This window comes from Bufo bufo, chromosome 8, assembly GCF_905171765.1.
Source record: "Bufo bufo chromosome 8, aBufBuf1.1, whole genome shotgun sequence".
Classification (NCBI taxonomy): Eukaryota; Metazoa; Chordata; class Amphibia; order Anura; family Bufonidae; genus Bufo; species Bufo bufo.
Genome location: NC_053396.1, coordinates 204,809,787 through 204,868,121, shown reverse-complemented (window position 1 = coordinate 204,868,121; position 58,335 = coordinate 204,809,787). Strand labels below are relative to the sequence as shown.

Here is a 58,335-nt window from a genome sequence, read left to right as displayed (position 1 = left end):
CCCTAGAGTAGAAACTCCCAAAAAATTACCCCATTTTGGAAACTACAGTTTTTATTTTTTGTTATTTACAATGTTCATCTGGCAGGTTAAATCATGTGGTATTTTATAGAGCAGGTTGTTACGGACGCGACAATACCAAATATGACTACTTTATTTGGTTGTTTATTTCAGTTTTACATAAAGCATTTTTGAAATGAAAATTATTTTTTAGTGTCTCCATATTCTGAAAGCCATAGTTTTTTTTTTTTTTGGGGGGGGGGGGGACTGTCTTATATAGGGGCTTATTTTTTCATTATGAAATGACTGTTTGGTACTATTTTAGGGTGCATATGACTTTTTGATTGCTTGGTATTACACTTTTTGTGATGTAAGGTGACAAAATGGCTTGTTTAACACCATTTTTTTTAGTGTCCACCTGAGGGATTAGGTCATGTGATATTTTTATACAGCAGGTTCTTATGGATGCGGCAATACCTAAATAAATAAAAAAAAGTATACATATTAAGTTTTACACAATAACAGCATTTTTTAAACAAAAAAAAACATGTTTTAGTGTCTCCATATTCTGAAAGCCATATTTTTTTTTGGGGGGGGGCAACTGTCTAAGGTAGGATATCCTTTTTTGCGGGAGGAGATGGTAGCATGACTTTTTGATCGCTTGCTATAACACTTTTTGTGATGTAAGGTGACAAAAAATGGCTTTTGACAGTTTTTATAAAAAATAATTTACGGTGTTCACCTGAGGGGTTAGGTCATGTGATATTTTATAGAGCAGGTTATTACGACACGGCGATACCTAATATGTATACTTTTTTTTATTTAAGTTTTACACAATAATATTTTTGAAACAAAAAAATAATTTGGCAGTATTTTGGGGTGTATATTACTTTTTGATCACTTGCCATTACATTTTTTGTAATGTAAGGTGACAAAAAGAATTGTTTTTTTTTTAGCACAGTTTTTATTTTTTACGGTGTTCATCTGAGGGGTTAGGTCTTGTGATATTTTTTATAGAGCTGGCCAATACGGACGTGGCGATACTTAATGTCTACTTTTCTTTTTTTCACTTTAATATTTGTCCCACTCTGGGACTTCAACGTTACAGGGTCTGATCCCTGTTTCAATGCAGCACAATGCATCTGTATTGTGCTGTATTGAACCGTTAGTGTCTTACACTGTAAGATGCTAACAGTTGCCTAGGAGACCCAGCCTGGCGGCTGGGCCTCTTAGGACTCCGTACACGCCGTGCCCCAAGCCTTGGAATGGCTTGGGGCTGCCATGGCAACCATCGAGGTGGATGAGGTGAGGGAGCGGTCAGCGCTGACCGCGGCATGAGGGGTTAATGCATCGGCGTTATCACCGATGCTGGTGGATGCAGCAGGGATCTGGCTGTCAGTAACAGCCGAATCTCTGCACCGAACATGAGGGGGGGGGGACTGCAGGACGAGAATGCTCGTCCTGGGTCTTTAAATGAACCAGGCATGGATCCCACAGGACTTATATGTACCTTGTGCTGAGTAGACAATTATACCGGCTGCACCCAGCCATTGTTATACTCCAGCGCATTTTCTCTTTTCCATTTCCCAATGTTTTGGGGCCTTCCCAAATTTATGAAAAAATAAATTAATTTTTTTTTTAAAAAAAACACAAAAACAAACAGTCTCCTCCTCCTCCACCACCACCTCCTACTCCACTTTGACCTCAACCTCCTAGTTCAAGATTATTATTCTATGTTATTTTAAGTAATTTCCCTATCCACATTTGTTTGCAGGGCAATTGTCCTACTCTTACCCCCATTTTGCTTCCTTTTGGACCTCTAGCCCTTACTAGGACTATTTTACAGCCATTTTAGTGCACCAAAGTTCAGGATCCAATTGACTTCAATGGGGTTCGGGTCCCGAACTTTGACCTGAAGTTTGGCCGAACCCAAACATCCACGGGTCCGCTCATCCCTAGTTAAAAATATCTGATCACTGCCCGGACCCCGTTTGAATAAAGCAGTGGTCGGCCCCACAGACATTGAATGGAGCAGCAGGGCACTTGCTTGACCACCGTGCCATTCAAACTGCTTCTCACTGAAGTCATAAAAAGGGGGTAAAGGGTACAGGACCCCTGTTCTAGTGACTGGTGTGGCCCTCAGCGATCACCTGTGAATAGTTAGTTCATCACTGTCCATTGTGGCACAACCCATTTAAAGGGGTTATCCACCCATCCAACATACTGTAGGGTCAGGTTGTGGCTAGTCTAATAGTTTACAATACTGTTTGTACTGTAAAAAAACATTTCCCGAACTCTGGTTCGGTTCCAAGTAATACCTTGGAACCAGACCAGAGATCGGAAAATGTTTTTTTACAGTACAAATTAATTTATTATTAAGTTATTAAGCAATAACTTCGGCTCATCAGAGCCCATACTTTCTAATACTGTACGGAGCTCCTGCTCCGTACAGTATTAGAACAAAGTTTTATGCGAATCGACTTCAGATGTTACATCCGAAGTCTATTCGCTCATCCCCAACTATGACTCTCAGCATGCACACTTGCTTAGCTGTTCTCAGAGCTCCCAAAGAAGTGAATTGAGTATGCTGGGAGTTGTAGTTTCACAACAGCTGGAGTGCCAGAGGTTGCTGATCCCTGGTCTAGATGATGGACCATGATTCAGCAGTGGGAAATGCTGTCCAAGTACAGCGTCTTGACCTGACGCACCAGTTGGAGACACTGCCCGCCGCCGAATAAGGACGTTTACATCAACGTCAGCCCTTTCGCCCTCCTCACCTGTGCCATAGGGCAGGCAGGTACAGCCTCCTGCTGCTGCCCAGCTACACGATCAGTGTTGGCTATGTCTGTAGAGACATAGCCGACACTGTGTAACTCGGTGCAAAGAGGCCCTCAGACTGGAGCTCTGAAACAATGACTTTACCCCTCCCCCCCAAGCTATGAGCATCTCATGAGACATTTCCCTGAATATACGTTAAAACCCCCCCCCCTGGGTTCACATCTTCAGGTGCAGCTCATGAAGGAGGTCTGTTGTGCTGAGCTGGTTCGGTGGTTATATAAGGTGTGCGATAGTCTGCACACATATCCCTCATTTCTATTATCAGTAAGGCTAGGGCTACACGGCAACAAGTGTACAACTACAATGAGACACGTGACGCGCAACATTTATCGTAATGATAGTCTATGGTGTCTCGCTGCGGTTGCGACAGTCGCACAAAAATCCAACTTGGATGGATTTTTTGCGACGGTCGTCTTAAAGTGCGACACCACAGACTATCATTGTAAAAAAAAATAATAATAAAATGTTGCCATGTAGCCCTACCGATAATCATCAACATTAAAGAAATAAACGCTTGAAATAGATCAGTCTGTGTGTAATTAATCTGTAGAATGGATGAGGTTCACTCTCTGAATTTAATTACTGAAATAAGTCTAATTTAGGCCTCATGCACACGACCGTTGTGCCGTTTTTTTTCGCGGACCCATTGACTTTCAATGGGTCCGTGGAAAAATCGGAAGATGCACCGTTTTGCAGCCGCATCCGTGATCTGTGTTTCCTGTCCGCGTGATCCGCGTTTCCTATTTTTTTTGACGGACAACGGTTCACGGACCCATTCAAGTCAATGGGTCAGTGAAAGAACACGGATGCACACAAGATTGGCATCCGCGTCCGTAGGTTACTTTCATACAGACGGATTCGAAGATCCGGCTGCATAAAAGGTTTTTCAGAGATGAGTTTTCACTTTGTGAAAACTCAAATCCGACAGTATATTCTAACACAAAGGCGTTCCCATAGTGATGGGGACGCTTCTAGTTAGAATATACTACGAACTGTGTACATTACTGCCCCCTGCTGCCTGGCAGCACCCGATCTTTTACAGGGGGCTAAGATCAGCACAATTAACCCTTCAGGTGCCGCACCTGAAGGGTTAATTGTGCGTATCATAGCCCCCTGTAAGAGATCAGGGGCTGCCAGGCAGCAGACCCCCCCTCCCTCCCCAGTTTGAATATCATTGGTGGCCAGTGTGCAGACCCCCCCCCTATTGTAATATCATTGGTGGCCAGTGTGCGGCCTCCCCCCCTATTGTAATATCATTGGTGGCCAGTGTGCGGCCTCCCCCCCTATTGTAATATCATTGGTGGCCAGTGTGCGGCCCCCCCCGCCCCCCCCCCCCCTCCCTCCCTCTATTGTAATATCATTGGTTGCCAGTGTGCGGCCCCCCCCGCTATTGTAATATCATTGGTGACCAGTGTGCGCCCCCCCTCTATTGTATTAATATCATTGGTGGCCAGTGTGCGGCCTCCCCTCCCCCCCTCCCGATCATTGGTGGCAGCGGAGATTCCGATCGGAGTCCCAGTTTAATCGCTTTGGGGCTCCGATCGGTAACCATGGCAACCAGGACGCTACTGCAGGCCTGGTTGCCATGGTTACTTAGCAATATTACAATATTAGAAGCATCATACTTGGCTGCTGCGCTGTCTGTGACCGGCCGGCAGCTCCTCCTACTGGTAAGTGACAGGTCTGTGCGGCGCATTGCTTAATGATCTGTCACTTACCGGTAGGAGGGACTCCCGGCCGGTCACAGACAGCGCAGCAGCCAGCAGGTAAGTATGATGGGAAGAGGGGAGGCCGCACACTGGCCACCAATGAAATTACAATAGAGTGGGGGGGCCGCACACTGGCCACCAATGATATCACAATAGAGTGGGGGGGCTGCACACTGGCCACCAATGATATCACAATAGAGGGGGGGCGGGGCCGCACACTGGCCACCAATGATATCACAATAGAGGGGGGCGGGGCCGCACACTGGCCACCAATGATATTCAAACTGGGGAGGGAGGGGGGTCTGCCCCCTGCTGCCTGGCAGCCCCTGATCTCTTACAGGGGGCTATGATACGCACAATTAACCCCTTCAGGTGCGGCACCTGAAGGGGTGCTGCCAGGCAGCAGGGGGCAGTCATGTACACAGTTTGTAGTATATTCTAACTAGAAGCGTCCCCATCACTATGGGAACGCCTGTGTTAGAATATACTGTCGGATATGAGTTTCACGATGTAACTCAAATCCGATGGTATATTCTAACATAGAGGCGTTCCCATGGTGATGGGGACGCTTCAAGTTAAAATATACCATCGGATTGGAGAAAACTCAGATCCGATGGTATATTAACTCCTGACTTTACATTGAAAGTCAATGGGGGACGGATCCGTTTGAAATTGCACCATATTGTGTCAACGTCAAACGGACACCAAAAATCAAGGAAGACCCACGGACGAAAAAACGGTCACGGATCAACGGAACCCCGTTTTGCGGACCGTGAAAAAATACGGTCGTGTGCATGAGGCCTTATTGAGATGCACCTGTGGCTTTTGTGGAGCTTTTATCAGGATCAGTGTGGATATGAAGTTTTATTCTGATAGTTTCTGCTCCTGCAAGTGCCCAGGAGGAGGAGCTTCCCTGTGAATGCTCTCTGCATTCTTCACAGCCCCTCCCCTCTGAGTGACAGCTGTAGCATCCACCCAGGAGACCACTACACCTGTCATTCACAGGGAGCGGCGCTGTGTAGCTCAATGCAGAGCTCTTCGGTGAAGCTCTGCCGCCAGGGAATTTACACGACCAGAACCTGTCAGAATAAAACTATATAATCACGCTACTCCTGATAAACGCTCCCCTAAAGGTATGCTTGTACTGCCCTATCCAGCCTCTACCTAGTGCGGTCAACAGTTTAGTATGTTCAAAACTGCTGGGAATCCATTTAAGGCCGGATTCACACTAGTATAATCCAGACATATTTTCCAAACATATTACTTTATGCCTTACAGACCAACCACAGGTTTAACTGACCTGTACTCTCAGCAGCATAGGGATCTAGGATACAGATAGTTAAGCTGGGGTCAGGCTTTAACACATGAGAGTAAGGCTACATGCACACGACCGTTGTGAGTTTTGCGGCCCACAAGACACGGATGACGTCCGTGTGCGTTCCGCAATTTGCAGAATGGCACGAACAGCTATTAATATAACTGCCTATTATTGTCCGCAAAACGGACAAGAACAGGACAGGTTATATATTTTTTGCGGACAGCACACTGAGTGCTGTTCCTTTTTTTGCGGCCCCATTGAAGCGAATGGGTCCGCATCCGAGCCGCAAAAACTGTGGCCTCATGTCACTCCGGACTATGGGGGCTTTTATCCCGGGAGTCAATTCCATAGCAAAAGTACCGAAATGCAATTAATAGAGGTTTAAATAATTTGCAGTGTGAAAAGCATGAAAAAAAAAAAAAACTCTTTTCATCATGTTTTACTTCCATTTGTCCCCCTTAGTGCTTTTAAGGTGGGCTCTGGCAGCTCACAGTATAGTTGTATTCTAGTCTTCTCAGCTATACTTCTCTGTACTGCAGGGGTCATTTGGGCAGAAAGCTGTATCTACTGGCTGCTCTGCAGTGAACCCAGGGGCTCACCATGCAGAGACCTGGCTGTGGAGTCAGCGGTTCCTTCACTGTGCTATGCCTACCTCAGCGAGGGCAGCATAGCAGAGGGGACCGGTTCCCTTCACCATCACCAAGGAAATACCGGAAGCTATGAAAATTGCCACACCACCCTTGTATAAATCACAACATGACAAAGTCGCTGAGGAAACGCAATACTTTTACTCATTGTGACATGGAGTAATAAGTCACTAAATACAAGACTGTGTGGTTTAAAAAAAAATAATAATTCATTCTCACTGTATAAAACTGGAACTAAATACTACACCAGAACTACACAACTCAGCCGTGCGGCTTCTGCCAAATTCATCCGTTAACGATTGATGGATAATGACTGTCATTTATCATGGGATCGGGTTGTGCGGCTGGGGACTACACTAAATATCACACCCCACGTGGCGCCGAGTCAGGCAGCGTTTTGCTTCTTTCTTTTTTTTCCTGCACAATATTTTTTAAAACAGTTTCCGTGTTTTCAACTTTGGGCAGCAGGAAAGCACAAGAGAGTGACATTCTGCTGGGACAGACGGGAAGAGCCATGCTCCACTTCAAACAGGTTATAGCTGGTGACTGCTAATGCCAATCCGATGCAGGGAGGAACGGCAGGAGTGAGCGGCGTCCGGAACTGGAGACCACCTTCACCGGGTCTGTTCAACTGGGACAGAGAAACAGAGGATATTAGGGAGGCAATCTGCATAGACATAAGAATACCTGGCAGGTGGACATAAGACCGCACTTACTGTATGATGAAATGTCAATCTCGTCCGGCAGCTCACTGATGTTGACCTCAAAACGATCTTGAACCTCGTTCAGGATTTTTGCATCTCCCTCATCAGAGACGAATGTGATGGCAAGACCCTTGGTACCAAACCTGCCAGCTCGTGCCACCTAATAAGAGGGATACAACACAAGAGATAGAAGGTCACCTTCGTGGCAGACTCAGTAATACACAGGCTATGACATCTTCTAGCACGTTATGCCTAGTGCAGAACCAGAGAGGACGGAACCTGCACTTGGCATATTAGGGTCCATTCACACGTCCGTTTTTTCTTTCCTGATCTGTTCTGTTTTTTGCTGAACAGATCTGGACCCATTCATTTTCAATGGGTCCTGGAAAAAAACGGACAGCTCAATGTCGGATTTTTTTCAGGACCCATTGAAAATGAATGGGTCCAGATCTGTTCAGCAAAAAACGGAACAGATCAGGAAAAAAACAACGGACGTGTGAATGGACCCTTACACTGTATTAGTAGTGTCCTTTGGCAGGGTCTGCAAGAGGAAGGCAGTGAACCTACCCTGTGCAGGTAAGTATCAGAATCCTCTGGCATGTCGTAATTAAAGGCAATATTCACTCTTTCAATATCCATCCCGCGACCAAACAGGTTTGTGGCCACCAGAATTCGGCGCTGGAAATCCTTGAACTGCTGATATCGGGAGAGTCTGCCATTAAAGAACACAGTTCAGAGGTTAGCGGCATTCACCGTGCTCTACCGCCACACTGTTCTTTTCAGCCCCATCCTGCAGTATCACCACCCACCATCCTTATGATACACATTGTTACGCGAGACTGCGTCACCGGCCGCTCTCCCAGGTCCTACCTCTCCTCCTGTTGCATCCCGCGGTGAATAGCGATCGCTGGGAAATTCTGTTCCACCAGAAGCTGAGCCAGAGCGATGCACCGCTGAACGGACTTTACGAAGATGACCACCTAAAACGAGATATGTTCATTGAGTCTTGTGCCTCGGTATAGAAATCACGGCGAGTTTGGGCACTGACCCGTGTGCGCCCAGATCCAGTCTATTCCACCGACTGCGGCAGACAACAACATTAGGCTCATTTCACACTGCGTTCTGCTGCGTCTATCCGTGGTTTCTATCAGGAGGACTTCCCAACGGAAACATCGTATAATGGGAGTCAATGGGTATGTTCAACAAGAGCTTTCCTGATACATATGTGCAGAGGAAATACAACGTGAAAGGAGCCCAACTATCTCTGCAGAGACCAGGACAGATGTCCAGACAAGTAGAGGGAATAATAAATAAAAAAAATAAAAAATAAAAAACTCTGAAATGATATAAAAAAAGTCTTCATGAAAAAAAAAAAAAAAAAAATTTGGATAGAGCAATTTTTATCTACATCTCAAAGCAGACCTGTGCATCTCAACGGTAACATGCTAAACACAAGCCTCGTGTCTGGTCCGAGCCTGCAGTCATACGCCTCTGCCTGCCCCCTCCCACTGCAGGTTAAAGAAGAAGAAAAAAAGGCATCTCATGACTTCTGGATCAGACTACACACCGTGTTTGTAGTCTGTAACCACGGATACACATAGGTCCACACAGGAGCTGTATACACCTGTTATTTTTTTCTTTCACCAAGTTGCTTCACTTTTTCCCCAGATGCACTGGAGCTGTATGAAACAGATACACGGTCACAGTGGAGGGTCCGCTGCATTGGCCCTCCGGAGGATCCTGCGTACAGGGGTTGGCTGATCTGAGACAAGGATGGCATAACGCTAGGAGCGAATCGTCTTCAGACTGCTGTCCCTGAACCAGAATCTTTTAAAAACCACCTTAAGAATATCGGCTATGTCCTACTGTTACATGTATGTCCTCTGTGGAGGTCTATCCAAAGTTTCCGCAAATATCGTGAGACTTAAAGGGGTTGTCTCATCATAGACAATGGGGGCATATCACTAGGATATGCCCCCATTGTCTTATAGGTGCGGGCCCGCACCTATATATTGCGAACGGAGCCCCGCAAGGTGGTGGCTGGAGGACTCCAGTCCGGCTACCACCAAGCCAGCTCCCCATAGAAGTGAATAGGGGCGCACCGCGCATGACTGGCCACCGCTCCCATTAACTCCCAGCGCTCGACTATTTTCGCCGGCCCCATAGAAAATGAATGGAGGGCGGCTGCACATGCGCAGTGCGCCCGCCTTCACTTTCGGAGCTCCGTTCTCCATATAGGATATGCCCCCATTGTCTATGATGAGACAACCCCTTTAATTCGTCTCGCTTCTATCACGTGTCAGTTTGTTTATTCGCCTAATTTACTGTATCAAAATACGAAGCTGAACTCTGCTTTGTTAAAGGGAACCTGTAATCAACTTTATGCTGACCTCACTGATGTGTCCCTCATGAGCTAAATGTAAGTGGTTGCCGAGAACCAGCCTCATAATCACTGCAGACCAGGCCTGGAAAAGAGTGACATCTACCTGAGAAGAGTCATGGTTATTCCTAATCTCCTGCTCTCCCGGCCATCTGCTGATGACTGGCAGTTCTCTCCTAGAGAGAAAGGGAGAAAACTAGGTAGAAGACGGTCAGTCATCAGCAGGTGGCAGGAGAGCAGGAATTCATGAATAACCAGGACTCTTCTCAGGTGGCCGGGACTCTTTTTCAGGCCCAGTCTGCAATGACTGATGATGGTTCTCGGCAACCACTTGCTTTTAATTTAGAAATGACAGACCGCTGAAATCAGCTCCGGTGTCTCTACTTTATGCTACCGTTAGTATGGGCAACATGAAGTTGATGACAGGTTCCCTTTAATGAAGCACAAAGCCAAGTTCAGCTTCGCATTTTGATTCAGCAATTTAGGCGAATAAGCAAAGTAACACGTGATAATTCTCACGATATTTGCTGAAACTTTGGAAAGACCTCCGCGGAGGACATACATTTTACAGTAGAACAGAGCAGATATTGTTAACAAAGTTTTTAAAAGAACCTTGTTCAGCAATTCGAACCCGATTCGCTCAACCCTAGCCGTCAATACCAGAAAGGAGTGGATCCCGGGAGGTGGGACCCGCACCTATCTGGAGAACGCAATCCCCCCCCTCCGAGGTGACGGAGCGTACGCTGTACATGTACTGCATGCTCTCCATTCATCGCTATGGAAGTTCCGAAAACAGCCAAACGAGTGAGCTCAGCTTTTTTCGGAAGTCCCATAGTGGAGATTGGAGAGACCACCGAACAGGTGTGACCACCTTTCCAGTCACAGCTACGGGACTGCAGGCCAGCGGTCTGCTATTTTTGCAACTCCCATAGCAGTAAATGGTGAGTGGGCGCAGCTGATCTTTATTCGCTTCAAGGGTCCTGTTCTGGAAATCGGAGCAGCTCACATTGATGGGATCTGCACCTACCTGACACTGATGGCATATCCTAGCAATAGGTCATCAATGTCCCAGATGGGAATACCCCTTTAACCATTTCTGGATGCACCTCCACACCCATAGTTTTTGGGTTTTTTTGCAATACATTTTTACTGGTTTTCTTCTATTTATAAAAGGTTAAAGGTTACAGATAATTGCCGATGGGTTCCAGTAGTGTTAGACCCACACAATCAGCTGATCACGGGGGTTGGGGGCATCCTGCCTTGAATTCCCCTTTAGCGTCCGATCACACCCAGGGCTGCCTTCCTTCACCGTTGTATGCCAGACGTACAATATAAACCAAATTCACCTGATTAAACTCCAACAGGTCCAGGAGGTCAAACAGTTTGCGGTTTTTCTCATTGTCCTTTAGTTTGACGTAGTACTGCTGCAGGCCGTGGAGGGTCAGCTTGGTCTCATCATCCACGAAGATTTCCATTGGCTGGAGGAGGGGGTGGGAAATTAAGGGTTAAACAGTAAGGGGCGGCGCCGGCTTTTTTTGTTTTCTTTTTTAAGATTTTTGAGAAGCCTCAGGCGAGGACTGGATCAAGGTGGCACCCCACCCACACTGATGAATTTCTCAGGCTAAGCTGGCATCTCGCATACAATTTATAAATAAGAAAATGGGCCAATCCCCCAAAAAGCGCAAGGGAAAAGTGGAACGCCTGTCTTCACCCAACCAATCTAGTGTCCATCTCCCGTTTTTCAGAGGTCTCTGGGAACTAAAAGCAGCGACTGACTGGTTCCTATGGGCTCCACTTTTCCTTTGCACCATTTCCGATAAGTCTTCTCCGGGAATTTCTAGAGGACGTAGTAGTAAGAAGCAGCTATCTATAGAACGGACCCCGAAGTGAACGAGGGCGCGGCACTCTCCACTCACTTCTATGGGAGAGTTGAAAATAGAGGAGAGGTGGCCGCACTTGTGCAGTGCACTCTACATTCACGTGGAGAGCACGTCGCGCATGGGCTCTTGTTCACTTTGGGGGCCCCGTTCCAAAGATAGGTGCAGGTCCCAGAGATGCAAACCGCACCTATTTGATATCGGTGGCATAGCCTAGTGCTATGCCACCAATGCTTGAGATGGGCCAACCCCTTTAAAGGGGTATTCACACAGAATATTGATCACCAATCCAAAAAACAGGTGATAAATGGAATGTGACTGCTGGGGCCTTCACCGATCACTACTAGAACGTGGTCCTGAGATCTCGTAGCTGTTGGAATCGGCCTCAAAAGACTTTGAATGCTCCACCGCCATTTCATTAGAATTCCTCCTCAAGTAGTGAGTGTGTGGAACTCAGGACCTCGATCAAGTAACTGGTCAGGTCCCTACGATGATACTTAGTCTATATTCTTCGTAGGATAACACTTTAACACCAAATATCTGAGACAAAAAGAACTATAAATCAGCTCTGTCAGGTCTCCTATCCGAATACAGCATGGGCCAGAAGTCATATATATAGTAGTTTCCTGTGTGTGTGTGCAGGACTCCTAGGCTCCAGGAGCGGGGCCGGGGGAAGCAGGACTCCCAGCCTCCAGGAGCGGGGCCGGGGGAAGCAGGACTCCCAGCCTCCAGGAGCGGGGCCGGGGGAAGCAGGACTCCCAGCCTCCAGGAGCGGGGCCGGGGGAAGCAGGACTCCCAGCCTCCAGGAGCGGGGCCGGGGGAAGCAGGACTCCCAGCCTCCAGGAGCGGGGCCGGGGGAAGCAGGACTCCCAGCCTCCAGGAGCGGGGCCGGGGGAAGCAGGACTCCCAGCCTCCAGGAGCGGGGCCGGGGGAAGCAGGACTCCCAGCCTCCAGGAGCGGGGCCGGGGGAAGCAGGACTCCCAGCCTCCAGGAGCGGGGCCGGGGGAAGCAGGACTCCCAGCCTCCAGGAGCGGGGCCGGGGGAAGCAGGACTCCCAGCCTCCAGGAGCGGGGCCGGGGGAAGCAGGACTCCCAGCCTCCAGGAGCGGGGCCGGGGGAAGCAGGACTCCCAGCCTCCAGGAGCGGGGCCGGGGGAAGCAGGACTCCCAGCCTCCAGGAGCGGGGCCGGGGGAAGCAGGACTCCCAGCCTCCAGGAGCGGGGCCGGGGGAAGCAGGACTCCCAGCCTCCAGGAGCGGGGCCGGGGGAAGCAGGACTCCCAGCCTCTAGGAGCGGGGCCGGGGGAAGCAGGACTCCCAGCCTCTAGGAGCGGGGCCGGGGGAAGCAGGACTCCCAGCCTCTAGGAGCGGGGCCGGGGGAAGCAGGACTCCCAGGCTCTAGGAGCGGGCCGGGGGAAGCAGGACTCCCAGGCTGTAGTGAATCAAATCATTCAAACTATATCCCCGCGATCTTGCCCTCCCCAAATAGGAGACCTGACAGATCCACCTTAGCTACTATGTTATAGTACAGTCTGCTATGCGAGAAACCATCTTAACCTGTGAAAGAAATGGCACAACTTACAAAACAAGAGGTTACCAAATGTAGTCTTCAAGGTGTACATTTTAACATTCTGACACCATCACAACTAACTCGGCTCAGACGTTCCATAACTAATCAGTCCTCCTGATTCACAAGAGGTTAAAGGGGTTGTCAAAGATCTAAAAATTGTAGGAGGTATGAGCTAATAAAAAAAATATATATATAAAAATTTAATAAAACAACACTTCAGGACTTCTGGTTCCAGCACGGACAAGGTTAGTACTGTTTTATTGCCCCCCCAGTTTTCTTAGACCATGGACAAGCCCTTTAAGGAGAACCAAATACAGTAAAAGCAGCGGATTAGAGGAAGTTTCCATGCATCCAGTGCTAATTTTCTGAATTATTGGACATTACCAATGCAACTGTTGTTCGTCAAAAAAAACTCAGCTACTGTTCAAGGTGCGAACCAGTCAAGCGGCAATACAGTGGGAGTAGAGAGACTTCCTCTAATCTGTAATGAAAAAACTCCATCTTGTAGACGCCTTTCACCCCCCCCCCCCACCAGGGCTGGACAAACCCCTGGAGCCAGGCAGTCAGTAGACTAAGAAATGGGCCACTGGGGCCCAACTTTTGTTGTTTTCTTTTAATGTATATGGCAGTTCTTAAAAGGTATATGGCTGTCATGGGGGGCATCCTCAGGACAGGCCATCGGTATGAGATCGGCGGAGGTCCGATTCCCAAGTAGACCTGCCGATCGCTGCTGTCTCTTCCTAGGCCATGTGACATCACGTTCATTGGTCACATGCCCTCGGCAAATGAATGGGGCTGAGCTGTGATACCAAACATGGCCGCTATATAATGTACCGCACTGTGCTCGGTGAGATAAGAGAAGGCCGTGGTGCAGTCTCCTGAAGGGTCGTAACCCCCGACAATCTCATTTTGATGACAAATCCTGAGGAAAGACCATAAATATGTAAATCCCAGAAACCCCCTTTAAGGGCCGGCATGCAACTCTCCATGTATGACCGGGGTTTCTGAAGCAGAACAGCAGCGATCACTCTGGCTTGAAAAGTAGTCTGTCCAACCCTGGTACAGATCCTCCTATGTCTCAGACCTCTAGTAACAGAGCAGAAGACAGAGCGGACATAAGGACGGAGGGCTGACACACCCTTTAAGACCTGGAGACATTTATACGGGACAGCTTGGATTTATACTCTACAACCAGTGAGTTAGAAGAGGTGGCAGATCCTCCATTGCTGATCAGTAAATCATCTAGTCCACCCCGGGATGGAAACGGTCGATAAAGATCACTGGATCAGATGAGGAAAGAGCAGTGTAAAGCCTGTTAAAGGGATACTGCCATCTTATAAAGCGAAGACAGATCGGTAGGATGGAGCGGTGCTGCGGGGTTTACGTGGTGAAGGGGCTCCAGCACTGATTTACCACTTTGGCCCCTTCACTCTCTGCATGGTCGGAGTCCTAAAGGTCAGACCCACCCACGTGATGGCATATCCTAGTATAGAGTCATCACAATATAAGATAGGACTACCCCTTTCATGAAATCACTAGAACATTAAAAGGGGTTCTGCAGTTTGTTCTCTGGATAGATCATCAGCATCTGATTGGCGGGGGTCCAACAGCCGGGACCCCCGCCAATCAGCTGTTTGAGAAGGCAGCGGCCTTCTCACCGTTTACCGCTAACCCAGTGAGGACACGACTAGTATCACTGGCCTGGGCGCAGCTGAGCTCTGTTCACTTGAATGGAGCTTAGCCGCGCCCAGGCCAGTTGATACTAGTCGTAACGTCACTGGGCCGGCGGTAAACAGTGAGTAGGCCGCGGAGCTCCTGGAGAGCCACTGCCTTCTCAAACAGCTGATCGGCGGGGGTCCTGGGTGTCGGACCCCCGTCGATCAGATGCTGATGATCTATCCAGAGGATAGATCATCTCCTCTCTAAAAATTTTACTTTTAGCAACCATGACATCACACAACACCCGCATGTTCAGGAACCTCCGAAACCAAGAACACACACAAGCTCAGCATCAACAGCCTGATAACGTGCAACTTAAACAGGTTGTGCAAGAATGAGCGTTTTTTTTTTTTAGCATCCTTCCCCCTCCACACACTTGACCGGACCTGTAAAGGGAACCTTACTTACCTGCTTCCCGGTGCTGGCTCTCCGCTCCTTCTCCTCCCGGCCTGGGAGGCTGCGCTTGCCTCCCTTGCTGTAAGACTCAGGTTCGATGCCAATGACTGGCCGCGGCATTGACCGGATCCCCTTGAGCCATGTGACTATGTGCCATGACTTAAGGAGAGCCAATCATCGCCATGGTCAGTTTACAGCGAAGGATCCCAGGCCGGAAGAAGGAGGAGGAGCGGGGAGCCAGTGCCAGGACGCAGGTAAGTAACCTTCCCTTTACAGGTCGGTGTTGCCAAAAACCCACCAATTCTTGCACAACCCCTTTAATAATTTCTCGTGACATTTTTAGGTTCAGAGGTCCCATGTCCACATCAGACACAAGAGAACATAACACACAGTGCTACGCGCATGCAAACACCTCGATCCAAAATGTACACCTTGATTCACAGTCACGTATGTATGGAACCGCCTCGTAACAATAACTAAGGATGGAAGCGTCTGTGGGTTACACGGACAATTCTATACATACGCACAAACACGCGGCGAGCCTCACAGACAAAGCTCCGAAATCAGATGTGAGAGAGAAGGAAGACAGAAGGAATAGAGATGGCTCCTCAACCCGCCTAACACTACTATATGCTGTTCCTGCACCTTCTGCGTTCTTCACACCTCCCTCCCAGAATTATAAACAGTCCCTCCTCCAAGCATCCAAATATATGGCTATATGGCCTGCTGCCCGTTGCTGGCTGACAACCTGCGATCTATATGCCTATCTATACAGCCAACTTGACTGCCCCGGACTATTGCCCATCCTGCCCCCATCTCTTCAGTGCAAAAACTCCCAATCCCCTGACACCAGTAGATGAGGGAAGAGGTGACAGGGTTTTCCAGGAATGCAATACTGATGACCCATCCTCATATAGGTGTCAGACTCCCAGGACCCCCGCGGAGCAGCTCCCCTCCTCACAGCTTACCAAGCACAACGCCATACATTGTATAGTGGCTGTGGTCGGTATTGCAGCCCAGCCCCACTCACTTGCATAGAACTGCGCTGTGCCTAGGCCAGGTGGCCGCTGAAGGTGACATCACAAGGCCTAGGAAGAGGGAGCAGTGCTCACTGTAGCGTCATGGTCTCTTCAAACCCCCATCAATCTGATACTGATGACCTAGCCTGAGGATGGGTCATCAGTATCAAACTCCTGGAAAACCCCTTTAAATGTCACAGAAGGAAAAAAAAAAGAATAAAAAATTAGAAAAAAAATAAAAAGACTATCCTGGCTTCATCCCAGTCTGGTATAGTAAAAGGACTATGATCTGGCATCAACAAGACAAGAAAGGTGACAGATCCTAGGACTGGATTATCAGGTGGACATGGAGCCCAAATACATCTATTAGAGGATTCGCCCAGTTATTTACCTCCTTTCACCCCAACTGTTTGATGCCAGACTACCAGATGCTGGATTAAAAGGGGTCGTCTCACTTCAGCAAATAGCATTCATCATGTAGAGGAAGTTAATACAAGGCACTTACTAATGTATTGCGATTCTCCATATTGCCTCCTTTGCTGGCTTCATTAATTTTTCCATCACATTATATATACACTGCTCGTTTCCAGGGGTTACAGCCCACCCTCCACTCCAGCAGCGGTGGTCGTGCTTGCACACTATAGGAAAAAGGGTCGGCCTATGCACACTCCCGCGGTACCGGCCACCGCTGCTGGACTGCAAGGTGGTCGTAACCCCTGGATACGAGCAGTGTATAATGTGATGGAAAAATGGATCCAGCTAGCAAAGGTTCTATGGTTACGACCACGTTTCTATGGTTACGACCACCCTGCAATCCGGTAGCAGTGGCCATGCTTGCACATTATAAGAAAAAGCATTAGCCTATGTGCGGTCCCATGGTGCCGACCACCAGGCAGGCCAGCTTTTTTTTTTTTTACTACAGTGTGCAAGCACGACCACCACTGATAGATTGCAGGGTGGTCGTAACCATGGAAATGAGCAGTGTATAATGTGATGGAAAAAGGATTCCAGCCAGCAAAGGAGGCAATATGGACAATCACAATACATTAGTAAGTGGCTTGTATTAACTTCCTCTACATAATAAATGCTATTTGCTGAAGTGAGACGACCCTTTTAGAGCAATTTTTTTTTTCTTTTTACACTGCTGAAAATCGCTAGAAGAAAATATAAAAACAAAAATATTTTTTTTTTTTAAAAATCGACACAATCAAAAAATGCAAAAAAAACACAAAACGTGTCCCATAAAAAAAAAAAAAATCAAAAATTATGTAAAGATGTTAAAAAAAAACAAAAAAAAAAAAACTGAGCGCTGCCAAACCATGCGGCATGGTCTCTGCACTGCTGTGCGATCAAAAAAATAAAAATATGGCACATGGAGCATTGTGTGATAAAACTTACTAGTGTGACTTGTTCTGCTGCGTCACATGGATTTAGGTGACATGTAAACTGCGTCATATGGTGTCACGAGACATAGCTATGTGTGATGAGTTGTGTCACAAGTGGTCAGTGTGGTTTCTAGTGGCCACGCAATTGGTTTCCTTGCATGAGGCTTGTGGGCAGTGCGGCTGTTCGTGTATCCCTTGGGTGGTGACGGTGTATATGCACTTGTGTCACACAGGACCGGATGCTTCACCCCGACTAGTGTAGCACAACTGCCGGAATATAAAGTGACCGTGTCAATTACATGATGTGTAACACTTTTGCGGGTGTATCACACGTGTTTCTGACCTGGGGCGACTGGACTAGCTCGCTTAGGGCAACACATTTAACCCATGCCACTAAAGGGTCAATGTTGACCGATTTGGGAACGGTGAAAATTGTGCCAAATGTTGCGTGAAACTTGACGTATGTGGCAACTTGACTTTGTGCCATGTCAAAAAAAAAAAAAAAAGAAAAAATAGCTCTCGTGACACGACTGTGAAGGACGGGGAGAGCAGAGGTCGGGCCAGCATCAGGTCAGGCCATCGGGTTGGTTGGCTTAGGGTCACGACAGGACTGCGGCTAGACCCAGACCCGGTGCTTGCAGATTTGTTTCAGCGAGATCTCTTTGGCAGCAATTTCAGGCAGGGGCTGCTGGAAGGATGATGCGAGAGGAGGAGAAGGGACGTGAGGAGGTGATTATTACATCTTGCATGAACTTGCGGCAGACTGGGCGGATCTCCTTGCTGAGGGTGGCGCTGAACATCATGACCTGCTTCTCGTGAGGGGTCATACGGAAGATTTCTTGAACATCTCTGCGCATGTCTGGTTGAAGAGAATACAGAAAAATGACACTGGTGAACAGCTGTGACATCCCACCAGGACCCGGACCCTCGAGTCAGAATTGCAATCGACACCATACAAAGCTACAAACCCGGATGAGCTGCAGAGAGCCCCCTTGCATTCCATAAACTGACATAACCCCCCAAAATGCCCGGGCCCCTCACACAGGTTATACTCTCCTTGCTCCCCGACACCCGTGCCGCTCCTGATGCCCGCACGGCTGCTGCAGAATCTCCCCGTTGTGCAGATCAGAACATCTGGAGAGGGGGGGTTGTGCCTGCGGCCAATAGCAGGCCCCGAAGGGAACAAGCCTCCTTAGCATCGCAGGTTACGCTAGGGAGGCTCGCTCCTGTTGAGGCCTGCTATTGGCTGCCATCCCCTGTCGCTGGATGTTTTGATCTGCGCAAAGGGGAGATGCAGCAGCGGCTGTGCGGGCATCTGAAGCGACGCAGGTGCTGGGGAGCAAGGTAAGTATAACCTGTGTGAGGGGCATTATAAAGGGGTTGGATATCCCCTTTCACTCTGCACTAATCTCACCAAAGTACAGCTGCACAGGCTCCGGGTTTTTCATGTGACGGGTCCGCACTCACCTAGCTGTTCTAACATCTTGTCACATTCGTCCAAGATAAAGTGTTTGATGTGCTTGAGATTCAGGTTCTTGTTTCTTGCCAGCGCGAGAATTCGGCCCGGGGTGCCCACCACTATATGGGGGCAGCTCTTCTTTAGCATCTCCTCGTCCTTCTTAATAGAAAGGCCGCCAAAAAACACTGCCACCTAGTGGAGGGAAATAAGAGGAGATAAGCACCAGATGAAGCACAAAACGGCATAACCCAGTGAAAAGAAACAAAGATGTGAAGGGAAAAAAAGTCCTCTCACTTTCTTAATAACTTTCTACCGATCTTTACAAAATCTTATAACTGAAATGTATAAAATGTACAACCCACGTAGAGGAGCAGACAATAAAAGGGAAAGGTGGTCAGACAGCTGCCATCTGCTCCAGACAACAGAACAAACGGTTTGAAAACTGGTTTAGCAATGTCCGCTAGGTCAAGGCAATAAGGCCTCTTGCACACGAACGTTGTGCATTCGTTCCGTGCATTGGGTCCGCAGTTTGCGTCCCCCAATGCACGGGCGACATCCGTGCGGCGGCCGGGACGGATCGAGACCCATTCAACTTGAGTGGGTCCGTGATCCGTCTGGACCACAAAGACGTTATATTTTTTTGCGGTGCAGAGGCTCGGACAGAAACACCACGTAGTGCTTCCGATTCGTGCTTCCGTTCCGCATCTCCGCGATTGTGGACCTATTCAAGTGAATGGGTCCGCATCCGTGATGCAGAGTGCACACGGGCCGGTGCCCGTGTATTGCAGACCCGCCGTATGTGGGCCGCAATACGGCCACACAACGTTTATGTGCAAGAGGCTTAAAAGTGGTAAAACTTTCCCCTCCGCAGTACTGGGTGAGCGCAAATAGTCCAGTAAGGCCAAAGAATCAGAGGATGATCTCTCCTTATGTCCATGGGTAAGACTATCAGTCTCAGCACCACCTACAGGAAGATAGAGGAAGTGCAGGCAGGGAGTATTCAGAAACAGATGATAGCAAACTTAAAGGGAATCTGTCACCTAGTTTTACCCTATAGAGATGCGGACATGCACGGATAGATCGCCGCTAGCATGTCCGCAATATACCTGTCCTATAGCTCTGTGTGGTTTTATTTCGTTTAAAAAATGATTTTTATAGATATGTAAATTAGCCAAGTAAGGTGCCCAAGGCGTGGTTACTTACGGTGCCCAAGGCGTGGTTACTTACGGTTAAGGAGCCCAGCCACGCCCCTGTGAAGGAGCCCAGCACCGCCTGCATCCAGGAATCTCCTCCTTGCTCACAAAGTTACAGTGCCGCAATCTCGCGATGCACGAGCTAGCGCATGCACAGTGCCGGCAAAGTGTTTGTTCCCTTTGCTGGCATCAGCCTCAGTGAACGAACTGCGCATGCGCTAGCTCGTGCATCGCGAGATTGCGGCACTGTAACTTTGTGAGCAAGGAGGAGATTCCTGGATGCAGGCGGTGCTGGGCTCCTTCACAGGGGCGTGGCTGGGCTCCTTAACCGTAAGTAACCACGCCTTGGGCACCGTAAGTAACCACGCCTTGGGCACCTTACTTGGCTAATTTACATATCTATAAAAATCATTTTTTAAACGAAATAAAACCACACAGAGCTATAGGACAGGAATATTGCGGACATGCTAGCGGAGATCTATCCGTGCATGTCCGCAGCTCTATAGGGTAAAACTAGGTGACAGATTCCCTTTAAAGGGGTTATCCAGTATCTACAACAGCCCCAGCTCCCCCATGGGAATATATTTACCCCGCTCCCGGTCCCAGCACCGCTGCTTCTCCCTGTACACGGATGAGAACATCCGGTGTCGTGGGGGGAGCAGCCAATGGCAGGCAGGGACATGAAGAAGCGGCGGTGTGGGGACCAGGAGTGGCGCAGGAAATTGCTGATCGTGAAATGCTCCCAATGTCTGATAAGTGTCAGTCCCACTTATCCTTAGAACGGAGCCCACAAAGTGCAGGACGCACAGCGCATTTGGGGCTGCCCGCCATTCATTTCTATGGGACTGCTGAAAATAGCTTAGTGCTGGCTCTGCCATTTCCATCAGTCCCATGGGTGTGAATGGAGTGGTAGCTGCGCTTGCACGGTGCGCTCTCATTCATAAAAAACTTGAGATTTCAACAATCAGCCGAGGGCTGCTACTTCACAGTGTAACAAGTGACCAGCAGAAAGATTACCACAGCACGGTGGGGTACAACATGAGGCAGGCAAGGTAACCAGTTTCTGGGGGCTGCAGTCCCCGTCCTCAAGTGTCACCCACCGTGCTCCGGGAACCCAAACCATCAGCTACCGCTGTTTCAGTCTCTCGAGCCCCACGTTTCGGGCGCCAACTGTTGAAGATGCTCCTAATCAGAGCTAAAATGTTTGCTTCTGCTGCTTCAAATTAGTAGTTTAATCCTAGGATTTTGTGTGCACAGGAGAAGAGACTTGACGCCGGCAGGGTCAATTCAGTTCTCAGCTTTATTACACAGCACATTCCTATACATAGTGAGGAAGGGGGGGGGGGGGGTAAATTGTGTAGTGTCCTCATTGGTCAGCAGTGGTACTACGTTCATCACAAACCACCCCTCCAGAAGGGGGGTCTTCCCGGAATGCCTGAGACCCTCATGCTGTTCTTTGTTTGAAGCAACAGGATATGGGAGCCATCTTGATTTCTGAAGAATGATATACATATATGCACATCTCTATCACCACAGAAATTAATGGAGGCTGGTCGCACTGTTCTAAGGATAGGGGCGGGTCCCAGAGGTGGGATGCGAACCTATCAGACATTAGGGGCATACCTCAGCAATAAACCCCCAATGTAGCAGACGGACCAACCTCTTTAAAGGGGATGACCAGTTTATAATACTGGCGGCACATGTGTTGGTAACGGCCCATGTTATGTCTACACAGTCCAATATCCCTGATAATTGGCCTGAAAAATCGGTCCATGTGAAAGGAGCTTCACTGTGTAAGAGACTAGATCAAAGACTGTGGGTCCAGGAATCCCAAGTCCCAAAAATCCCCACCTGTGACCAGAAGGCCCAAGGGTGACTAAGGGTCCATTCACACGTCCGCAAAATGGGTCCGCATCCGTTCCGCTATTTTGCGGACCCATTCATTTTCAAAATTGAACATGTCCTATTCTTGTCCACAATTGCGGAGTTCCGGCGATGTGCGGGCCGCAAAACACATACGGATGTGTGGATGGATCCTTAATCAGTAAAAAGCTGAATTTAGTAGGAACACGTTAAGGCCTCATGCACACGAACGTTTTTTTTCACGGTCCGCAAAAACAGGGTCCGTAGGTCCGTGATCCGTGACCGTTTTTTCGTCCGTGGGTCTTCCTTGATTTTTGGCGGATCCACGGACATGAAAAAAAAGTCATTTTGGTGTCCGCCTGGCCGTGCGGAGCCAAACGGATCCGTCCTGAATTACAATGCAAGTCAATGGGGACGGATCCGTTTGACATTGACACAATATGGTGCCATTTCAAACGGATCCGTCCCCATTGACTTTCAATGTAAAGTCCGGAGTCCCTTTTATACCATCAGATCGGAGTTTTCTCCAATCCGATGGTATATTTTAACTTGAAGCGTCCCCATCACCATGGGAACGCCTCTATGTTAGAATATACTGTCGGATATGAGTTAGATCGTGAAACCTCATTTCCGACAGTATATTCTAACACAGAGGCGTTCCCATGGTGATGGGGACGCTTCTAGTTAGAATATACTACAAACTGTGTACATGACTGCCCCCTGCTGCCTAGCAGCATCCGATCTCTTACAGGGGGCCGTGATCAGCACAATTAACCCCTCAGGTGCCGCACCTGAAGGGGTTAATTGTACTATCATATCCCCCTGTAAGAGATCAGGGCTGCCAGGCAGCAGGGGGCAGACCCCCCCCCTCCCCAGTTTGAATATCATTGGTGGCCAGTGCGGCCCCCCCCCTTCCTCCCTCCATTGTAATAAATCGTTGGTGGCACAGTGTGCGCCCCCCCCCCCCTTCCTCCCTCTATTGTAATAATTCGTTGGTGGCACAGTGTGCGCCCCCCCCCCCCTTCCTCCCTCTATTGTAATAAATCGTTGGTGGCAATTATTGGCCCCCCTCCCTCTATAGCATTAACAACATTGGTGGCCAGTGTGCGGCCTCCCATCTTGCGCGCCCCCCCCCCCCCCCCATCATTGGTGGCAGCGGGTTACTAGCAATAGTACAAGATTCATACTTACCTGGGAGCTGTGATGTTCGTGTCCGGTCGGGAGCTCCTCCTACTGGTAAGTGACGGTTCATTTAGCAATGCGCCGCACAGACCTGTCACTGTCACTTACCAGTAGGTGGAGCTCCCGGCCGGACAAGAACATCGCAGCAGCAGGTAAGTATGACTCTTCAACTATTGTACTATTGCTAAGTAACCATGGCAACGAGGACTGTAGTAGCGTCCTGGTTGCCATGGTTACCGATCGGAGCCCCAGCGATTAAACTGGGACTCCGATCGGAACTCCGCTGCCACCAATGATGGGGGGGGGGGGGGGGAGATGGGAGGCCGCACACTGGCCACCAACGTTGTTAATGCTATAGAGGGAGGGGGGGGGGGCAATGGGGGGCGCACACTGTGCCACCAACGAATTATTACAATAGAGGGAGGAAGGGGGGGGGGGCGCACACTGTGCCACCAACGAATTATTACAATGGAGGGAGGGAGGGGGGGGGGGCGCACACTGTGCCACCAACGAATTATTACAATAGAGGGAGGGGGGGGGCCGCACTGTGCCACCAATGATATTCAAACTGGGGAGGGGGGGAGGGTCTGCCCCCTGCTGCCTGGCAGCCCTGATCTCTTACAGGGGGATATGATAGTACAATTAACCCTTTCAGGTGCCGCACCTGAAGGGGTTAATTGTGCTGATCACGGCCCCCTGTAAGAGATCGGGTGCTGCCAGGCAGCAGGGGGCAGTCTTGTACACAGTTTGTAGTGTATTCTAACTAGAAGCGTCCCCATCACCATGGGAACGCTTCTGTGTTAGAATATACTGTCGGTTCTGAGTTTTCACGAAGTGAAAACTCAGCTTTGAAAAAGCTTTATGCAGACGGATCTTCGGATCCGTCTGTATAAAAACTAAACTACGGCCACGGATCACGGACACGGATGCCAATCTTGTGTGCATCCGTGTTCTTTCACGGACCCATTGACTTGAATGGGTCCGTGAACCGTTGGCCGTGAAAAAAATAGGACAGGTCATATTTTTTTCACGGCCAGGAAACACGGATCACGGATGCGGCTGCAAAACGGTGCATTTTCCGATTTTTCCACGGACCCATTGAAAGTCAATGGGTCCGCGAAAAAAAACGGAAAACGGCACAACGGCCACGGATGCACACAACGGTCGTGTGCATGAGGCCTAATGGACAGCACATATGAGGGGGACAATTACCTTCACAGACGGCATGTATTTGGAGAATCGCTCGTACTCTTTGCTGATCTGGAAGGCCAGCTCTCTGGTGTGACACATGACTAAGACAGAAACCTGAAAGAGAAAGATCACGTGTGACGCACAGGAGTCCAGACATGTCTATCCTCCATCTTGTCTTCGCGGGAGGGGTCTTGGTAGATTTCTAAATTGATATTCCTATCAATGAGGATCTGCTTGGCGATTTCCAACCCAAAAACGTTACTAGAACACAATTCTGCTGTCTAAGTGATGGGAGGCCTCCACTACTGCCGACATTTCTTCACGTTCCAAATGAAGCGGGGGTGGGGAGAATTGGTGGACCCTTACCTGTCCTGTAATAGGTTCCAGCTGCTGTAACGTGGCCAGGACAAACACGGCTGTTTTGCCCATGCCAGACTTTGCCTGGCACAGAATGTCCATACCCAGAATGGCCTGAGGGATACACTCGTGCTGTACTGTAAGAAGAGACGAGAGAATTCATTACACACAGAGACCCGGAGACCCCGGGGGGGGGGGGGGGGGGGGGGGGGGGGGCTAGAGGTGCTCGGTAATGGTTATCTGCAGTTAGGAATAGCAGGCTCGGCCTTCACGGCAAGCTGATGAACTCCTATGGCTGGGGGCGGCTTGTGTGCTTTTTTTGAGCTTTGAGAGCCATAAACAACTACCGTACATGAACAGAGGATCCGTTCTCATTTTTGCTGAAAACCTAATGTGATGTGAACAGCTTCTTACACGAGCAAATGAAACTTACTAATCCAAGCGGTTATTAGAAACCGGACAAATCCGGGATGTGTCTGAAATAAAGAACTGGCGAGCACTTGACGGACCCTGCACGCCGCTCCGGTCCTTCTGGCCGAGCTCCGTTTACCCGGTTGCAGCACAATCACTGGCTTCAGCAGGGCACCCGACGAGGCCAGTGATTGGCTGCAGCGCCGGTCAAGTGATGTAAATGTGACATTCCTGCTGCCAGTGCGCTGGATTTGTCAAGTACTTCCATGTTCTTTATTTCAGGCAGATCCCGGGGGTTGTCCGGTGTCCTCCTGGCACTACCACTAAAACCTGGGGCCTAAATACAATGCCAACACCGCCCCTGGAGGCATGGCTAGGTGTCAGTTAAAGGGGGTCTTCCTAGACTTTCTTATTCGCGACTTCAGGATACGTCATCAATAACAGATTAGGGGAAGGAGGGATCCGATCTGACCGGCACCCCCAGTTGTAGTCACCCCCACCTCAATATTGATGACCTATCCTAAGGAGAGGTCGTCCATAAGTCCTGGAAAACCCCATTAGAGCATAACACTATCTACACCAGCCGCCCCCCTTCAGTACAAGCGTACCACAGATGTGTAGGTGCGCGTTCACACCCGGCAGACTTGTTGCAGACTGTTCCGCACCTAGAAGCTGCTCTCTCGTCAGTACCAGCCGCTCACCTTCTGATGGATGCTCAAAGCCACAGTCCACGATGGCCCGGAGCAACTCAGGTTTTAGAAGAAAATCTCGGAATCCAGAGCTGTGGATGGACACATAGGATCCCTTCATCTCCTTCTTGGGGGCAATGTCCGGAGCATCGCCCCCGGCCTGGTTGTCGACCTCGTCGTCTTCATAGTCCAACAGCTCGTTGTCCACGTCGGTCTCTGCCATGATCCACTTGGATTTGGTCCCGCTGGAGGTTCTAGGACAGAGGGAGAACAGATGAGAAGGGGCGCAGCGCAGGACGGACTACAACACAGGGGCCAGGGTCTTACTAAAGGGGTGCGGTCGCTGGGGGTCTGACTGCTGGGACCACCAGTCATCACATAGGGGGTCCCCGAGTCCTGTGTGAGTGAAGTGTATGATCTATATACTGTGAGAGGTCTGTATATGATTGGAGGTCATATCTAAGAGGGGTCTGTATATAGGGGTGTCTGATCTATATACAAGTATATGGGGGGGGGGGTCATATCTGGTGGTCCATATTCCTTTAGGGTGTATTTTTAGAGGGTTTGACTTGTATACAGGGAGGGAACTGTATATGGGGGGGGGGGGGGGGGGCGGTCTGACCTGTATACAGGGAGGGGTGTATATATGGGGTTTCTGATCTGGGAGGGGTCTCAATATAGGAATCCATAAATACAGGACCTGACCTGGGCAAGGTTAATTAACCACTTTATTTACAAATGCCTATATGGGCAATAGGAACCTATCTTGGCCCAAGTGCAAACTAATACTTCACTTTTATTATAATATTCATTAAAATGTGTCACTAAATATGGTTGTGAATCACATGTTGTGGAAACACAGACAAAAAAACAAAATAAGCTACTAAGGTATTAAAAACACAGTCTACAATCCACTGTAGGAGATGATGGATATAGTCAATTAGAGACGATGTGCACAATCGCTCACTCAAAAAGCTATGAGGGCAACCACTTGCACTGCCACGTCTGTAAATATTGTTGATTTTTAGCTGTATATAATTGTCAATTTATTGTCCTATATTGATGGTGGGGGACTTGTACCATCAACCCACTATATAGCTTGAAATGCTGTTTAGCAGCTGACATTTATTGCAGGCGTTGGCAACACAATATATAACTCCTATGTGTACAACCACCTGGTGTGTGCAACCTTCTGGTGGTACCAATCGGATGACAGTAATCCAGCCAGACCACTGTTTGTCTCTGCCAGGGCAAATGGTTATAAAGGCTATGAGGTCAACCTCTTGCCGTGCCACGTCTGTAAATGTTAATGCCTACTCAATCTGGTTATCGGCTAAATCAGATTTTCAAATAGTTGCCCTATATTTGTAGTGGGGGACTTGTTACATCAACCCACTACACAACTTGAAATGTGCAGCTAACATTCAGTACAGACGTTGGCAACACTGTTATAACTCCTGAATGTGCAGCCTGCTGGTGGTGCCAGACAGGTCACAGTAACCCGGCCGGACTACTATTTGTCTCCAACAGTGGAAACATGACCGCTTATTAAAACCTAAGTCTGCCCCCCGACATGTTTCGCCAGTATCTCTGGCTTCTTCAGGGGTAACGGGCAGCGTTGAATAGCCTCCGATACCGGAAGTTGAAATAAGGTGTCCATGATTGACAGATACCAGCGCCCTATCAGTGACGGGGGCGGAAACCATCACCAACCAATTGCCGTGGTGAAGCAGGCTCTCATCATAATTCTGCATCAGCCCTCACCGTCGGCTACCAAACGCGTCATGGTTGTGTCTCTGCCCTAGGCGCGCATGCACCGGCACTCCGACATCCGCACTAGGGGTGTCATATCTGATGGTCCATATTAATTTCAGGAGTTTGACTTTTATACAGGGAGGGGTCATATTTATTTAGGGTGTAGTTCTGGGGATCTGTATACGTGGGGGTGCCTGATCTGTGTACAGTGAGGGGTCTGTATATGTGGGGGTGCCTGATCTGTATACAGTGAGGGGTCTGTATATGTGGGGGTGCCTGATCTGTGTACAGTGAGGGGTCTGTATATGTGGGGGTGCCTGATCTGTGTACAGTGAGGGGTCTGTATATGTGGGGGTGCCTGATCCGTGTACAGTGAGGGGTCTGTATATGTGGGGGTGCCTGATCTGTGTACAGTGAGGGGTCTGTATATGTGGGGGTGCCTGATCTGTGTACAGTGAGGGGTCTGTATATCTGGGGGTGCCTGATCCGTATACAGGGAGGGATCTGTATATGTGGGGGTGCCTGATCCGTATACAGGGAGGGATCTGTATATGTGGGGGTGCCTGATCCGTATACAGGGAGGGGTCTGTATATCTGGGGGTGCCTGATCCGTATACAGGGAGGGGTGCCTGATCCGTATACAGTGAGGGATCTGTATATGTGGGGGTGCCTGATCTGTGTACAGTGAGGGGTCTGTATCTGTGGGGGTGCCTGATCTGTGTACAGTGAGGGGTCTGTATCTGTGGGGGTGCCTGATCTGTGTACAGTGAGGGGTCTGTATATGTAAGGGTGCCTGATCTGTGTACAGTGAGGGGTCTGTATATGTGGGGGTGCCTGATCTGTGTACAGTGAGGGGTCTGTATATGTGGGGGTGCCTGATCTGTGTACAGTGAGGGGTCTGTATATGTGGGGGTGCCTGATCCGTATACAGGGAGGGGTGCCTGATCCGTATACAGTGAGGGATCTGTATATGTGGGGGTGCCTGATCTGTGTACAGTGAGGGGTCTGTATATGTGGGGGTGCCTGATCTGTGTACAGTGAGGGGTCTGTATATGTGGGGGTGCCTGATCTGTGTACAGTGAGGGGTCTGTATATGTGGGGGTGCCTGATCTGTGTACAGTGAGGGGTCTGTATATCTGGGGGTGCCTGATCCCTATACAGGGAGGGGTCTGTATATGTGGGGGTGCCTGATCCGTATACAGGGAGGGATCTGTATATGTGGGGGTGCCTGATCTGTGTACAGTGAGGGGTCTGTATATGTGGGGGTGCCTGATCTGTGTACAGTGAGGGGTCTGTATATGTGGGGGTGCCTGATCTGTGTACAGGGAGGGGTCTGTATATGTGGGGGTGCCTGATCCGTGTACAGTGAGGGGTCTGTATATGTGGGGGTGCCTGATCCGTATACAGGGAGGGGTGCCTGATCCGTATACAGTGAGGGATCTGTATATGTGGGGGTGCCTGATCTGTGTACAGTGAGGGGTCTGTATATGTGGGGGTGCCTGATCTGTGTACAGTGAGGGGTCTGTATATGTGGGGGTGCCTGATCCGTATACAGGGAGGGGTGCCTGATCCGTATACAGTGAGGGATCTGTATATGTGGGGGTGCCTGATCTGTGTACAGTGAGGGGTCTGTATATGTGGGGGTGCCTGATCTGTGTACAGTGAGGGGTCTGTATATGTGGGGGTGCCTGATCCGTGTACAGTGAGGGGTCTGTATATCTGGGGGTGCCTGATCCGTATACAGGGAGGGATCTGTATATGTGGGGGTGCCTGATCCGTATACAGGGAGGGGTGCCTGATCCGTATACAGTGAGGGATCTGTATATGTGGGGGTGCCTGATCTGTGTACAGTGAGGGGTCTGTATATGTGGGGGTGCCTGATCTGTGTACAGTGAGGGGTCTGTATATGTGGGGGTGCCTGATCTGTGTACAGTGAGGGGTCTGTATATGTGGGGGTGCCTGATCCGTATACAGGGAGGGGTGCCTGATCCGTATACAGTGAGGGATCTGTATATGTGGGGGTGCCTGATCTGTGTACAGTGTAGAGTTGTTGCGATACCAAATTTTTGATTCGGTTTCGATACCATGAAAAAGTATTGCGATACTCGATACCATTCGATACCACGCGAAAAAAATAAACAAAAAAAGCCACGTGCATTCCTCATTTTTAAAAATGGCGAATCGCGCAGTTTTTATTTTATTTTTTCTGTTCCGGCATTCACCACCTAGATTTTTTTTTTATATTTTAATAGTTTGGACTTTTCTGACGTGGCGATGTAATATGTTTATTTATATATTTTATATGTGAAATTGGGAAAAGGGGGGTGATTTATACTTCATATTTTAGTGTTTTTTTTTTTTTTCACTTTTTATTTAATAACTATTTCCCCCCTTAGGGGCTAGAACCTGGGATCTTTCATCCCTTTTCCTATTCACCCTGATAGATCTCTATCAGGGTGAATAGGACTCCACACTGTCCCTGCTGCTCTGTGCTTTGTGCACACAGCATCAGGGATGTTACCATGGCAACCAGTCCTGGCTGCCATGGTAACCGATCGGAGCCCCAGGCTTACACAGCTGGGGCTCCGATCAGAAGCTGCCACTGCACCACCAATGAGGGGGAGTGGAGAGGTCCCTGTGGCCACTGCCACCAATGATTTTAATACTGGAGGGTTGAGAGGGGCCGGCGCACTGTGCCACCAATGATTTTAATGGGATGGGGGGATTGAGGGGGGGGGGGGGGGGGGCACACTGCACCACCAATGATTTTACCCCTTTATACAGGAGGCGGGTACTAGCAGATCAGCGGCAGTTAACTGCCGCTGATCGCAGCTCCCTGTCAGGGGCAGGGTGCCGGCAATGCGATTCTGCTGCCGGCACCCGCCTCCTGTATGTGTTAAAGACTGACTACTGTATATGAGTCCAGACTTTCACTATTAGGCCACACAGAGCGGCGCCCAGCGATGTCTCAACACTCACCATTTAGTCCTGGGCGCCGCTCCGTTCGCCCGCAGTGCCCCATTACTGTCTCCTCTCCTGCTCCACATGCTGCTGATTACTATCGGAGCGATGGGAGGAGACATCAGCTTCACTAGTGGGCGTTCCTTCTCCCTGGCTGTAGCGCTGTCCAATCGCAGCGCAGGGAAAAGGAACGCCCACTAGTGAAGCTGATGTCTCCTCCCATCGCTCCGATAGTAATCCTATCATTGGGGGCGCAGTGCGCCCGCCCCTCTCTTCTCATTGCCGCCCCTCCTCCACCCCCTCTCTTCTCATTGCCGCCCCTCCTCCACCCCCTCTCTTCTCATTGCCGCCCCTCCTCCGCCCCTCTCTTCTCATTGCCGCCCCTCCTCCGCCCCTCTCTTCTCATTGGTGGCAGCGGCAGCAGCACAGGGGGAGGGAGGACAGCTTCCTTCTCCCCGTGCTGCTGAGAGAGAACATGAGCGCGCCGATAGCAGCGCGCTCATGTTCAGAGATACTAGACTGCGCAGAAGCGCAGCCCAGTATCGAAAAAACGGAAATCCCGGTATCGTATCGATACCGGGACAAAAGTATCGATTGGGTATCGAAATTTCGATACCCGCAACAACCCTACTGTATATGTGGGGGTGCCTGATCCGTATACAGGGAGGGGTGCCTGATCCGTATACAGTGAGGGATCTGTATATGTGGGGGTGCCTGATCTGTGTACAGTGAGGGGTCTGTATATGTGGGGGTGCCTGATCTGTGTACAGTGAGGGGTCTGTATATGTGGGGGTGCCTGATCCGTATACAGGGAGGGGTGCCTGATCTGTGTACAGTGAGGGGTCTGTATATGTGGGGGTGCCTGATCTGTGTACAGTGAGGGGTCTGTATATGTGGGGGTGCCTGATCTGTGTACAGTGAGGGGTCTGTATATGTGGGGGTGCCTGATCCGTGTACAGTGAGGGGTCTGTATATCTGGGGGTGCCTGATCCGTATACAGGGAGGGATCTGTATATGTGGGGGTGCCTGATCCGTATACAGGGAGGGATCTGTATATGTGGGGGTGCCTGATCTGTGTACAGTGAGGGGTCTGTATATGTGGGGGTGCCTGATCTGTGTACAGTGAGGGGTCTGTATATCTGGGGGTGCCTGATCCGTATACAGTGAGGGATCTGTATATGTGGGGGTGCCTGATCTGTGTACAGTGAGGGGTCTGTATATCTGGGGGTGCCTGATCCGTATACAGGGAGGGGTCTGTATAGAAGAAAATCCCTTTATTGTCCCTCAGTGCGGAAATTTTGGCATAACAGCAGCAATCACCTCATTCACAACAGGAGCAAAATAAGAGTAATTAGAAATTAAAGAGTAAAAATACAAGAAAAACATAACACAGAAGTCACTACTGGGTTTCTGGGACCAGTGGTGGTTATAAACCCTAACCGCTGCTGGGAGGAAGGACCTCCGATAACGTTCCCTCGTGCACCTAGGATGCAGCAGTCACTGAAGGAGCTCTATGGGTGTATGGTGTGGGAGACATTGTCTAACAGGGATGGTAATTTTGGTAGAGTTCTTCTGTCACCACCTCCTGCCCTGGATCGAGGGGACAACCTAGGAGGCTCTGGCCTTCTTAATGGGCTCATCTAATCTCTGTCTCTCAGCCACAGATGAGCGGCTCCCCCAACAAACCACACCATAGAATATGGCTGATGCCACCGCTGAGGAGCGTCCCCTGCACTCCAAAGGACCTCAGTCTCCTCAGCAGATAGAGTCCGCTCTGCCCCATCAGTGTTATGGCCCCAGTCCGCTCTGCCCCATCAGTGTTATGGCCCCAGTCCGCTCTGCCCCATCAGTGTTATGGCCCCAGTCCAGTCCGCTCTGCCCCATCAGTGTTATGGCCCCAGTCCAGTCTGCTCTGCCCCATCAGTGTTATGGCTCCAGTCCAGTCCGCTCTGCCCCATCAGTGTTACGGCCCCAGTCCGCTCTGCCCCATCAGTGTTATGGCCCCAGTCCGCTCTGCCCCATCAGTGTTATGGCCCCAGTCCGCTCTGCCCCATCAGTGTTATGGCCCCAGTCCAGTCCGCTCTGCCCCATCAGTGTTATGGCCCCAGTCCAGTCCGCTCTGCCCCATCAGTGTTATGGCTCCAGTCCAGTCCGCTCTGCCCCATCAGTGTTATGGCTCCAGTCCAGTCCGCTCTGCCCCATCAGTGTTATGGCTCCAGTCCAGTCCGCTCTGCCCCATCAGTGTTATGGCTCCAGTCCAGTCCGCTCTGCCCAATCAGTGTTATGGCCCCAGTCCGCTCTGCCCCATCAGTGTTATGGCCCCAGTCCGCTCTGCCCCATCAGTGTTATGGCCCCAGTCCGCTCTGCCCCATCAGTGTTATGGCCCCAGTCCAGTCCGCTCTGCCCCATCAGTGTTATGGTCCCAGTCCGCTCTGCCCCATCAGTGTTATGGCCCTAGTCCAGTCCGCTCTGCCCCATCAGTGTTATAGCTCCAGTCCAGTCCGCTCTGCCCCATCAGTGTTATGGCTCCAGTCCAGTCCGCTCTGCCCCATCAGTTTTATGGCTCCAGTCCAGTCCGCTCTGCCCCATCAGTGTTATGGCTCCAGTCCAGTCCGCTCTGCCCCATCAGTGTTATGGTCCCAGTCCGCTCTGCCCCATCAGTGTTATGGCCCCAGTCCAGTCCGCTCTGCCCCATCAGTGTTATGGCCCCAGTCCGCTCTGCCCCATCAGTGTTATGGCCCCAGTCCAGTCTGCTCTGCCCCATCAGTGTTATGGCTCCAGTCCAGTCCGCTCTGCCCCATCAGTGTTATGGCCCCAGTCCGCTCTGCCCCATCAGTGTTATGGCCCCAGTCCGCTCTGCCCCATCAGTGTTATGGCCCCAGTCCAGTCCGCTCTGCCCAATCAGTGTTATGGCCCCAGTCCGCTCTGCCCCATCAGTGTTATGGCCCCAGTCCAGTCCGCTCTGCCCCATCAGTGTTATGGCCCCAGTCCAGTCCGCTCTGCCCCATCAGTGTTATGGCCCCAGTCCAGTCCGCTCTGCCCCATCAGTGTTATGGCTCCAGTCCAGTCCGCTCTGCCCCATCAGTGTTATGGCCCTAGTCCAGTCCGCTCTGCCCCATCAGTGTTATGGCTCCAGTCCAGTCCGCTCTGCCCCATCAGTGTTATGGCCCCAGTCCGCTCTGCCCCATCAGTGTTATGGCCCCAGTCCAGTCCGCTCTGCCCAATCAGTGTTATGGCCCCAGTCCGCTCTGCCCCATCAGTGTTATGGTCCCAGTCCGCTCTGCCCCATCAGTGTTATGGCCCTAGTCCAGTCCGCTCTGCCCCATCAGTGTTATGGCTCCAGTCCAGTCCGCTCTGCCCCATCAGTGTTATGGCTCCAGTCCAGTCCGCTCTGCCCCATCAGTGTTATGGCTCCAGTCCAGTCCGCTCTGCCCCATCAGTGTTATGGTCCCAGTCCGCTCTGCCCCATCAGTGTTATGGTCCCAGTCCGCTCTGCCCCATCAGTGTTATGGCCCCAGTCCAGTCCGCTCTGCCCCATCAGTGTTATGGCCCCAGTCCGCTCTGCCCCATCAGTGTTACGGCCCCAGTCCGCTCTGCCCCATCAGTGTTATGGCCCCAGTCCGCTCTGCCCCATCAGTGTTATGGCCCCAGTCCGCTCTGCCCCATCAGTGTTATGGCCCCAGTCCGCTCTGCCCCATCAGTGTTATGGCCTGTCCAGTTTGTTGTTCAGGTGAAGACCCAGGTACGTATAAGAGTCCACCACCTCACTGTCCGTACCCTGTATGTTCACCGGAACCAAAGCAGAGGGTCTGTGTCTGCGGAAATCCACCACCAGTCCACAAAATCCTGTGTCCCAGTCTGTACTCTGAGTCGTCCTCACCTGTGATAAGGCCGACTATGGCAGAGTCATCAGAGAATATCTGGGGGGAAGGGGGGGGGGGGGGGGGGTGGTGGTCTGTATATCTGGGGGGGGTACTGGTCTGTATATTGGGGGGGTCTGTATACAGTGAGGGGTCTGGTCTGTATATTGGGGGGGGTCTGGTCTGTATACAGTGAGGGGTCTGTATCTGGGGGGTCTGGTCTGTATATCTGGGGGGGTCTGTATACAGTGAGGGGTCTGGTCTGTATATCTGGGGGGGTCTGTATACAGTGAGGGGTCTGGTCTGTATATCTGGGGGGGGGGGGGCTGGTCTGTATATCGGGGGGGGGGGGGGTCTGGTCTGTATATCTGGGGGGGGGGGTCTGGTCTGTATACAGTGAGGGGTCTGGTCTGTATTATCTGGGGTGGTCTGGTCTGTATTGAGGGGGGGGGGGGGTCTGGTCTGTATATCTGGAGGGGTCTGGGCTCCTCTATTATTCAGGGGGGGCCGTATTCCCGGTGGGGTCTGTACTTTGACACACTGCAGTGTCCCAGCCCCTGGAGAACCACAAGTCCCAGCCAGCCCGGTCCATACAGAGCCCCGAGGGGCCTCCTCTTTCCTCAGAGAAGCTAATATGGCGGCTGCCGACAAGACACAGAGGAGCCCACTGAAGGGACAGGAGCCCGGGCGCCTCCATCTTGTCTTCCCGCCGCCATTGTGGCTCCTGTGACAGAAATACTTAGAGCGGAGTGAAGGCGGCCCCCCCTCTCCACACAGAGAGCCGCAGGGCACGGCTGTATGACCTGATGGCGGAGATACCGGGCCGGGATCACATCCCGCTTACCTCAACCGTTATCCTTCTTCTCCAAAGGCGCCAACGTCAAGGATACTACTTCCGGTGGAGAGCGCCTGCTGGTTGGCAAATTCCCTGTCAACCTTCTGCCAACCGCGACTGTCCTTCTCCGTGCCGGATTCAAATAATAATAGTAAAAACAAAACAAAAAACTACACTGTGAATGCGCGTGGCAGCAGGCCCCTTCCCTAACAGTCACAGTCCTACAATAGCGCTATTAGTAAAAAAAAAAAAAAAAAGACAGGCTATTTATTTCGAGTCAGGCAGCTGCGTAGACAGCTCGGACCCGAGAGAACCGCTATTGCTGCTGCGCGGGGAGGGGGCCTTCAGCGCGGCTATAAAACTCAGCGCTGGCGCGTGCGCTCTCTCTCCTGTGCCCTGCGCTGCCGGTGTCTGGAGATGGCGGCGGTTGAGCTCCGTGGAAGAGCTGCTCGATATCGGCGCCATCCTGCAGTAGGTCTGCCGAGGTATGTCTAATATAGGTGCAGGAGGCCGCCTGCTATCTATAGGGGAGGTTATGTGTTGAAGGCAATGTCTGCGACTAGTCCATTCTAATCCGTGGCCTATGTACTGGTTATACTGGTCCGGGGTCACGTGGAGGACCCTGTATGTGGGCTTCTGGTTTTCCCTTATGTACAGTATTCCCTCTGCTGATTGCTTGATGGAGGGATCGTGTGACGGCAGGGACTACATGTACTGTAACCCCATATACATGCACCCTCGGCCAGGCTGAGCATGCACGTGTGCAGCTGATGGCGGGGCCATTGCATGTGATCTCAGGGTGGACAACTTCATCTGGAACAAGGTTTTGGCTTATCTTGGACATTGCGGGTCATATTGCAAATGTGTGATAGGGGCAGATCCCACCTCTGGGACCCGCACCTATCCTTAGAACGGGGCCCCTAAAGTGAGGGAGGGGACACCGCCTACGCATGACCACCCTTCATTCATATCTATGGGAGCGCCAAACAGTAGAGTGCATGGTTTGGCTATTCTCGGCACGCCCATAGGAATGGAGGGGGGGGGGGGGGCAGCGTTCCCTGTCAGCTTGCAGGCTGCTCTCTAAGGACCTGCCCCTATTCCACACTGGCAGTATGTAAGCTTGTGGTGGTCCTCGTCTGTAGTCGGCCGGGCTGGTTGCAGTACACTGACGGCTCACCCCTTCTGCTCTGTCTTGCAGGTTGCTCCCCGGCTGCCGTCCTCCTGAGATGGTAAGTGTGTGCGGCTCGTCCTGCCTTCATTAATCCATCTGATCTTGTGTGGTCTCCTCCATGATGACTTTCTCACCACTGACTCATCTTGTGATGTCATCACCGCAGCGTTCTGATGGACCACCCCACCCTCCGAAGGCCGGCTGACCGCCTTTCATCTGAGGCTAATCTATTCTCTTCTTCCAGTAGCTGCGGAGGATGGCGCTGTGATGTGTCCAGGCTCCAGGTGAGGACACTGTGGGCAGGGGACCTCACCTAAGCCCCATCGGCAACCTATGGCACTCCAGGTGTGGTGAAACTACGACTCCCAGCATGCACAATTGCTTGGCTTTTCTCAGATCTACCAAAGATGGAAACGGAGCATGCTGGGGGTGGTTGTTGTCTCAACTGCTGGAGGTTGCTGATCCCTGATGTAGATAGTTAATACAAGGCACTTGCTAATGTATTGTGCTTCTCCATATTGCCTCCTTTGCTGGCTGGAATCATTTTTTTTCCATAACATTATACCCTGCTTGCTTCCATGGTTACGACAATGGTTGTGCTTGCACACTGTAGGAAAAAGTGCCGTCTATGTGCGCTCCCAGTCCTCACCAGAGTTGCTGCATTTTCCTATAGTGTACAAGCACGACCACCACTGCTGTATTGCAGGGTGGTCGTAACCATAGAAATGAGCAGCGTATAATGTGATGGAAAAATGAATCCAGGAAGCAATATGGAGAATCACATTACATTAGTAAGTGCCTTGTATTAACTTTCTCTACATGATAAATGCCATTTGCTGAAGTGAGAGGACCCCTTTAAGGGCCTTCATGTGATGGGTTTGCGTGTACGTGATGACACCTTGACTAGAGTCTCTGATATCTCGTGAAGTTCAAGTAAACGCTCTGATTCACGCAGGACCTCATCTGTACGGACAGTGACATTTTCTTGGCTGGTAGCACATATCTAACCTTCGGATAAGGGTCCATTTACACGTCCGCATCCGTTCCGTAATATCGTGACCCATTTATTCTCAATAGAGCAGGAATCGATGCGGAGAGCACACGTGCTTTCCAGAGTTCGGCTCTGAACTTCCGGGATGCGGCTTCGCAAAAAAAAACTGTCCTATTGTCCATAATTGCGGACAAGAATAGGCAGTTCTATGGGGGGTGCCGGACGGGTATATTGCGGATCCGCAATCCACCACGGATGTGTGAATGGACCCTAAACGGGGTTTACCACCTACCCATACACACAGACCACCGCCAGAGGTGTCGGAGTACATCTCCCTTGAGGACAGGATCAGGCATGCAGACATCTGCTGTAGGGGCCACTGAATTCATGCTATGTGGTCAGCTGGTCCCACTAAAAGCAGCAGGTTTGCCAGGCTGTCGTCTGTGTATTGGTAGCTTTAGCCTCAATTGCTTAGGACCTATCCAGCTGGTGCAGAACTACCACTCCAAGCAGCTTGTAGATGGCACAGCCTGCTTGGAGTTGTACATGTAGCACCTCAAGTTGGGGAGATGCTGGTCTTCTCTCGGTGTATTACTCTGGGGATGAAGTCATTCATTGACTCCTTTTTCTTTCGTTTGTAGGTTCATCCTAATTGTAACCCAGAGGTATGGGGCCTGTGGTCACATGATCACCAGCCTGGTAACGCTTGGCGGCACCTTGCCCTGGGTCTGAAATGGAGTGGATGGTGTCACTGAATTGCCTGATGCTTGCACCGGTGAGAATGGCAGCAAAATTTCCGCTGGGAGTTGTAGTTACAGCATCAGTCTACAGGGGGCAGTAAAGGGGTGCAGGAAAACCCATGGCAGATCATTGGCCGATAGGAAATTATAAAACCCGCTACAATGGTTCTTGTAGTGGTGTTAACTGGCAGCATGCAGGCTGGGTTTTTTCAGGGTTTTTCCTATAGGGAAAGTCTGGACAAGTAACGTGATAAAATGCATGAATTTTCTTGGTATTTTCCACCAAGCAAAGAAGCTTGCCAGATTTCACACTGTAATGGGGTCCAGGGTGGGCATATGGCCACTTTCTGGGTTTTGCTGGAAAAAAAATGCATGTGTCGGTATGTCCGGCCGAAAGCTGGCATTCAGGCAGAATCCCATCATAGCCAATGGGGTCCAGCAGTGAAGGTGGTATACCGCTGTGCCAGGTGCAGAGAAATCCGGCACGCTGTTTCTATGCCAGCTTTAAAAATTCCAGATATGAAAGTCGCCTTAATAAAATGTGGCAGCGCCCTAAAGCCTCAGATCAGCCTCTGGCTTTGTCTGTAAAACCTGGACACCTTCTGTGTAATCTATAGAAACCTCTGGCGCTCTGCTCGAGATACAACTCCAAGCATCCTCTTAGTTCTATGGGAGTTAGAGAACAGCCAAGCACATGTGCATGCTGGGAGTTGTAGTTTCACTGCAGCTGGAGTGCCAAAGGTAGCATAAATGATGCTGCAGCTTGGTGTTAAAGGGGTATTCTGGTAGGTACAAGCTATCCTGTATCCACAGGATAGGGTGCTGGGACCAGCACCGATCATGAGAACAGGGGTCCTGTACCCCCTGCAGGCCCCTTGCTGCTCCCCTAAAATGACAGCATAGCCGTTCGTAAGTGGCCGCTCTATTAATTTTTAGGGGAGTTCCTGAGTGTACTTTTCTCTATGGAATTCCCATAAAAATGGAGTAGCTGCACATGTGTGACCGGCTGCTCTGGTTATTTTAGGGGAGCTGCAGGGGTTCCAGGGACCCTGTTGTGACAGTTGATTGGACCCCCACAGATCTGAGTTATCCCTTATCCTGTGGATGGGTTAACCTGTAACTACTGGAATACCCCTTTAAATACAGTAATGAAATGCACATGGATATTAATCTCTCTTTTGTCTGCAGGTTCAGTGTGGTGGTCCCCAGGACTGCAGAGGCCGAGCAAGTCTCCATACTGGATGTAAGTCTACAGACTATGTATATAGGGGGATACATGAAGGAGGAGCGTGGCTGATGACACCTAGACTAGAGTCTCTGAATAGAATCTGATGCCTTAGTAAACGCTCTGACACGCTCCTCCTTTCTGGGGTGCTAAGCATGGCAGCGTATAACTGGCCCTGTTACTAGAAGGCTATGTTCTCATGCAGCAGTCACACCACGGTTTACTGCAGTGAAGTGGCTGCACGATGCCACAATTTTGCAAGAACCAACATTAGGTTGTAGCTTGACAGTACTGGCTGCAGTGTGAATGTACCCTTACCAGGGAATAGTGATTAATCGTGTGATCAGTAGTGATGGGAAGTTCGGATCTTTTAGGTGAATCGGTTCATTTGAATCAGCTCATTCAAATGAACCGATTCATGAATCGGATCTTCGGTTCACTTGGTGAGTCAGACTGCTGAGAGCTGACTCGCAAGTGCCAGCCCCTCCCCGCCCACCAACCAATCACCGACCAGAGCTGAGGGGGCGGGGCAAGCACAGTAGCAGCTCTGACTCGAGTCCTCTTAGTAGTACAGTCTCGCAAGTGCCAGCCCCACCCCTCCCCGCCCACCAACCAATCACCGACCAGAGCTGAGGGGGCGAGGCAAGCACAGCACAGTCTAGCAGCTCTGACTCGACTCCTCTCTGAGTACTAGTACAGGGTCAGGCAGTCTAAATGAATCGAATGAGTCACAAGAACCTAAAGATCAGACTCAGTTAGTGACTCATTCGATTCATTGAGTTAGAAGAGCCGGGAGTCGGACTGTAGAACAGGTAGAGGCTGTCGGCTCTCGGCTCTTGTTGCAGCAGTGATAAGATAAGGGACAGACAGGAGCAGAGAGATAAGAGAAGGGACAGATGACACAGAGTTTAGATTACAGGTTGAATTAAATTAACCCTTTAGAATCAAATTGGCTTCTCAGGAGATATATATGACATATATATCTCCTGAGAAGCCAATTTGATTCTAAAGGGTTAATTTAGTTCAACCTGTAATCTAACTCTGTGTGTCATCTGTCCCTTCTCTTATTTTTCTGCTCCTGTCCCTTCTCTTATCTCTCTGCTCCTGTCCCTTCTTTTATCTCTCTGCTGCAACAAGAGCCGAGAGCCTCAGTGTAATGTAACCTGTTCTACAGTCTGACGACTCACGGCTCTTTTAACTCAATGAATCGAATGAGTCACTGACTGAGTCGGATCTTTAGATTCTTGTGACTCATTCGATTCATTTAGACTCCCTGACCCTGCACTACTCCGAGGACTCGAGTCAGAGCTGCAGTGTGCTGTGCTGGCCTCGCCCCCTCAGCTCTGGTCGGTGATTGGTTGGTGGGCGGGGAGGGGCGGGGCTGGCAGAAGCAGCTTCCACTCTAAGATCATATTACTGACTCCTCCCAGTCCCTCCCTCAGGCTCCTGACCTGCTGCCAGCGTGAGGTGGTGAGCTGAGCGTCTGCATTCATTGTCTGCTGGGACTGAGAAGAGCCGTTTCAAACGGATCGGATCATTCAAATGAATCGACTCCTCCGGTTCACTGAACTGAATCGATTCAAATGAACGATTCGTTCATGAACCGGACATCACTAGTGATCAGTAACAGTCCTAACATGTTGCTGCATAGATCTGCACTCATTATCTTCTTGATTACAGGTGCGGTCTGCCATCCGTGAAGCCCAGGAGCCTAGATGCACTGCATGGAGAATTACGGGGGGCCCAGTTCTTGGAGGACCTGTTACTGCAAAGTGTGATCTGAAGGCACCTGGTTGGCGCAGGAGGAGCGGACTGATATGTAGTATTGTGGGAAGATGCAGTAAAACCTGTAATTTCTATCTGCAGCCCTGTGAATACCCCTCCAGTACAGGGGAGGTGTGATCAGATATCTCTGCACACTAAAGGCTGTATGAGACCAGCCGAGGGTCAGATAGGTCGTCCCTAATTAGTGTTTGTAGGAATGCTCGTTAGCAATTATCTGGCTGTGTAAGGGCGCTTTCTCACGTGACATTTTGTGGCCGAAAATTCCACTACTGAAAAGCGGTTCTCTTCACCTTAATAGGGCTTGCAGTGATCCATGTGCTTGCTGCCCAATTCAAATATATGGAACAGATTTTTCAGTTGCAGAATTTTCTGCCACATGTGAAGGTGCCCTAATACAGCCCTAAGTGTCGCTGATTACCCGATGAACGAGCAAACGCTTTCTTCCTGACAATCGCCTGCAGAATCTTTTACTGTAATATAGCCCTTATATACAGTGCAAGTTTTACTGAATCTTTCCCTACAATATTACAGATCATGCTGCTCTAGAACATGCTGCTTTCAGATTGCACTGCGTTTTCTGTTGACCTTGATTTCCACAAATGTAGAACCTCAAGCCCCTAGTAGCCATGCAGCCTGCCTTCAGGGCACAGCCATGCCTTCAGGTTGCCAAAACAGGAATGAATTTAATTGTTCTCTCCTTTGTGTGTTCTCGCCTTATGATCCACTCCTGATCTTGGCTCCTTAGGAATTATTGTAGGTGACTGTATATGGAGCTTGTAAAAGAGGGTTGTGGCTTGTAAAAGTGGAGCGGAGCTGCTCACATGTCTGTAAACTGAATTTCTGCAATAAAGAAACAACAATAAGTCCATAAATGTTGGCTGAGAAAATGAGTCTTTTTTTTATGTAGTTCTTGAGTAGTCTATAAAGCCCTGCACTGACTGCTGCCTGTCCTGTCGGGGGCAGAGAAGGTCTGGAAGCCGGGACTGCTCGTCTCAATGTCTGCCAGCTATTAGGAAGTGTATAAGTAAAGGGGGAGGGGGTGTCTAATGACTGGTTAGGGGGGACCCAGCAGACTGGTAAAGCCTGCATTAGATGGAGCAAATATTGTACCAAATTTCATGAATGTGAATGAAACCAAACTAACCTCAGGAGTATGAATGGTTAAATGAGTGAGGAATCGCTCGTTTTCCCTTTCATCCTCCATGACGGCATACCATGAGAGATGACCCGCCTCCGACCAGGTAGGGACAGGAAGTATAAGTTTGACTCTCCTCCAGCTCCTCAGTGTCTTCCTGTCCTTCCAGGTAGGAGATAGGGTTTTCTCTTATGGTCGCCGACCATGAAGACAGAAGAGGATACCATGTGAGGAGGCAGTGGAGTCCGAACCCTAGTTGGTAAACGGGCTCTGAAGACCTGTCTTACCTGCTGCTAGCGCGGGCAGACAGGTCCACGTGGGACCGGACACTCAGGGAGTCCCTCCGGTCGGTTGCTAAACTCCACACTGCGATCCGGCGCTCAGTGTCGTCACCGGAAGTGGATGCGTTCCACAGTCTTACTTCCGGTTTGGGGCCTGAGCACTTCCGGGGTGGATCGCATGCCGGCGGCGGGAGATTCAAAATCGCACAGGATTATGACGGAGGTCATCCTCTGATCTGAGGTCTTAAGGTAAAACTATTTAAGGGGGAACAGTAAGGGCTCTTTCACACTTGCGTTGTCCGGATCCGGCATGTACTCCACTTGCCGGAATTACACTCCGGATCCGGAAAAACGCAAGTGTACTGAAAGCATTTGAAGACGGAACAGTCTTCAAAATGCTTTCAGTGTTACTATGGCACCCAGGACGCTATTAAAGTCCTGGCTGCCATAGTAGGAGCGGGGGAGCAGTATACTTACAGTCCGTGCTGCTCCCGGGGCGCTCCAGAGTGACGTCAGAGCGCCCCATGCGCATGGATGACGTGTCCAATGCGATCACATGATCCATGCGCTTGGGGCGCCCCGACGTCACTGGAGCACCCCGAGAGCCGCACGGATGGTAAGTATACTGCTCCCCGCTACACTTTACCATGGCAAACAGGACTTTAGCGTCCCGGCAGCCATGGTAACCATTCAGAAAAAGCTAAATGTCGGCTCCGGCAATGCGCCGAAACGACGTTTAGCTTAAGGCCGGATCAATGCCTTTCAATGGGCATTAATTCCGGATCCGGCATTGCGGCAAGTGTTCTGGATTTTTGGCCGGAGCAAAAAGCGCAGCATGCTGCGGTATTTTCTCCGGCCAAAAAACGTTCCGGAACTGAAGACATCCTGAACGGATTTCACTCCATTCAGAATGCTTTAGGATAAAACTGATCAGGATTCTTCCGGCATAGAGCCCCGACGACGGAACTCTATGCCGGAAGACAAGAACGCAAGTGTGAAAGAGCCCTAAGATTGCTTGTTACCCTGAAACATGCTGGATCCTGGTGAAGTTATGGAGACCACTCAGGGATCTGTATCTGTGAGTAATACCACCAGTACAGGGGTTAAGGCAGTATATTCTGATATTTAACCCTTGTATGTTCTTTCTGTATGTGCACAGAGTGAGAAAGGGAGTGCTCTGAAAGCAAAAACTAGTCAGAGGACAAAAAAGTGCAGTATCTGTTGTGTTAAACTTTCAGATTCCTCTACTAGGAAAGTCTGTAAAAAGTGCACTGACAATATTTCTAAGGACTTGGTTCCGTCCTTAAAGGAAGAACTTAAAAACACTATTAGGGAAGAAATCAGGGCTGCTATGTCAGATACCTCATTAATCCCTTCCTGCTCCAAACAGGCGCAGGGACCAGCGACAAAAACGTCTGATTCTGAATTAGAGGAAGATTCAGAATCAGGTGAACTCTGGTCCGATGATTCTGATTCTGAATTTAAAAACCATCTCTTTTCATCAGAGGATACCAGAGAGTTGATTAATGCAGTTAGGGCCACTATGGATCTTTCTGAGGAAAAGGTCCGCAGATCAGTCCATGACGAGATGTTCAGCGGATTTGAGCAGAGGTCTAACCGAGGCTTTCCGGTACATAAAAATATGCACGATCTAATTAAAAGGGAATGGAAATCCCCGGATAGGAAATTGTTCATTCCTAAGACAATAAGGCGACGGCTCCCTTTTTCTAGCGAAGATGAGGCCCTTTTAACAACTTGCCCTAAAATAGACGTTTCCCTATCTAAACTAGTGAAAGGTCCAAACGCCTTACCATTTGAGGATATGGGATCATTAAGGGACCCCATGGATCAAACCCTCAAAAAAACATGGGAAGCTTGTGCGGCCCTGTTTAAACCAAACCTAGCTGCAACATCAGTATCCAGATCACTAAAGAAATGGCTAACGCAGTTAGAATCCTTGCTGAAAAGTGGAAATTCATATGATAGTCTAAAAGATTCCTTTCCGCTCTTAATTATAGCTGTGGATTTCCTATCGGACTCCACTGCGGAATCAGTCAGGATAGCTGCAAAGGCATCTGGGTTAGCGGTCGTGGCAAGAAGGTCCCTCTGGTTAAAGTCTTGGTCGGGAGAGGTCAGTTCAAAATTAAAGTTATGTACCTTGCCTTTTCATGGTGATCTGTTTGGGGAATATTTAGAATCCATCTTAGAGAAGGCTTCCGACTCAAAGAAAACCTTTCCCAGGGACTCTGGAAAAAGTAAATTTCCCTTTTGGAGGGTTAAAAAAGGGACCCCCTTCCAAACAAAGAAAACGAATAGGGATTCGAGCTGGTCAAGGGGAAGAAACCAGAAGAGTAGAGGATACTTGTTCTCTACAAAGAATACGGAACCGTCAAAGCAATGACGCCAGTGCTCAGGTAGGAGGGAGATTACGTTTTTTTTTCTAGACTATTGGGAAAAAATTCCAACAAACCCTTGGGTCTTAAACATAATATCAGAAGGCTACAAAATAGTTTTCCGTCTTCCTCCTCCCTCAAATATTTTCAGGGTAACTCCAATTAAAAAAACAGCCGTTCTTCAAACAAATCTGGAAGAAGGGATTCGGAAGCTATTGGTTCAAAAAGCCATAACTCCGGTTCCAGCTTCTCAAAAAGGTCAGGGATATTATTCAACCGTTTTTCTAGTAAAAAAAAACGGACGGGAAATATCGGTTAATAATAAACCTAAAAGACTTGAACAAGTTTATACAATACAACAAATTCAAAATGGAAACAATAAGATCAACCGTGAATCTGCTAAAAAAGGGAGACTACTTGGCCTCCATAGACTTAAGAGACGCATACTACCATATCCCGGTATGCAAACAGTCTCAAAAATTCCTGCGGATGGTGGTCTATTTGGGGAAAGATCTGCTCCACTTTCAGTTCCAGGTATTACCCTTTGGGATAACCTCGGCCCCAAGAGTCTTCACAAAGGTGATGCTGGAGCTGGTGGCCCACTTGAGAAGGAGAAACATCCTGATTGTTCCTTATCTAGACGATCTACTGATAGTAGGCGAAACAAGGCAGTCACTGGAGAAAAATCTGCCAGATGCTGTATCTAGCGGGATGGCTAATAAACTGGGAAAAATCAAAGCCGGTCCCGTCCCAGGAAATAATTTTCTTGGGCCTCTCCCTGGACACGACTCGTCAGAGGACGTCACTTACAGAGCAGAAAGTTTCGGGACTGGTAGAAAAAGTCTCAAGGTTTCAAAGTCACCCATCTTGTTCGATACGAGAGGCTATGAGACTGCTAGGGACTCTAACCTCTTGCATTTCTGCGGTAAAGTGGGCGCAGTTCCACTCTCGAACCCTGCAACATTGGGTATTAACCTGCTGGGACAGAAACCAGAGTTCATTGGACCAAACAGTTCTGATTCCCTTTGCAGTAAACCAATCTCTTCTGTGGTGGAAACAAGTAGATCACCTATGCCAGGGAATTCCATGGAATTCAGAAGAACAGGCGTTTGTCACAACAGATGCAAGTCCTTGGGGGTGGGGAGCGCATTACTCTCATCACTATTTCCAGGGGGCCTGGGCAGACCACCAAAAGACTTTGTCCTCAAACCAAAAGGAATTGATGGCAGTTTGGGAGACTATAAAAATGGCGAGTCAATATATAGAAGGAAAAGATGTCCAAATATGATCGGACAACACAACAGTGGTGGCATATTTAAACCATCAAGGTGGAACAAGGAGCCAATGTCTGAGCCAAATAGCAGAAAAGATTTTTTCCTGGGCAGAAGGAAATATAAGATCCCTGTCAGCAGTCCATTTAAAAGGAAGCTTAAACGTAAAAGCAGACTTCCTAAGCAGGGTCAAGATATATCAAACAGAATGGAGTTTGAAAAAACAAGTTTTTCACCAAATAACCAAAAAATGGGGGGTTCCCCAGATAGACCTCTTTGCGTCAGCCACAAACGCAAAAGTAGGTCGTTTCCTTTCCCTCAATCCAAGAGACGGAAGCGAAGGGATAGATGCCTTTTCAATAAAATGGAATTTCCATCTAGCTTACGCCTTCCCTCCTCTGCAACTAATTTCTCGGGTGATAAAAAAGATAAGGCAAGACAGGGCTCACGTTATTCTGATAGCCCCCTTATGGCCCAAGAAATCATGGTTCCCACTATTAAAGATCATGTCCATCCAAAGTCCATGGATCCTTCCTTGGGATCAGGATTTGTTGTCGCAGGGACCAGTTCACCATCCCGAGGTGGAAAGGCTGCATTTAGCAGCCTGGAACCTGAAAGGTTGATTTTAAAAGCTAGAGGCCTGTCAGATCCCGTCATCAATACTATGTCGGCTAGCAGAAAGGAGATAACCTCAAAAATCTATAATAAAGTGTGGAGAACTTTTAATACCTGGTGTATAAAAGAGAAAGTACCCCCTGAAAAATTTTCAGTCCTTTCAGTTCTAGGTTTTTTACAATCGGCTGGAGAAAGGTCTTCGTCCCAATACACTAAGGGTTCACGTATCGGCTCTTAGTGCAGTTTTTGATGAAAAAATTGCCAATCGTGCTTGGGTTATCAGATTCCTTAAAGGGACAGACAGACTGAGACCATCATTAAAAGCCATGACTCCCCCCTGGGATCTCAATGTAGTTTTATCAGGCTTAATAGAAAGTCCTTTTGAACCCTTATCATCTGTCTCTATAAAATATATAACACTAAAAACCCTGTTCTTAGTAGCAATTATGTCAGCCCGCAGGGTTAGTGATATCCAGGCCCTGAAGATTAATGAGCCTTTCTGTGTCATTTCTTCAGATAGAATTACGTTTAAATTGGATAACTCCTTCCTTCCCAACGTTGTGTCTAATTTCCACAGGCAAGAAGAAATATTGGTTCCATCGTTTTGTGACAACCCGAAAACAAAAGGAGAGGAAAGGTTTCATAAATTGGACGTTTGCAGAGCAGTTCTAATATATTTAGAAGCCACGAAGGCCTTCAGAAAGACGGACTCCTTATTTGTTCAGTTTCTTGGCACAAATAAAGGGCAGAGAGCGACAAAAAATACTGTTTCCAGATGGATTAAAACGGCGATTTCGGAATCATATAAAGCGCTAGAAAAATCGCCTCCTGAAGCCTTTACAGCACATTCTACAAGATCAGTTACTGCCTCCTGGGAAGAAAGGGTTAACGCTTCACTAGAGCAGATCTGTAGGGCAGCCACTGGGTCTAGCCCTAATACGTTTATCAAACATTACAGAGTCCATGTTAAGGCAGGTCAAGATCTAGCCTTTGGGAGGAAAGTTCTTCAAGCTATAATCCCCCCCCCCCCCTATTTGTTTAATATGTTATATCTCATGGTATGCCGTCATGGAGGATGAAAGGGAAAAACCAAATTACGTACCGGTAATTCCCTTTTCATGAATCCTCCATGACGGCATAGGGGTTTTCCCACCCGAAAAAAAAAAAAAAATATATATATATATATATATATATATATATATATACACATTCATAAGAATATGATAGTTCTACACATAGGTGATGGTGTGTGTGATAGTGTGCAAAAAAAAAAAAAAGGTATAAATGAAAAAGATTCGAAAGAACACTCTCTAGGCTGTCGATCCAGAAAGACACTGAGGAGGAGCCGGAGGAGAGTCAAATTTATACTTCCTGTCCCTACCTGGTCGGAGGCGGGTCATCTCTCTCATGGTATGCTGTCATGGAGGATTCATGAAAAGGGAATTACTGGTACGTAATTTGGTTTTCACACTTGCCAAACGCACAATGGCGTTAAATTGCTTATTGATGTTCTTCATAGAAGTAAACTTAATACAAAGTCATAGCAATGTGCTGGTATTAATAGTCAACTTTATCCCTACATCCTATGACAGCACCAGGAGAGAGGATCTGCCTCCCAGGACAGGAAACCCACAGGTATAAATTTTAAAAGGAGCCTCTCCCTCATTCAGTGGTGTCCTGTCCTGGAAGGACAACCTGCAGGTTTTTTATATTGTGAAGCTACATGGGGAGTAGATTCCTCCCTGGATTTAAAGAGGACCATTCACTAGAATAAAACATCTAAACTAAGTATACAGACATGGAGAGCGGCGCCCGGGGATCTTCCTGCACTTACTGTTATCCCCGGGCGCCGCTCCGTTCTCCCGGTATAGGCTCCGGTATCTTCATATGTTAGACTCCACCCAGGGAAACCTGCCGGCGTCTCCTTCTCCCAGGCTGTAGCGCTGGCCAATCGCAGCGCTCAGCTCATAGCCTGAGAGAGAAAAAAGCCTCTCGGGCTATGAGCTGAGCGCGCCCAGGTATAACAGTGAGTGCAGGGGTTCCCTGGGCGCCGCTCTACATGTCTGTATAGTTTAGATGTTTTATTCTAGTGAAAGGTCCTCTTTAAGGCTGGCTGGGCAGAGGTCCCCGCTACGCACACCTTGAAGACGGCACACTGCATCTGATGGTGGGGGCAGCAAGATGCGATGGAAAGTGCCGGCAGGCAGAAAATGTTTTAAATACAAGGCCGAATGGTGAGAGGGGACGCAAGTAGAGAACGCGGTGGTATTCACCAGAGGTGCAGCAGGCACGGAGATGCGGTAGAGCGATACCTGCTTCACCTCATGGTGTCTGTCCTCCCCAGCTGACAGGCATGTAAGGAGGGGAGCACTCTTTTTCAAACCGCATAGCTCTAGTGACGAGCTCAAAAGTGCCTGTTTTATAAGCGGGGACACTAATGATGTGAACCTGGCGTTCCATGCTTGATTCAGAAACTTCAGCCCAGTTCAAGCCTACTTTTAGGATCTTTTTGGGGTTTTTCCAGATCCAAGGCTGCAAGAGGTATCCCAGCATGGAGAGCTCTGGTGAAACCCCAAGAGACCCATGAATGCGGGTATGGGTCTATTTTCAATGTAATGGACTTTTTGGATTGTTAGTTTATCCTGGCCTTGTGTTTTTTTTTTTTAGTTTTTTTTTTTAAGAACTTGGGAGACCATTGGGGCACCATTTAAGCCTAATATCGCTTCTACTTGTATGGCGAGAGCACAGATTTTGTGGATTAAACTGGAGGCTCAGTTAAGGGCTATAACCCCCAGAGAAATTGGAATCCCTTCCGGCCAACTGTGAAGCAGCAGATCTTTGGCTGATGCAATTAGACCAGGCATGCTCAATCTGTGGCCCTCCAGCTGTTGTAAAACTACAACTCTCATCATGCCTTGCTGTAGACTGATAGCTGTAGGCTGTCCAGGCGTGCTGGGAGTTGTAGTTTTGCAACAGGTGGGGGAAACCTTACTCCATGGATTATGGGATTGCCCGATTTCGGACAAATCTGAAAAAGCTCATGGCCGTCCTTCCAGGATAGTCAGACTCTGGGAATTACCACAAATATATTTGTTTGCCATCAGAGCAAACAGGAAGGTGGAGAGGTTTTTCTCCCTGCAACCAACAGACCTTCCAAACGCAGTGGACGTCTTTCTTCAGCCGTGGAGCCAGGGTCGGTTATATGCGTTTCCCCCTCCTTCAGATTATCCCCAGGGTTTTGAAGAAGCTCAGAGAGGACAAGGCAAAGATAATACTCATAGCCCCTTTCTGGCCCCGGCGAGAATGGTTTTCCTGGCTAAGGATCATGTCTATAGCCGATCCCTGGGTCCTGCCGGAGATCCCAGATCTTCTTATGCAAGGCTCAATTGTTCATCCCCCAGTGAAGGGACTCCATTTGACGGCATGGCTTTTGAGCGGCGCTTGTTGCTAGACAAAGGGTTATGTGGATTCTACCATGTTGCTAAGTAGAAAACCTGTAACCACCAAAATTTATGCCAGAACTTGGTGGGCGTTTTTTAAGTTCTTGGGTGTTTCTCCCTCTACTTCCTGTCAGCTCCAGCTCACTAAGGTTCTAGATTTTCTCTTAGAGAAGGGTTAGAGAAGGGTTTAGCATTAAGTACGTTAAAAGTACAAGTGGCAGCCCTTAGTGTGTTGTTTGACTACAGATTAGCTTGTCATCCTTGGATTATTAGGTTCTGTAAATCAGTATCCAGGAGTCTCCCTTCTAGGATGCTTAGGACGCCCCCTTGGGATCTCAGTCTAGTATTACAGGCAATGGTTAAACACCTTTTCTAACCTAAAGACACCGATCAAAATGCTGACTTTGAAATGTATCTTTCTAGTGGCCATTACCTCGGCTAGAAGGATAGGCGAGCTTCAGGACCTCTCCATAAGTCCTCCATACACTATCATTCAGGAAGATGGAATTTGTCTTAGACCCGATCCAGTGTTTCTCCCAAAAGTAGTATCGGACTTCCATAAAGCCCAGGAGGTGATTCCCCCTTTCTGTGCAGAACCCAAAAATCAGAAGGAGGCAGAGTTTCACTGTCTGGATGTTGGGAAATTAGTTTTAGAGTATATGGAGGCTACTAAAGACTGGAGAAAGTCGTCTTCCTTATTCGTTTTGTATTCCAGAACAAAGGGAAATCGGCTAGTAAGGGAACATTAGCTAGATGGATTAGACAGGCTATATCTCTAGCTTATCTTTCTATGCAGAAACCTGTTCCTTCCGGATGGTCGGCCATATTTTACCAGCGCAGTCTATACCTCATGGGCAGAAAAAGCAGAAGCCTCCATACAGGACATATGCAAAGCAGCGACTTGGTCTTCTGCTTCAACATTCTACAGGCTCTATAGACTGATACTCTCAGCGGTGTCTGATCAGGTCCTTCAGGCTGTGCCCCCCTAATTTTTCACTCTTCGGGATATCTCCTGGTGCTGTCATAGGACGTAGGGATAAATGATAATTACTTACCGGTAATTAGATTTTTCGAAGTCCATGACAGCACCCTTCTTTTCCTGTTTCCTAAGGTATTGGTGATGGGTCTGAGTTTCTATTTTCATTTAAAAAAAAAAGGGAAAGAAAATGTAATGCTAACCGAGGAAGAAAATAAGGTTAGGTTGGCCCAAACTGAATGAATGGATCGTAGGTGGTCTCTCGTCTCTGGAAACTACTGAATGAGGTAGAGGCTCCTTTTAATTGATACCTCTGGGTTTCCTGTCTTGGGAGGCAGATCCTCTCTCCTGGTGCTGTCATGAACTTTGGAAAATCAAATTACTGGTAAGTAATTATCATTTTCACCCTACCTAGATACAACCGGTCTGGCTATGCATGTCCAGCACACCTCAGTAAATTCCTGTGTTTGCCCCAGGAGGAATGTCAGGCAGGAAATACTGGCGTGGAGAGTTGATATGTACGAGTCCTATGACAACCACATTACTGTATATACAAACAAAATGAAAAAAATGGCGTGGTGTTAAACAGGCAGAAAGTGCTCAAACCCATGTGCAGTTGTGCATGCATATACAGGGGAGTAGATCGTTGCTAATGGCGATCCCCAGCAAAAATGCATGCAGTGGAGGATGCCCGCAGCGGACCACAAGTACCACAATAAACATCCTACACAAGATAGCAATTATGTGGATGTGATAACCAATATAATAATAGCAAAGACAGGTGCACCCTGCGGTCTTACTAAACCCTCAAACTGATGTTAAAATTGAGAGATTAGCCAACATGTCCTACTGTGGAGGACATGTCTGAGCGAGTCCCACTCGCAGACTCCTCCCATTGCTAGCATGGCTTCATGCTGGAGGTAACTGGGAGTTTGCTGTGAGTCGGACCTTACACTCCTGTAATTCGCCCACTGGTCCCTGGTATAGGTCATACGGCTCAGGTAGGTGAGTGTTAGGTCCCCGAGCTACTTGAGAAACCTTGGCGCGGTGCTCGGGCTCAGACATGTCCTTCACAGTAGGACATGTTGGCTAATCTCTCAATTTTAACATCAGTTTGAGGGTTTAGTAAGTCCGCAGAGTGCACCTGTCTTTGCTATTATTATATTGTCACATTACTGTATACCAACTATTCCAATCATAATGTATATAGATGCATATAAACAGGAAAACATGGGAATAGTAATAAGGGGTTATAATATATACAGTTTTATAGTATTAGGGATATAGATATACATGTATACAATTACAATACTATGGTTGTGTATCCCAGATATGGAGGAGGACATGTCAGACAATTGTGATGGAACATCCAGGAGCTGATCATTATCACCCACCAAACCAGTTTCTTTGGTGTAAAATCCCAAGAACAGAAAAAAACTGATTTGTTTAGGCAGTAGCAGTGCGGCCTTCTAACTGTTTACCGCAGGCCCAGTGACGTCACGACTAGTATCACTGGCCTGGGAGCGGCTAAGCTCCTTTCACTTGAATGGAGCTTAGCCGCGCACAGGCCATTGATACTAGTCGTGACGTCACTGGGCCGGCGGTAAACAGTGAGAAGGCCGCACTGCTACTGCCAGCACCGCTGCCTTCTCAAACAGCTGATTGGTGGGGTCCCGGGTGTCGGACCCCCGCCGATCAGATGCTGATGATCTATCCAGAGGATAGATCTTCAGTTTAAAAAAAAAGCAGAACCCCTTTAAACAAACCTTATAAGGAGGCATAGATTTATTTACAGTGTGATCTAAGACTTTTGGATGTCATGACTAAGAAAGTTCTTGACTGGAGCTAATTGATGCGGCTCTGAATCTTTAATATCCCAATAAAGCTGTAGGTATCCATGTGATTGGCATATGAACAAACCTCTATATAGTTTAGGGTAACACTCACCAATTGTGATCTTTCATCCTGCCAAAAAATTATCGTTCCTCGGTCACAGATCTGTTCGTAGGATATGGAGTCGAATACTCTCTCTCGCAGATCATAGACGCACGGTACTTTGTAGTGAACGATGTACAAATGAACATTGCTCTATGTAATGAGCGCATTATTGGTCGCTAACGAACAAAATCTTTGATCTATAATCGTTATCTGCGAGACGTCTGCTGGTCTAATGCCTGTTCCCTCCCGCCAATTTTTAGCTGGAGGAGGAGACCACTACTATGGTGTTGCCCTGCAATGTGACTGTCACACAAAAATCCATCCCAGGTGGATTTTTGTGTGACGCCATTGACATAGAAACATAGAATGTGTCGGCAGATAAGAACCATTCGGCCCATCTAGTCTGCCCAATATACTGAATACTATGGATAGCCCCCGGCCCTATCATATATGAAGGATGCCTTATGCCTATCCCATGCATGCTTAAACTCCTTCACTGTATTTGCAGCTACCACTTCTGCAGGAAGGCTATTCCATGCATCCACTACTCTCTCAGTAAAGTAATACTTCCTGATATTACTTTTAAACCTTTGCCCCTCTAATTTAAAACGATGTCCTCTTGTGGTAGTTTTTCTTCCTTTAAATATTCTCTCCTCTTTTACCTTGTTGATTCCCTTTATGTATTTAGCAGTTTCTATCATATCCCCTCTGTCTCGTCTTTCTTCCAAGCTCTACATGTTAAGGTCCTTTAATCTTTCCTGGTAAGTTTTATCCTGCAATCCATGTACCAGTTTAGTAGCTCTTCTCTGAACTCTCTCCAAAGTATCAATATCCTTCTGGAGATATGGTCTCCAGTACTGAGCACAATACTCCAAGTGAGGTCTCACTAGTGCTCTGTAGAGCGGCATGAGCGCCTCCCTCTGTCTACTGGTAATGCCTCTCCCTATGCACCCCAGCATTCTGCTAGCATCTCCTGCTGCTCTATGACATTGTCTCCCTACCTTTAAGTCTTCTGAAATAATGACCCCTAAATCCCTTTCCTCAGATACTGAGATTAGGACTGTATCACTGATTTTATATTCTGCTCTTGGGTTTTTACGCCCCAGGTGCATTATCTTGCACTTATCAACATTAAATTTTAGTTGCCAGATTTTTGACCATTCCTCTAGTTTTCCTAAATCCTTTTCCATTCGGTGTATCCCTCCAGGAACATCAACCCTGTTACAAATCTTTGTGTCATCAGCACAACACATGTCATCAGGGCCGGTGCAAGGACTTTTGCCGCCCCCTCATGTCACTCACTCACTGACAGACACTAACTCACTGGCAGACAAACACACAGACACTTACTGACCGACAGACATCCACACTCACTGACATACACACATACATTTACTGACAGAAAGACAGACATACAGTACAGACCAAAAGTTTGGACACACCTTCTCATTCAAAGAGTTTTCTTTATTTTCATGACTATGAAGGCATCAAAACTATGAATTAACACATGTGGAATTATATACATAACAAACAAGTGTGAAACAACTGAAAATATGTCATATTCTAGGTTCTTCAAAGTAGCCACCTTTTGCTTTGATTACTGCTTTGCACACTCTTGGCATTCTCTTGATGAGCTTCAAGAGGTAGTCCCCTGAAATGGTTCAATGCCTTCAGTGTGAATCTACAATTTTCATAGTCATGAAAATAAAGAAAACTCTTTGAATGAGAAGGTGTGTCCAAACTTTTGGTCTGTACTGTACATACACTCACTCACTGACATAAATACACAGGCAGACACTCACTCAGTCAAACACTTAAACACTCACCTCCCTGGGGTCCAGTGTGGTGCAGCTCTTCAGTCCTCCAGCGCGCCATTTAGTATGCCGGGGCCGGAATAACGCCATATTCCGGCATCACAGAGGGCGCACGAGGGAGGAGTGGGGAGCTGCTAGAACAGCCTCCCTTGCCGCTCGCCTCCTCTCCTCCGGTAATTTACTGGCAGAGCAGGCACCTGCCATCAGGGTAAGCAGATGCCTGCTCTGCCATATTTAAGAAGGACCTCCACCTCCTGGCCCCCCTGTAACGGTGCTGGGGGCGGCTCAAGAGCCGCTCGCCCAGGGCTGCAGCCCCATCAGGGGGAGCCCACCAGGGCGGCGCCCTAGTGGGAGTATGCAGTATGCACACTGCCGCTCCCTTCATCCCTAGGGGAGTTCCAGAGAGAGTACAGCGCTCGGGTTTCTCTGGGACGCCCATAGAGATAAAAAGGAGCGGTGGTGTGCATGCTCAGCCTGCCGCTCTGTTTATTTCAGGGTATGGGGTCCCCCTTTTCATAATCGGTGGGGGTCCCGGCAATAGGACTACCCACTAATCTGATAGTTCTGTGACTAGGGGATAACTGGCTACAACTGGAAGATCCCTTTAAGGGGTAATTGAGAGAGCTGTAATGTAGACATGGTTTCGTCTGCTATAACTGGGCCGATCATATACTGTGTACGGGGGTCTGCGGCCTCTTCCTGATGTCAGGTGGGCGAGTGATTAGGTGGTTGGATATCAATTTTCCGATCCTTCTGTTCTCTGGGAAATAGAAGTTCTGGCAGCGGCTTCCTCTTCCTGCATGCTCAGCGTGTGTATGAGGGGATCGGGACTGATACCTGTTCATCCGTCATAGGGCGCCCGTATGCAGCCCCTCGTTCAGCTGGCGGCTCACTCTCTCCAAGCCCCCCTATACACGTTCAGTGAGGAGAACAAAACAATGGGTGTTAAGGAAACAAACACAATCCTTATGTTCGCTGGCATCATCTGTCGGGGGCTCCCCACACACAATAGATTGTTGGCCGGTCCTGGCGAAAACGTCAGCGTCCCTCACAGCAGTTGTAATGCGTACGGGGACCTTTAATCCCTTAATGACCAACCGATTTTTTTAAAATATTTTTCATCACCTTCCAAGAGCTATAACTTTTTTTGTTATAGCTTTTAATGGAGAGTAAAAAAAACAGCAATATTGCCACTGAGTTTTTACATTGCAAAATTTGTAGCGTTCATTTTTCGGCATAAATAACACAATAGCTTCATTCTCTACAGCGATACCAAATACAGTGCCTTGCAAAAGTATTCACCCCCCACTTGACTTTGTTACATTACAGCCTTAAAGTCAATGTTTTGTTAATTAGAATTGTATGTGATGGATCAGAACACAATGGTCTAAGTCGGTGAAGTGAAATGAGAAAAATATATAAATAAAACGATTGTTTAGAAATAGAAAACAGAAAATTGGCATGTGCGTATGTATTCACCCCCTTTGTTAGGAAGCCCATAAAAAGCTCTGGTGCAACCAATTACCTTCAGATGATCCCCAGGAGCACCATCAAATCTATCATAACCAAATGGAAAGAACATGGCACAACAGCAAACCTGCCAAGAGACGGCCGCCCACCAAAACTCCTGGACCGGGCAAGGAGGGCATTAATCAGAGAGGCAGCACAGAGACCTAAGGTGACCCTGGAGGAGCTGCAGAGTTCCACAGCAGAGACTGGAGGATCTGTACATAGGACGACAATAAGCCGTACACTCCATAGAGTTGGGCTTTATGGCAGAGTGGCCAGAAGAAAGCCATTACTTTCAGCTAAAAACAAAAAGGCACGTTGTGAGTTTGCGAAAAGGCCTGTGGGAGACTCCCAAAATGTATGGAGGAAGGTGCTCTGGTCTGAGGAGACTATAATGGAACTTTTCGGCCATCAAAGAAAACGCTATGTCTGGTGCATACCCAACACATCACATCACCCAAAGAACACCATCCCCACAGTGAGACATGGTGGTGGCAGCATCATGCTGGGGGGATGGGACTGGGAAACTGGTCAGAGGGAAAGTTGGATGTGCGTGATCTGAGGCTAGGGCGGAGGTTCACCTTCCAGCAGGACAATGACCCCAAACACACGGCTAAAGCAACTTTCGAGTGGTTTAAGAGGAAACATGTAAATGTGTTGGAATGGCCTAGTCACAGCCCAGATCTCAATCCAATAGAAAATCTGTGGTCAGACTGAAAGATTGCTGTTCACAAGCGCAAACATCCAACCTGAAGGAGCTGGAGCAGTTCTGCAAGGAGGAATGGGCAAAATTCCCAGTGGTAAGATGTGGCAACTGCTCATAGAGACTTATCCAAAGTGACTTGGAGCTGTGATTGCCGCAAAAGGTGGCTCTACAAAGTATTGACTTTAGGGGGGTGAATAGTTCTGCACATTGACTTTTTCTGTTATTTTGTCCTATTTGTTGTTTGCGTCACAATAAAAACAAACAAACAAACATCTTCATAGTTGTGGGCATGTCCTGTAAGTTAAGGCTACTTTCACACTAGCGTTTTTCTTTTCCGGCATAGAGTTCCATCCTAGCGGCTCAATACCGGAAAAGAACTGATCAGTTTTATCCCCATGCATTCTGAATGGAGAGTAATCCGTTCAGTTTGCATCAGGATGTCTTCAGTTCAGTGGTTTTGACTGATCAGGCAAAAGAGAAAAACGCAGCATGCTACGGTTTTCTCTCCAGCGAAAAAAACGGAAGACTTGCCTGAACGCTGGATCCGGCATTTTTTCCCATAGGAATGAATTAGCGTCGGATCCGGCATTCAGAATACCGGAATGCCGGATCCGTCGTTCCGGCATGCGCAGATCGGTAAAAATGTGAAAAAATTTACAAGACGGATCCGTCGGTCCACATGACAAGCGGAGAGACGGATCCGTCCTTGCAATGCATTTGTGAGACGGATCCGCACCCGGATCCGTCTCACAAATGCTTTCAGTCAGCGGCAGATCGGTGGATCCGGCGGGCAGTTCCGACTACGGAACTGCCCGCCGGATCACACTGCCGCAAGTGTGAAAGTAGCCTTAATGCAAATCCTCAAATAATCTATGTTAATTCCAGGTTGTGAGGCACCAAAACACGAAAAAAGTCAAGGGGGGTGAATACTTTTGCAAGGCACTGTATATATGTACTCTATAGGATATGGTCACCTGTCATGGTATGGTTGCATATTTTCAGTGCAGAGAACTTCCACCCAAAAAATGCCTCCC

At 48.8% G+C, this 58,335-nt stretch overlaps 1 protein-coding gene and 1 long non-coding RNA gene across 3 annotated transcripts; one reads left to right on the top strand and one right to left on the bottom strand.

Moving 5' to 3' along the window:
- Nucleotides 1-6,630: 6,630 nt before the first annotated feature.
- Nucleotides 6,631-35,413, bottom strand: DDX39B (DExD-box helicase 39B). 2 transcript variants are annotated; one of them, XM_040442188.1, is made up of 11 exons: nucleotides 35,321-35,413; nucleotides 25,913-26,154; nucleotides 24,810-24,937; nucleotides 24,465-24,557; nucleotides 19,023-19,206; nucleotides 18,296-18,414; nucleotides 10,940-11,071; nucleotides 8,084-8,193; nucleotides 7,781-7,925; nucleotides 7,226-7,373; nucleotides 6,631-7,140 (listed from the first exon to the last, which is right to left on the bottom strand). In XM_040442188.1, exons 2-11 carry the CDS (start codon nucleotides 26,121-26,123, stop codon nucleotides 7,124-7,126), a joined length of 1,287 nt encoding a protein of 428 aa, XP_040298122.1. In that variant the 5' UTR covers nucleotides 26,124-26,154; nucleotides 35,321-35,413; the 3' UTR covers nucleotides 6,631-7,123. The 2 variants fall into 2 exon arrangements, with proteins under 2 accessions (XP_040298122.1, XP_040298123.1); XM_040442189.1 differs by lacking the exon at nucleotides 10,940-11,071.
- A 284-nt stretch (nucleotides 35,414-35,697) lies between these two features.
- On the top strand, nucleotides 35,698-41,647 carry LOC120977563. Its single transcript, XR_005773923.1, has 6 exons — nucleotides 35,698-35,796; nucleotides 36,510-36,540; nucleotides 36,649-36,766; nucleotides 38,115-38,248; nucleotides 39,402-39,456; nucleotides 41,119-41,647. It is a non-coding gene; the product is annotated as an uncharacterized LOC120977563 (long non-coding RNA).
- The last annotated feature ends 16,688 nt before the right edge of the window (nucleotides 41,648-58,335 follow it).

What these genes read in the sequence shown, in the direction of transcription:
- DDX39B (XM_040442188.1), bottom strand. Translation starts at nt 26,123, where the DNA reads ATGGCAGAGACCGACGTGGACAACGAGCTGTTGGACTATGAAGACGAC. An exon ending in GCCGCAAGTTCATGCAAGAT is followed by an intron (nt 11,072 to 18,295) that starts GTAATAATCACC and finishes CCCCTCCTCCAG; the next exon opens with CCAATGGAAATCTTCGTGGA. An exon ending in ACCTGTTGGAGTTTAATCAG is followed by an intron (nt 8,194 to 10,939) that starts GTGAATTTGGTT and finishes ATCTCGTTTTAG; the next exon opens with GTGGTCATCTTCGTAAAGTC.